The 72089-nt window shown below is 35.7% G+C and overlaps 1 long non-coding RNA gene across 2 annotated transcripts; it reads right to left on the bottom strand.

Annotated features, from left to right (window-relative positions):
• Positions 1-15749: 15749 nt before the first annotated feature.
• On the bottom strand, positions 15750-54778 carry LOC139082666 (uncharacterized). 2 transcript variants are annotated; one of them, XR_011538876.1, is made up of 4 exons: positions 54640-54774; positions 47386-47549; positions 28659-28846; positions 15750-15844 (listed from the first exon to the last, which is right to left on the bottom strand). It is a non-coding gene; the product is annotated as an uncharacterized lncRNA (long non-coding RNA). The 2 variants fall into 2 exon arrangements; XR_011538875.1 differs by lacking the exons at positions 15750-15844; positions 28659-28846 and adding an exon at positions 44158-44609 and having other exon boundaries at positions 54640-54778.
• Positions 54779-72089: the final 17311 nt, after the last annotated feature.

The following is a 72089-nucleotide window of genomic DNA, read 5'->3' as shown; positions in this document are numbered from 1 at the left end:
ATATGTCTCTGGGGTTTTGCAAAGTTGAGAAGAATGTATAATGAATGGTTGAGCAGTTATATTGGTACCCTAGTAATTAGAGAACGAGTAATTAATGTGCATCTGTGTTAGGCTCCTGGGTACTGTCAATGACCCTGTAGTGTGCAAAAAAGAGAAATTATGAGCTTGGCAAGGAAACACAGCTTTTCTCTTTTTCTTAAATTTTAGATCTACATCTGTGTTTAATTAGAAGAAGAAATGAATTCCCATTAACACTATTAGGCAACACGCTATGATTGGTTAAAGCCTACATGGACTGTGAAACTGATCTAGAAAGCTCAGGAGATTACAGTGGAATTTTTTAACCTCAGGAATTTTTTTTTTTAATAAAATAAAGATGTTGAACAGTCCCCACCTGTCTGTCTATAGAATACCTTCTGCTTTTTACTTTTGGCCACTTTCTAAAACTATGAGTGATCTAAACAAAAATCTACTCAGCAAAAATGACTTACCACACCCACAACGGGATTTTTTTCCAGACATAAGAGACCAGATGCAATAACACCACCTTGTAATAGTCTCAGCATACAAAAATTTCACATTTATTAATGGCAGTATAAAATCGTTTGCTAAAAGATAATTGTCACGGATGTTCCAGATGACTAGCTGCGCTCATGCTTTAGTTTCCAGAGAGACTCAAATTAAATTGCTCTTATCTCCTGAAGCGGAATAACATTTAATATTCCATATGATAATAAAATGTATTCTTAGGGCAAGTAGTATGTCTGTACTTTTCAAATGAAACAGGCCATGATTTAATTAGTATGCAAGAACATTGGCCCAGATTTTAAGAGAAAGAAGACTGCCCCTAGTGTTCTTGTTCACTGGTCCTCTAAAATTCTGCTTTTTGAGACAGCTACTGAATGGCTATATTTGTAATTTGTAATTAAACATTGCCTTTACTTAAAGTTTTGGTAATATTCTGCCAAATATTCCATTGAGATAGTAACTTGAAATGACGATATTCACTCTTTCATTTATAATTATGCTAGAAACTTGCTATGCACTATTGGCTATAAAGTTCAAGTTTTGGGAAAAAAAAGTTCAGTATTGCACATCAACAAACAAAGTATATAAGTGGGTTAATGGTAGATAATTTCACCGACAGGAAAATTCATTATTTGCATGTAGATGTTAGCTTTAAAGCAAGACTCAAAATTGTTTGTTACATCCTTTTCAAAGATATAATGTTTAATGAAGATGTATCACAAATTTGAATCATTTCTCCAAAAGTATTTTGAAAACAAAACAATAGATAATCAAATACATAGTACAAAGCATTAAGATAATTTGAAATTATGATCTCTATTTTCTTCTTCCCTTAATATTTGATTATTCACTTAAGATTTGAAAATAATTTCTTTAAAAAAATTAAATATTGAAATGACAGTTCCATTTTAGTTTTCTAACATATTGTACTTTGGCAACTCTGGAGTCAATAGGTCCAAGATAAAATTTTGCCTCTCTGCTTACTAGGTAAAATGATCTTGATTAAGCCAATTAGCTTCTATCATTCTCCTTCCTTACCTTGAAAAAATGAAAATAATAATGTCTATATCACAAGGGTTATTAGAATGCAAAATGAGAATAAATATGCATGGTGATGATGATGATGAAGAAGAAAATGATGATGACTGGTGTTGGTAAAGATTGTTACATGGCAAGTTCATTACTGAGATGCTCTCTACCACCATAGTATCGTCACTCAAACAGTTGATCTTGGATTTGAACCCATGTATACTTGATTTTAAACCCCAACAAATGCTTTGTTTATGTATCGGTTTCCCTATCTCTCATACACCTCCTACGACTGTAGTCCCAGTCAGCTAATCTGGCTGAACCCTGGATAGGTCTGACACTACAGCCTGAACCACTGTCTGGGTTGTATTTGCTTCCTCCATTAAGCTATCATATCCATAATCACAAAAACTATCTTCATTTGCTCACCTTTGAATCTCCAATGTATAACAAATTGCCTGACACAGAAGAGATGTTCAATAAGGATTTGTGGAATGAGTGACCACAGGGAGATCTTGGCTACCTTAAGAGATGTCCAACATACGAATATTGAGTTATCCTGGAAGGGTCAACTCTGCAGCCAGATCAGCTTTTACATTCCCTACCCTGGCTTCCTTGTATCCCTCCTTCTCTACTCCCTCCAGCAGCCCTAAGCAAGAAAACCCCAGAGAAAGTATTACTGCATTATTATCATCCTACTAAAACAATCAATCCTCATAATAGTAGTACAGTAAACATTTTTACTTGAAAATGATAATAATGATCCATGGCTATCAGAGGCAGTTTGAATTATTTTTTGTGAACTGATAAAATAAATAACAAATCTCATTTGCCACACAGATGGCTTGGTGAGACAAGGCTTTATCAATTCAGTTATGAGCACTGTTGACACTGAGTGTTTCTAAAATGAAATTTGGGATATATGCATTGTGTGTTGAAAACAGGAAGAGGGATTGCTGTACCGTCAAATAGCAACCATCCTTTAACTTTCCTTATTTCTTTCCATCTAAGATATTTAAAGTGAAATAAATTGAAAGTGGTTAAATTATTCAACTACCCCCTCCAAACAAAACACAGGTAAAGGTTCTAAGCAAAGGTGGAGTTGGCTGGTTTTGATTTGTTGAAGTCAAAGCCCCAGCAGCCAAGAACAGTCAATTCATTGTTTTTCTCTCTTGCACCCATGGAAACCACAGTTTCCCCTTGCTTTGTTTTGTTTCATTTTAAAATTATTACATTAAATTGAAAAAGGCCCAGAAAAATTGTAATCAAATAATTCTGTATATTTGCTTTGTATCATGGGACATATAGGTTAAAAACAAAATTTCTATTCCACTTGGCATCATAATATCCACATGATTCTGAAATTTGGTGTAATGAAGGCCAGCACTATTATGAAATTGCAAATTTTCATTTTTTTCAACAGTACTTTTTGGATTAGAAAAATCATCACAAGTTCTGAATCTGCTTTTCTATTACTAGAACTACATTTGTGAGTTCTACATTTAGAAATCAAATTTTGCCTGTTTGTGATAAAGCAAGAAGATGAAATACAGTGAACATTTCTAAAAGAACGTAGTTGTGCCGAAAGATCCTTATTACGTTCTGTTTTCAATGAGTTTTAAAATACATTGCTTAGAATGATATGGAAGCAAAAGTAATTCATGAGGTATACCTTTGCAGAAAATTCCATAATAGTTGAAAGGAAGTGTTTTTGTTAATATACTATTGTATTTCCACTTCAGAATAACTTAGCTACCATATTAACATGTCTTTTTGAAAATAGTTGCTTCTCTGAGGAATATGTTTGAATTTATCTTTAGTCACAAGAGGCTTTTTTTAATTTCATATAATGTTAAAGGCCACAATTCGATTTTATATTCATTAAGAGAGCACAGGTCTTAAAAGATTTAGATAGACCAGTTTAGAAAAATTAACAACAAGAGAAATTTTATGTCAGCTATCACTTTTTAACTTAGTTCCTGGCTATATGGCCAGAAATAATGTAGTCAAAGAGAAAAGTCTGATGAAGACAATAGGAAGTCAAAAAGGGCTATCCATTGAATTAGTCCAGACTTTGTAAGCAGTGTCTGCCACTGACTTAGCAAAGACAAAAAAATTCCAAATATATCAAGAGGGTTGAGACCTTGTTTTTCACATATCTAACTTTAACTCCTGGTGTCTAAAATTCTTTGTCATATATTCTGCTTCTAACAATTTAGGATCTATTCCTTCTCTTCTAGCACATTCTACTCCATTTACCCTCAAGTTAGAGTTCCCTGTAACACCATTATTCTCAAAATAGAAAAGGGAGTTTTTCAGTTATTTCTTGCATGATTTACATATCTTCATATTGCCCTGTCGAAGCTTTGAGCTATTTAGTCAATCTCAGATCATTATATACCCAGTTCAAAGAAGTATTGTTCAGCCGCTAAAGAAAAATTCTCAAAATAATGTAAGTTCATTTACATTGTGAATGCAAAAAATAGTCCCTAACAACAATCTTAAAATCCTTTTTCCTCTCTCACTTAATTCTCCTGACCCCACAGATATTCTACAAGACTTTCTTCCCAAATTCCCAACTCCCAAAGTCCTACACCATCTGTAGCACTTGTTTATTTATCTCTCACTCTTTCTTCTTGACTGTCTACTTCTACATCTTTCTCTGCCTCTTATAGATTCACCAGGGTACAAAGAAGAAATCTGACAGTGTGTATGAAGGAGATTAGGAAACTGAACAAGCAGATCTAGAGTTCTATTTACTAGAAAGGAGAAGAGACAAGGATGCATGCCCTCCCAAAATGTAATAGTGCTTTTGTTTATCTCCTGGACTCAAGAGCAATGAGTCTTCAAATTATCATGGAGGTATATTTATGTAGGTAAGAAAATCTGAGACATGTCATAAGACTCTAAGAATGTGAATTGTAATATAGTCAATTATCACTAAGAGAAAAAGCACATCTAAAGCATTGTGAGGTTACTGATGCTGTCTTCCCAAAATCATCTTCTACTTATTAAAAATGGACAATAGGGGCCAGCCTGGTGGCACAGAGTTTAAGTTCGCACATTCTGCTTCAGCGGCCCAGGGTTCACTGGTTCGGATCCCAGGTATGAACATGGCACCGCTTGGCAAGCCATGATGGGGCAGGCATCCCACATATAAAGTAAAGGAAGATGGGCCCGGATGTTAGCTCAGGGCCAGTCTTCCTCAGCAAAAAGAGGAGGATTGGCAGCAGTTAGCTCAGGGCTAATCTTCCTCAAAAAAAAAAAAAAAAAGAAAAAAGAAAACAATCATCAGTGTATTTCAATTTCTTAATGTAACCTGATTAACAACTATCTATTAATCTATTACATGTATGTCTTTGTATCTGTTTTGTGGGGGTTTTTAAAAGCAGAATATTACAAAAAGAGATTTTTAGAGCTATGAGTAAAAACAATCAACATTTCATAACAACATATTTTTTGGCAACTTTGGTTCCGGTGTTGATATTTTCTCCATGAATTTAGTCAGATGTGAGATCTTTGCAAATGTTTCATTAACTTGTTAGTCATTAAATGTCTCCCCCCCAAGGAAATGAACAGGTTTATCATTTTTGTAATAATTTTTGAACAGGTTTTATCATATTAGTAACTAACGACAAAAGTCACTGAATCAGGGCATTCACATTATTCTTGTTCAAATGGTAAAAACCTTTTGTTGTTAGTGCTTTCAAATGGATTCTGACTCCTAGCAACCCTGTGTACTGCAGAGTGGAACCCTGCCCGGTCTTTTTGAGCCATCCTCTCACCTGCCAGCGTTATATCGGATAATGCTCTGCTGCTATTCACAGGATTTTCATGGACAGTTTTTCAGAAGTGACTGTCCAGGTCTTTCTTCTTAGTTTGTCTTGGTCTGGAAGCTCTGCTGAAACCTGTCCACTACAGATGACTCTTGCTGGTATTTGAAATACTGGTGTCATAACTTTCACAGCAACGTGCAGCCACCACAGCATGACAACCAACAGGTGGGTGCTGTGGTTCCCTGACCAGGAAACTAACCTGTGCTTCGGTGGTGAAAATGCCAAATCTTAACCACTAGACCACAAGGTAAAAAGCCACCTGGGTAGAATTCTAGCTACCAATTATTAACAAACAAAGAACTAAACATCTCTCTCTTTCTTATGATTTCCAGAATACGAGAAAGTAAAAATAAAATCTCACTTCTCAGTATGTTAAAATTCATAAATTTGTTAAGAAAACTATGTTGGATGTTAAATAACAAGAAATGTTATTTATGTAGCACCTACTATATTTTCAACATTGTGCTAGGTATTTTTTGATCATTCACACTTAGAGTTTGGAACTGCATCTTTTTTAGAGAGAAAATTAGTGAAATTCAGAAAGGTTAAATAAAGTTTCCATAATCACCCAACTCATAAGGGTAGAAGATGAAATAAACATTTAAATTTCTACTTTTCTTTAAATCACACATTCTACAGTGATTTGATACACATGTTGCAAAATGATTGCCACAATAAGGTTAATTAACACATCTATCAACTCCATTTGTTTTTTGTAGTAAGAACATTTAAGATCTACTCTCTTAGGAAACTTTCAAATATGTAATAGAATATTGTTAACTATAGACACCATGCTGTACATTAGACCCCTAGAACTTATTCATCTTATAACTGGAAGTTTACATCCTTTGACTAACTTCTCCCAATTTCCCCCATCCCCCAGCCCCTGACAACCATCCTTCTACTCTCTGTTTCTATGAGTTTGGCTTTTTTAGATTCCACATATAAGCGAGAACATATAGTATTTTTCTTTCTCTGTTTGACTTATTTCACTTAGCATAATTCTTTCAAGGTCCATCCACGTTATAGCAAATGACAGTATTTCTTCTTTCTCATGGCTGAATAATATACTATTGTGTATATATATACACCACAACTTCCTTATCCATTTATCCATTGATGGACACTTAGGTTGTTTCTATGTTTTAGTTATTGTGAATATTGTTTCAATGAACATGAGAGTACAGATATCTCTTCAAGGCAATGATTTCACTTCTTTTGCATATATACCCAGATGAGGGATTGCTGGATCATACGGTAGACCTATTTTTACTTTCTGAAGGAACTTCCATACTATTTTCCCTAGTGGCTGCAATAATTTTCATTTCCATCAACAATGCACAAGTTGGTATGGATAATATCCATACCCTCACCAACACTTGTTATCTCTTGTATTATTCAAAATAGCCATTCTAACAGGTGTGAGGTGATATCTTATGGTGGTTTTGATTTGCATTTCCCTGATGATGAGGGCTGTCATGCATCTTGTCTTGTGCCTGTTGGCCATCTGTATGTATTTCTTGAAAAAATTTCTATTCAAAGAGGTTGAATACGTGATCAAAAACCTCCCAGTGAAGAAAATACCAGGACCAGGTGGTTTCACTGGTGAATTCTACAAAACTTTTAAAGAGTAATTAATGCCAATCCTTTCCAAATTCTTCCAAGAAATTGAAGAGGCGAGAACACTCCCAAACTCATTTTATGAGGTCACCATTAACCTGATATCAAAGCCAAATAAGGACACTATAAGAAAAGAGAACTATAGGCCAATATCCCTGATAAATATAGATGCAAAAATTCTCATAAAAATACTAGCAAACAAAATTCAACAGCATATTAAAAGGATTATTCAACATGATCAAATAGGATGTGTCACTGGTGTGCCAGGATAGTTCAACATCAGCAAATCAATAAAAGTGATACACTACATTAACAAAATGAAGGATAAAAATCATATGATCATCTCAATAGTTACAGAAAAAGCATTTGATGAAATTCAACATCCTTTCATAATAAAAACTCTCGACAAGGTGGGTATAGAAGGAACATACCTCTACATAATAAAGGCCATATATGACAAACCCACAGCTAAGATCATATCCAATGGTGAAAAGCTAAAAGATTTTGCTCTAAGATCAGGATGAAGACAAGGGTGCCCATTCTCTCCACTCCTATTTTATATCATACTAGAAGTCCTTGCCAGAGCAATCAGGGAAGAAAAAGAAACAAAAGACATCCAAATTGGAAAGAAAGAAGAAAAATTGTTTCTATTTGCAGATGATATGGTCTTATATGCAGGAAATAAAGACGCCACTAAAAAATTGTTAGAGGTAGTAAATGAATTCAGTAAAGTTGCAAGATACAAATTAAGTATACAAAAATTGGTTGTGTTTCTATAAACTAACAACAAACTGTCTGAAAAAGAAAACAATCCCATTAAATAGCTTCAAAAAGAATAAAATAGGAATAAATTCAACAATGGAGGTGAAAGATCTGTATACTGAAAACTCTAAGACATTGATGAAAGAAATTGAAGAAGACACGAGTAAATAGAAAATTATCCCTGTTCATGGCTTGGAAGAATTAATACTGTTAAAATGTCCATGGTACCTAAAGCCATCTATAGATTCAATGCAAACCCTATCAAAATGCCAATGGCGTTTTTCACAGAGATAGAAGAAATAATTCTAAAATTCATATGAAACCACAAAAGACCCCCAGAAGGCCAAAGCAATCTTGAAAAGAAGAAAGCGGTAAGCCTCACAATTCCTGATTTCAGACTATATTATAAAACTATAATAATCAAAACAGTATGGCACTGGCATAAAAACAGACACATAGACCAATGGAACAGGACGAGAGGCCAGAAATAAACTTCTGCAAATACAGCCAATTAATATTTGACAAGGCAGTCATGAATACTCAATGGATATAGTTTCTTCAATAAATGGTGTTAGGAAAACTGGATATTCACATGCAAAAGAGTGAAATTGGACTATCTAACACCATTCATAAAAATTAGCTTGAAATGGATTAAAGACTTAAATGTAAGACCTGAAACCATGAAACTCAGAAAATATGGGGAAAAAGCTCCTTGCCATTGATCTTGGCAATGATTTTCTGGATATGACACCAAAAACACAGGCAACAAAAACAAAAATAAGCAAGTGGGACTACATCAAACTAAATAGCTTCTGCACAGCAAAAGAAACAATCAACAAAATGAAAAGTTAACCTACTGAGTAGAGAAAATACTGCAAACCATATATCTGATAAGGACTTAATATCCAAAATATGTAAGGAGCCCATACATCTTGATATCAAAAAAGCAAATAATCCCATTTAAAAATGTGTGAGGGATCTGAAGAAAGTCCTTTCTGATAAGACAACATTTGAGCAGGGACTTCAAGAAAGGTAATTAATCAGCCAAGCAGATATCTAGAGGAAGAATGGACCAGGCAGATGAAACAGCAAATGCCAAGGCCCCAAGGAAACAGCATGTCTTATGTTTTTGAGATCATAAAGCATGCCATTTTGGTTTAAGAGCAGTGAACAAGGGCAAGGTATAGCAGTTTGAACTTAGAGTGATAGCTTAGAGTAGGGTAGGGCCTAGGTCAACTATGGTAAGAAATTTGTATTTTATTCTCAGTGAGAGTTACTAGTGGAATTTAATGATGCTAACATGATCAGACCTACATTTTAATGGAATCAATCAGTCTGCTCTGTTAGAAAATGGCCGGGGACTGTAAAGAGAAAAGAAAGTAGAACAGGCAGAAGCCTACCACCACAATTCATGCATGAAATGATGGGAGCTTGGATGAGAAGGTTATAGTTTGGATTCCAAAAGTAGAGCTGAAAGGATTTCTTGACTGATTAGATACACAGTAAGTGAGAAACTGAGGTCAGAGATGACTCCAAGTCTTGTGATCTGAGTAAGAGAATGTAATCGCCATTTACTGAGATGAGGTAACGTAAAAGCAACTTCAGAATTTACTTTTAGATATGTCGAGTTTGAGAAGTTTGGTAGATATACAAGTGAAGGTAGTGAATATTCTGTTTGAAATCACTCTGGAGTTCACAGAAGCTGTTGAAACAGAAGATAAAGATGTTGGAGTCATCAGGGCAAAAACAATATTGAAAGCCATAGGAATGGATGAAATCATCTATAGAGAGTGAATAAGAGAAGATGCAGATCCTGAGCCCGGGCCTGTCTATTATTTTAATGGAGCAGATGATGAAGACTGCACAAACTAGAGGGAGAGGGAGAGGCGGTGAGGAAAGAGAAGCACTAAATTAGAGAGAAATCTAGTGTCTCTGATTAGAGAATGGGGGGAAAAGAGGGAGGAAGAAGAAGGGAGAGAGAAGTAAGAGAGCAAAGAGGAAACCTGTCATGGAAGAGAAATCAAATGTTTCCGGTAGGTTAAATAAGGTAGGAATTGCTAAATGAACGTTGAATCATAAAGTGCAAAGTGGAAGCTTCATAGCTACATAGTTGTGGCACAGTCTAGTGGTCCTCTGCCGCACCTGACCCTTTTCCTTCATGGCACTTATGGAAACAACTGGTCATACCGTGGAATGTGCTTCCTGGCCCTGTGGTCTCTGAAGCTGGAGACCGTGAAGTGTTCACTCACTCTATGTTTCAGCAAAGTCATCCCACACCTACCCCTCAACTGAGCCTGCAAGACTGAAAGACAAAGGAAGGAGTAGGAGTGTTGCTGGCACAAGCCTCAGAGACTGCCACTGCCATCTTGAAGTCTGGTTTCCCTGGCAACTACCCCAAAAAGCTGAATTCTTGGAAGTGCCTGGATTGACACTCTGTGAGGTAAACGTTGACCAATGGGAGATGAAAGCAAAGAGATAATTATGCTTTCTTTCTACTCTAAACACACTATTCCATGAAACAGCAGGTTAGACTAAAAGACATCTTACAAAACAGAATAACCAGCTGCATGTTATAATCTCAGATTGATGACAAACCCTAATCTTTGCTTCTCTCCTTTCCTTGTCTCACCAAGATCTCACTCCACAATGAACTGTCCATTCATAAATTCCACTTAGACTCTATTTTCCCAGGAACCTAGTCTAAGATGAGATTTCTTTATGCATTCATTCAAATAATTCTTAAGATAAAATCTATTTGTTAAAGTCTATACTGGCTATATGAGGAATAAAAGCACATCTTGTTGCAATTTTTTTTATTTGGTCAAAATAAATCTCTTTTAGGGGCCAGCTCCCTAGCCGAGTGGTTAAGTTCACCCGCTCCACTCCGGCAGCCCGGGGTTCGGATCCTGGGCGCGGACATAGCACCAATCGTCAGGACACGTTGAGGCGGCATCCCACATCCCACAAGTAGAAGGACGTGCAACTAATGATATACACCTGTGTACAGGGGGGATTTGGGGAGATGAAGCAGAAAAAACAAAAAAAAGATTGGCAACAGTTGTTAGCCCAGGTGCCAATCTTTAAAAATAAATAAAATAAAATAAATAAATAAATAAATAAATCTCTTTTAATAGGGAGAACCTTTCCTAAAAGTAAAGTGTAAGAAGTATGTTATAGGATAACAGATTGACCTAAAATAGTAGCGTTATTCTAAGGAGAAACTTAATTCCCAGAGGAATAAGAAAAAAAACTTGGTCTCCTGATAATTCCTTGGCTATTTCCATAAAATCAGAGCACAAGAGTAAATATTTCAATTTCATTCAAAGAATCTAATCTTATCACCCCAAAATGATTCACACTTTCATTTATTTATTCACCCAATCAACATATATTTTTTGAATGACTACTGTGATCCAGGTATCATACCAGGTGCTTGCAGAACATTAGTGACCAAAAAAGAAAGGTGCCTGCTCTATTGGAGCCAATATTCTCTTGGGTGGAGTTATGCAATAGACATAATTAATAAGAAAGTTGATAGTATGTTACAAGGTTATAAATTCTACTCAGGGAAAGGTAAAGGAGAAGAAGGTGGCTCATGAGTGCAAGCAGAAGTTGGAAGCAGTTGCACTATTAAATAGAGTGACCATAGTAGGCCTTGCTAAGAAATTGAGATTTGAAAAGAGTATTGAAGGAGGTGAACCAAGAAGATACTGAAAGAGAAATATTCCAAATGGAGTGCCATGCAAAGGCACTGAGGTTTTATCTGGGAATAACCAGGAGACTCAGTGTGACCAGAGCTTATAGAGTAAGAAGAGAGTAGTATATTTAAAGGAGGCAAGAGGCAAGTCGTGAAATCTTTGGGGCACTATAAGGACATTTACTTTTACTCTGACTGGAACAGGCACCCAGTGTGGTGTTTTGAGGCAAGAGGCAATATGATCTGCCTATATTTTAAAGGTTTGTTTTGTTGGCTGTGTTAATAAGGACTGTGAATATGAGACTAGAAGCAGTTAAGAAGTTATTGCATTAATCCAGGTCAAAGATGATGGTGGCATGAATTAGAGAGATTGCAGTAGAGATGCTGAAAGTCTTCAAATTCTGAAAGTAGAGCCAATAGAATTTTCTCAATGGTTGGATATGGGGTGTGAGAGAAAGAGGAAAGTCATAATCCTCCAAGAACAATGGCAAAAATGTACTTTCTTTTCACTCAGATGGGGAAACTGACTGACTTTTTGCTGGAGAGGGGTGAAGAGATCAGGAGAGCAGTTTCAGACATGGTGAGTTTAACATCTCCATCAGATATGCAAATAAAGGTGCTAAGGAAGCTGTGGAATATACAAGTCTGCTTTTCAGAAGAGCAATTTGGACTGGAAAGATTATTTGGGAGATTTGAGTATACACTTTGTATTTAATATTATAATACCAAATGACAAGAGGAGGAGACGAGGTGTAGATAACAAGGTAAAGATTTTGCTAAAGAAATAAGATTGGCAGAGGGAAAATATCAGGGGAGTCTGTGAAGGAGTGTTCAGTGAATGAGATGAAAAACCAAGAGTCTGTGGAATCCCAGGCCAATTCAAAAAAATGTTTCAAGGAATTTAATAATCTGCCATGTCAAATACTGCTGCTAAGTCAATAAAATGAGGAATTAAAATTTATCATTGGATTTAGCAACGTGCAGGTAACAGGTCACCTTGACAGGGGCAATTCCATTTAAGTATTGGGTGTAATTATGATTAGAATTGGTTTAAAAGAGAATGAGAGAGAGAAATCAGACACAGTGAGCAAACATAAAAATTTCAAAACATTTTGTTGTGAAAATGAAACAAACGGATTGTTAGCTGGTAAGGGAAATAGATCAAGAAACTTTTCGAAAGATGAGTCTAGGTGCTGGTCGGTAGGTAGATGTGATGTTTGTGATCTGTGGTAAACAAACTTTGATAGCCCACAAATACACCTGGTGTCTGGTATCAATGCCCCTGTGTAACACTCTTCCTATAAGTATGGACACAACTCATGGGTTGATTTTGGTCAACAGAATACAGCAAAGGTGATGAGATATCACTTTTGTGATTACATTACATTAGATTGTAACTTCTGTCTTGCTAATAAACTCTATTGATTCCCTCCACTGCTGGCTTTGATGACATAAGCCATCATATAGTGGGGTTCAGATGGAAAAACTGAAGGTGGCCCTAGAATGACAGCCAGCAAAGAGCTGAGGCCCTCAGTCCAAGAACTCTCAAGATACTGAATCCTGCCAACAATCATGTGAGCTTGGAAGTGGCTCTCTCCCCACTAAAGCCTTGAATGACATCCCATTTCTGGCCTGACACTGTGAGTGTGGCCTTGTGACAGACCCTGAAGCAGATTATCTAGCTAAGCCATGCTCAAATTCCTGACCCACAGGAGCTATGAGATAATTGATGTTTGTTGCTTTAAGGCACTAAGTTTGTGATAATTTGTTATATAACAATAAAAAACTAATACTTGGTCTTTGAAGATTCTCCTCTGATTTCCTCATCTGTTTTAGCAACTTGAAGGTCATCAGCTGGAAGTGAGTATGAGAAGGAGGTGTTCGCTGTTTGAGGAGAAGAGGTTGTGCAAAATAGTCATCAAGGGAGTTGGAGAGAGAATAGATTAAATTATATGCTATGACTGCCTAGCAACATGGAGAGTCCACTTGAAGTTCTTGGTCATTGCATTTAATCTGAGAACATTCAGTTTGGTTATCTATTTTTCTCCAGCCAAACTCCAGCTTAGGTTTAGAACAATACTAAAGACAGTGAGCTATAAAGAAGAGGAAGTAGTCTGAGAGTGGAATGCATGAAATTGAGATCATGGTAATAACTAACAGCAAAGTCTAGGTCATGATCATGGCAGTGAGTAGCTGAGATACAAGGAAGATAAAATCAGTGGGAAAGAGTCATTCAAGGGACTGAATACCAGGGTTTTGAGGAAAATCATATATATGAATATGGAAGTAGAGAAAAATAAAGACAAAAAATAGTATTGAAAATTGTGACTGTGACTCAGGACATATAAACATTGTAAGGAGGGTAGGAATGATTGAAGGATTAGAAGTAACAATGAGATATGGTGGATGAGATGATCACAGGGCACATGATTCAAAGCTGGAAGATTAACACAAGTGGGAGGAAGAATTGTCTGAGAGGGACAATATGGAGCAATGAGGACATCTTCCCAACTTAGGCTCAATGATATGAAGAGTAAGGAAGAAAAACCAGCCAATATTTGAGGGAGCTGCAAAAGAAGCAGTGCACTCAGGGAAGATTATGATTTTCAATTCAGTTAAAATATGAAGGGAGGGTTTAGACATGATGTTGAGGATATAGCAGATGTTGCTTCTGATGGACACTGAAGCTCAGAGGGCTCTGTCAATGCCCTTCAGCCAAAGACCACAAGGAAAACATACGTAGCTCAACAAAATTGGGTTTATTGGCTTATTGCAACTTGTTACACAAAAATGCAACATTGGGTGTTTCAGTGAGAGGATGTTAGAAAATATTTATTATGGGATTTGGGCTTTCATTGGATTATTTAGTGGAGAGTTCGAAAAAGGGGGACTTTGCTTTGTACCGATGCTGTGAAGAAGTAGGGTAACCCTTTAGGGATTTTACTAATTTTTGTCCTGAAGATCAGAACAGAACAAGGCTAAATCTGATCAGTAAAGAAGCACTAGTCACTCCCATTAGACAATATAAAAGAATATTTAGACATTTTGGTTCTTTGGGCAATGTTCTTGCTTTTAACTGTGTTCAGACTTAATTATGAAGTTGCTGGGTTTTGTTTTTATCCATCCATGAACAGAATGTTTTTGTCTGATGTTGGTGTTCTGTGAAAATTTTCATGTGCAATGGGAGAACACTATGACTGGTTGTGAATTCTAGGCTATCTCCTGCATGTCAGGGGATGTATTTCTCTTCCCCAGCTAGAGAAATGGCCTTGGACGTTGGGAAGTAATGTGATGGGGACAGATTAACACATGTGTGTAGGCTTACAGGAATTAGAGGGTGAGAGATGAGAGTTAGTTTAAGAGTCTGAGCCTTCTTGTGATGACTGATATGAATACGGATGACTAAGGGGAATGATTAAGCATGGCATATTAATTCGTTCAAGGGAATATTTTGTAACTGTTGGTTATCATAATAATAAACATAATAATCATGGTTTTAGTAGCTGTAATTTATTTAGTGCTTATTTTCATCAGATATTTTACCAGGTATATTATATATTATGTACACTTTAACAGTTTATTGAAATATCACAAGGTAAATATTTTTACTTTTATTTTTTTAATAAGAGAGTCAAGATCCAGAAGTTTTAAGCCTCAAGGTCACATTCTTAATCTTGAATCCAAAGCTCTTAATCACTGTTATACTGTCAACTCTACTAAACACACATTGCTTAATAAAAACGCAGACTAGAGAACTGCAGTTACGCTGAGTTTGCAGAAATATACAATTAGTATATGCATATATGAACAAACTGAAAGAAAACTTGGAAAAAAATTAACAAAAATGTTTGATTGAATAGTGGAACTAGGGGTGATTTATTTTAAACTTTCCTTTAATGTTGCTTTAAGGTTTTTTGTGTAATTAATAATAACCTGTTTACCTGTCATTATTTGCCAGAATAAAGGTCATTTTAAATAAAAATGTTCAACTGAGTTTCCTAAGATTCTGATCAGTGATAATCCCTTGAGTTAATAGTATTTTCATAATATGGATGTAATTACATTAGAAGCTAGAAAAGTTTTCTCCAAATTTTATTGTCTACTGCGAATCATTTCAGGTTAAATCAGGGAGATTACTTTGCAAAAGATCTATTTAAATTCCCAAGTATTTATAATTAAACAGAAAAGAGTGCAATGTATTTCTTTGCTTATCAGAAAACTTAATTAGAAGATGAGTAAATGTACATATATGTAAATTATTGCAACATATTACTCACTAGGGAATTGAAATGCAGTTGCCGTGTTTTCAGTCATCCTTTTTCTTCAAGTGTGTGCTCTTTTTTATGTTTTTAAATAATTGAGAACCACAGAGCTATGGAAAAAAATTCAATGATGGACAAAAGGTAATTATTTCAATTAGAGAATCAACTTGGGACATTATACCCCAATTTAAATATATTTTAAATAGAGTGCATATATCATATATACATTTAAGTTTATTTATAGATGTCATAATAACTATATGCCTTGAAATATCAGAATCAAATATTAAGCAACTATAATTTATAGGAAACAAAAGAACAAGAGTTTGTGGTAACACCATATGAGAAGTAACAGGGTTTCTTCATCAAATAAATTATAAGAAAAAAGAAAAACATGAGAAATAGAGGAGGAAGTCATGCGTTAAATGAGCCTAAAGAGATTTATGAACCAAGAGCAAGTTGTAGACTTTATTTTTACCGATTAAACAAAAAAATCGTAACCAAGAAAACATTTGACATTTATAACACAAATGCATATTTGAGCAAAAGATTTTATGATATTAAGGTATCATTACTTTTAAATTATGACAATGTTATTGTTGTTTCTTTTTTAAAGTTATTGACTTTTAGAGGTACCTACTGAAAAATTTATGAACGAAATGATACGATATGAGAGGGTGTAGAGGGCAAGATATAGATGAAATTGTGTTAGTCGTGAGTTGACAATTATTAAAGCTAAATAATAGATACATGGGAATTTGTTATACTATTTCATTTTTATATTTGCTTGAAATTTTCCATCGTCAAAATGAAGAAAAGTAAAACTAAGTCATCACATGTAAGCAAACAATAGCAGAAACATAGACTATGCAGAAATCAGAAAACGATTTTTTTAAGATGGTTAAGTTCATAGATATTTATGCTTTTTTATTCCAACTGTATGACTTATAATGGTTTGATGAATTTTATTAATTCATTATATTTGTCTATATTCAGCCTAAAATTTCTCCCTAATTAATTCATAAATGCGTATTAACTCTAATCACATAATTACTCAGCAGTAGAAGCTGACAAACATTTGAATGTCAATATGAAAATATTCTAAGGAAAGCAATCTGAGACCAGAAATCACTCATTAAGCAGCTGCTTTACTTGAAGGAAAATGTTGTGGATTATGCATCTTATGCTCCCTTTAATTAGCATGTCTGTTCACTTAACCTGGATTTTTATAGAAGCTAAGTCAATGCATATAGGATGGCTGGCCATCAGGATGAATGTATAGTGGAATAGATGAATAGATTACCTAATAAATGAGAAAATGAATTAATAAACAAGTGAATATAGTCAAAGGAACTCTAACATTCAGACATATAAAAATCAATTTACGTGAAAAATATTTTTAAATGATGTGTTTACTCCAGAAAACCAAAAACTAAGGAAAGGCATTTTTTATTTGCCTGCAAATATTTGAGGCTTTCTATTTTAGAACTGAGAGTAGACACGTGCTTTTTGCTTTAGACGGCAGATAGAAGCGGCTTGTATGAACAGTACAGGAGCACAGTGGCTTCAGTATAAGGAGAAATTAAATATGTAGAGATTTCTAGCAATGGATATGCTGCTTCTTAAATTAGTGTATTACATCAAATTATTGAAAAAAATTACTGCTGTCAAAGGTGCTATACAGATGATTTATCTACCTCCATTATGAAGCCTGATAAAAATGATCTAGTTTCAGTTCAACTCTGTGAACCTATATTTCAAAGTACTACAAAGGAAATCATGAAGCATAAATATGTATTTATTCATTCAAGAAATGACTTAATATTGCTAAATCTTGGATTTGAGTGCTGTCTATTATATAGGTTGCCCTGGAAGATCAGTGACAAAAATCATAGTATGAATGGTAGTACATTGAAAAATCAATTGTCTTCCAAATGCCAATAAGGAATATTAATGTTTGGAACTTGAAGCGTGTTTCCATTGAAGTATAACTAGAAAGCCCTTGATTCCAAGCCATGAAAAACTGAAACTCACAGACCTCTTAAGTTATGGCATGGAGTCCACGTTGTCATATTCGTACCAGACTGAATTCATTAGACTGAATAATTTGCATCACACCCACACACTTCTGCTTTTTTTTGTTTGCTTTTGGGCTTTTTTTCTGGTGTGTGTGTGAGGAAGACTGGCCCTGAGCTAACATCTGTGCCAATCTTCCTCGATTTTGATGAGCAGTGTGTAGGTCCACACCTGGGATCTGAACCTGCGAACCCTGGTCCAACAAAGAGATGCACACGACCTTAACCACTACACCACTAGGCTGGCTCCCTCGTTGTATTTATTATTAAACAAATATTAATATATAATTCATATACCATACAATTCATCTATTTAAAGAGTATAATTCGATGGTTTCTCATATGTTCATAGAGTTGTGTCTCATTGCTACAATCAATATTAGAACATTTCATCATGCCAAAAAGAAACTCTGTGCCCAGCAGTGGTCACTCCACCAATTTCCCCCAACCCTAAGCCCTAGGCAACCACTAATATGTTTTCTGTCTCTACAGATTTACTTATATTGAGCATTTCAGGTAAATGGAATCATAAAATGTGATCTTTTGTGATTAGATTATTTCACTTAGAAAAAAGTTTTCAAGGTTCATCCATGTTGTCGTGAGCATTGTATTAATATGCCATATTGCATTTATCCATTCATCAGTTGATGGACATTTTGGCTGTTTCGATTTCCGGCTATTATAAAGAAAGATGCTATGAACATTAATGTACAAGTTTTCGTGTGGACATACTTTCATTTCTCATAGATATTGACCTGGGAGTGCAATTGCTGAGTCCCATGTTAATTCTATGTTTAATGTTTTGAGGAACTCCCAAACTGTTTTCCAAAGTAACTGCGCTATTTTACATTCCCACCAGAAAGTATGAGAGTTTCAATTTCTCCGCATTCTTATGAACACTTGTTACTGTCTTTTTTGTTATACACAGATTAGTGGCTATGAAATGCTATCACATTGTGACTCTGATTTGCGTTTTTCTAAAGATGTTAATCATCTTTTCATTTGTTTAATGTCCATTTGTCTAATTCCTTTAGAGAAATGGCAATTCAGATTGTTTCCTTTTTTAAAATTCTATTTATCTTTTTATTATTAAGTTGTAAAATTTCTTTAAACATACTGGATATAAGTCCCTTATCAAATGTATGATTAGCAAATGTATTCTCCCATTCTGGTGGTTGTCTTTCACTTTCATAATATCGTTCACTGTCATTCTCTTTCATTAAGGTATACTTTGTAGTACAAAGTTTATCATTTTGATGAAGTCCAATTTATCTACTTTTTTTTGTCACTGTGATTTTTGTTTCATATTTAAGAAATCTTTGTCTAATCCAAGGTCATGAAGATTTACTCCTATGTTTCTTCTAAGTATTTTATAGTTTTAGCTGTTATATTTAGATGTATGATCCATTTTGAAGGGTTTTTTGTTTGTTTATTTGTTTGTTTTTGCTGAGGAAGAGTCTCCCTGAGCTAACATCTGCGCCAGTCTTCCTCTATTTGGTGTATGACTTGCTGCCACAGCGTGGCTGCCGAGAGTGGTGTAAGTCCACACCTGGGAACCGAACCCGGGCTGCCGAAGTGGAACGCACTGAACTTAACCATTAAGCCAGGGGCCTGCCCCCATTTTGAGTTGTTTTTAATGTAAGTGTGAGGAAACAGTCCAACTTCATTGTAGATATCCAGTAGTTCAAGCACCACTTGTTGAAAAGACTATTCCATTTCACTCATTGAATTGTCTTGGTCTCCTTGTCAGAAATCAATTTACCATTCTGTGAGATTTTATTTCTGGACTCTCAATTTTGATCTGTTCATCTATATGTCTATCCTTCTGCCTATACTTCCAAATTTAAAACATAAAATGCAATAATTTTTCTTCTATTTTCAGAATATAATTTTCCAAACACTTTTCCCTTTCCTACTACACCTCGGCTACTCACTCCCATAGTCATATTCTAGATATTGCTCGTTCACGTTAGTATTAACTTCATCACGTCTAAAAATCTTATTTTCAAACATCACACTCCAGTCATTGTTTCCTAACTCACTTGCTCTATTCTACCTTCCCATGTCAAAATTCTTCAACACATCAAGAAATTTAGTTCATTGTCTCTTCTCTTATTCCCTATTACTCCCCTGATATCTTACCTCCTAATCTAGAGGAGATTTCATTGTTCATTATTATAACACTCTCACATACTATGCAACCCATCAACCACTATCTCTGCCCTACCTCCATACTGCCCACTTCTTAAAATCCTAACCTTGATTACAACTCCCTGTGTATCATTTAAGATGATTGGAGAAAAGATTATGACTTGTTTACTGGGCACTTAGCAATGGTCAGGAGTCCCACTATATTTTCCAGTTAAATTTGCTAAATCCCATTCTCTGAGGTGAGAATTTCACCTAAAAACTCTCCTTTCTTTTCTCCTTTGCTAAGTCTTGTTTGTCGTTTCATTCAGAAAGTAGAAACAATAGGATAAGAACTACACCATATATCCATTATGCAACCTATCATCGCTCCTTCACATGTACCCATGTACTCTGACATTCTTTCTTTACCAAGAGAAGAGCTCTCCTCTTCCCAAGGCCATCCGCTACACTTCTGTAATGTATCCTGGGAGTTCTCCAAGATGCAAACAACATTCCTGCTATTAGCTGCATTTTCACCAGAAAATAAACATGTTAAAACATCTACCATGAAAAAAAATAAAATATCACTGCAATAGCTCCACTTCCCAGGGGCTACCGCCTTGTTTCTTTGTTCTTCTTCATGGAAAAGACATGAAGCCAAATGCATTCTTCATTATTTGCTTTCTCAACTTTTTTCTCCTCTTCTCTACAACCCACTCCAATCAGACATATATTCCCCTCCACTCCAATCAAAAACCCCTTAGCAAGCACTTCTGTTGGAGTAACCAAGGATTTTCACTTCATTCAATCATGGTAAAATGTCTTAGTCCATTTCACTCAGTCTTTCAGAAATATTTTCAGCATTCTTTCTTCCGTTGGCTTCTGGATTATCACATTTTCCTGATTTTCTTCCCACCTTTGCTAACTCCTCCTGGCACTGCTCTTTATTGGTTTCTCTCCCCCTGCTAAACTTGTAATTACTGGTGCACCTTAGGACACAGACTTCAGATATTTTCTCTTATTTTACCCTCTATCTAGGTCAGTAGTTTTCCAACCAGGACTACATAAGCACACCACCCAAAGAGCTTTATAGCTAATAATGTTGCATCATATACTTGAATGTTGCTGAGAGAGTAAATCTTAAACTTTCTTACCACAAAAAAGAAACAGTAACTGTGAGAAGGGACAGAGGTGGTAGCTAATACTGTGGTGGCAATCATTTTTCAGTACATAAATGTATCAAATCAACATTTACATATTCAACTTATATAATGTCATATGAGAATTATATCTTGATAAAGCTGGAAAAAAAATTAAAATGCCTGGTCCCTATCCCCATAGATTCTAATTTAATTGGTTTGGTGTAGAGTTTGAATATAAATATACTTTAAAATTACTTAAGTGTGGGCTGGCCTAGTGGCCTAGCAGTTATGATTGCACACCCTGCTTCAGTGGCCCGGGGTTTGTCAGTTGGGATCCCGACCCAGGGACCTATGCACTGCTCATCAAGCCATGCTGTGGCAGGCGTCCCACATATAAAGTAGAGGAAGAGGGGCTGGCCCCGTGGCCAAGTGGTTAAGTTCGCGCGCTCCGCTGCAGGTGGCCCAGTGTTTCGTTAGTTCGAATCCTGGGCGCGGACATGGCACTGCTCATCAGACCACGCTGAGGCGGCGTCCCACATGCCACAACTAGAAGAACCCACAACGAAGAATACACAACTATGTACCGGGGGGCTTTGGGGAGAAAAAGGAAAAAAATAAAATCTTTAGAGTAGAGGGAGAAGGGCATGGATGTTAGCTCAGGGCCAGTCTTCCTCAGCAAAAAGAAGAGGATTGGTGGCAAATATTAGCTCAGCGCTAACCTTCCTCCAAAAAAAAATAAAATAAAATTACTTAAGTGAATCTAAGAACAGTCAGCGTTAATAACAGTTAACTTTGTATCAGCTAGTCCCAGAGTTCTAACATAGTTTGATGATTCAAACTAATCTTTGATTCAACCCATCTATCTATTGCGATCTTCAGATTCATATACATAATTCCCTATGAGTCTTCTCTGCAAGAGTTTCCAATATTCAGGTCAAAGTTTTCAATATTCCTTCTCTGAATTGACACCTTGTTCGCCCCATAGTTTTGACGCATCTTTGATGCCTCTAGCCTCTCTCGCTCATCTATGTTCAGTCATTTAACAAGCACAGAGTCTGTACTTTTAAAATATACCCTCAAGCCAAGTCATTCTCATTCCCTATACTTCTGTTCACCTGCCATTTCTTCTCTCACTTGAATGATTGCAGAAGCTTCTTAACTGTCTCCATACTGCCACTCTTGCTCCTTATAATCTAGTTTTTTTAAAGATTTGTTAATTTCAAAATCTTTCAGCATATATCTTGTATATTCTTTTTATAAATTAATATAAAGTTTCATGTAAAGCAAATTTTACTCAACATTTTATTTACAAAATTTCAAACCTACAAAAAAGTTGAAAGAATAAAACAATAAATACCATATGCCCTTTAACTAGAATTACTAATTTTTAATATTTTACCACCTTCATTTCCACCATCTCTCCCTCTTTTTGCATATGTATGTGTATGAATTTTTTTAAAATACATTTACAAAATGTTGCGGGCATCAAGATATTTCACCCTTAAATATTTCAGTGTGTTTCCTAAGGACATGTTCCTACTGCTCCACAAATATCATATCCAATAATATTTTATTGATAAAATAATATGTAGTGTAATATCAATTGCTCGCTCAAATTCGTATACATATACAATTCATATATATACATATCCCATATATAAACAAGAACAATGAATTGACATATATCTTTAGTCTCTTTTAATTTAGGACATTCTTCCTGCCTTTTATTGTTTTTTATGACGCTAGCATTTTGAGGAGTTCCAGACACTACTGATAGTGCCGAAAGCCTTCACTTCACTTCTCAAAATATACAATGCTGGACTCCTTAATAAGGCATTCAATCCAACTTTCACCTTTTTTTTTTTCGAGGAAGATTAGCCCTGAGCTAACATCTGCCAATCCTCCTCTTTTTTGCTGAGGAAGACTCGCTCTGAGCTAACATCCATGCCCATCTTTCTCTGCTTTATACGTGGGATGCCTACCACAGCGTGGCTTTGCCAAGCGGTGCCACGTCCACACCCGGGATCTGAACCGGCAAACCCCAGGCCGCCAAAGCGGAATATGTGCGCTGAACTGCTGTGCCACCGGGCCAGCCCCAACTTTTGCCTTCTTTACCATCTTCAGGCTGCAGGACTCATAGAGCACCATAATGGCTATTTGATCAAGTTCAAGCTTCATTACATGAAAAATGTCACATTGTAGTCATCAAGGTGAACTGTAATCAAGAGTCTAACTCCATGTTTTGATGTTTGACTGCTGACAACTTTTGAGCTTTTAAGGGGTGATGTCTCCTCTCTAACATTTGGGTGAGCTGATCAGGAAGCCTGGTCTCTCCTTCCTTCGGTCTTGGTGGGACATTTAAACCACACAAGCCCCTTCCCACACTCAGGAATGCTCATCCTAGCCTTTCCCTTCTCACCACATTAAAAGCTTCAAACCAGTCCCTTTCCTTGCTCCCTCACTCCAGGTTTGGACTGCCTTGGTGATCCTGCCCTGATATTCCAGACAGCCTCAATCTGACTAATAAACCTTTTCCTACTCTCTTGTTTGTATGATATTGGTCTCAACACCCAAACCAAATTTTGGATGGGTGTTCCTGCTGCTTTGGCAGGGTGGCTACATCACCCCGGAAATGGAATCTTGATTCTTTTATGTTAGCAATGTTATTTATAAATCAAGATGTGGGTCCTCAAACTATCTTGTGAGTCTCTGGTAGGTAGTAACATTGAATCATGTTTTGTATCCACTCTGTCAATTTCTGCTTTTATTTGTGATGTCTAGAACAGTAATATTTCACTACACACCTGTTAGAATGACAAAGATTCAGAAGACTCATAACATCAAATGCTGACAAGGATCTGCAGCAACACAGCAACTCTCGTTCATTGCTGGTGGGAAGGTAAAGTGAAAAAGCCACTTTGGAAGGCAGTGTGGCAGATTCTTCCAAACTACACATACTTTTACCATGTGATCCAGCAATTGCACTCCTTGGTATTTACCGGAAGAAATTGAAAATTTACGTCCGCACGAAAACCTGAACACAGATGTTTATGGCACCTTTTTTTCATAATGGCCAGAACTTGGAAGCAATCAAGATGTTCTTCATTGGGTGAATAGATAAACGGTGGTACACTCAGACACTGCAATATTATTCAGTGCTAAAAAGAAATGAGTTAACAAGCCGTGAAAAGACATGGAAAAGCCGTAAAGGCATATCACTAAGTGAAAGAAGTCAATCTGAAAAGACTAGACACTGTATGATTCCAAATCTATGACAGTCTGGAAAAGACAAAACTGTGAAGGTAATAAAAAGATCAGTGGTTGCCAGGGGTTCAGGGGAGGAGAGATGAATAGGCACAGCACAAAGGATTTTTAGGGCAGTGAAAGTACTCTGTGTGATACTGTAATGATGGATATGTGTCATTATACATTTGCTCAAACCTGCAGAATGTACAACACTGAGAGTGAATCCTAATGTAAACTATAGACTTTGAGTGATTGTGATGTGGGTTCATCAGTTGCAAACAATGTTCCACTCTGACAGAGGATGTTAATAATAGGGAAAGCTATGTGTGTGTGGGGACAGGGGGTACATCTGAAGTCTCTGTACCTTCTTCTCAATTTTGCTATGACACTAAAACTGCTCTAGAAAAATAAAATCTTAAAAAATTAATATTCAATCTAATTATCAATATAACTGGATTTGTCTACCATTTTACTACTTTTTTTGCCTCCTCTGTTTTCACTTCTTTGATTCTCATTTCCTGTTTTTTTTATTATTTGAGTATTGTTAGTATTTTATTTTATCTATTGATTTTTTCTATTATTTCTTTGTATTTCTTTTAGTAATTCCTTGAGCAGTCCTTCAAGCTGTTGTTCAACTGTATGTATTTGGTTTATTTTTTTCTGGCCACTTTCAAGACTACCCTCTTTCTTTTGGTTTGATAGCAGTCAGGGTGAGGTGGCTATGCATGGTTTCCTTTGAGTTTTCCCTGTTTGGAGTGTGCTGAACTTCTTGAATCTGTAAACTTATGTCTAACATTAATTTTAGAATGTTTTCAGCCATTATTTAATCAAATATTTTTCTCTTTTTTCTTCTCTTTTTCCAAGACTCTAATTTTACACATGTTATATGTTTTGGTATTGTTCAATAGCCCCTGAGACTTTACTATTTTTTCCTTTGTCTCTTTTTATCTTCAACTTCATTGAGTCTTTTATCCGTCATCTCCACTCAGTTATTTGGCCTATCAAGTGAGTTTTCATGTTTTAATTTTATTTTTCAAATTTAAGATACTGCACTTAGTTCTAAAAGTTTCATTTGGATTTTTAAAATAATTTTGGTCTCTCTCCTGAAAATTTCTATTTTTTCATTTATTTCAAGTGTGTTTTTTATTACCTCATTGAACACAGTTACAGCAATAGTTATAGCAAAATTCTTTGCTAGTAATTTCAACATTTAGGTCCTCTTGAGTTTGACTTTTGCTAATTTTTTTTCTTGAAGATGAGTTGCATTTTCCTGGGTCATTGTTATATCATATAATTTAAGATAATATCCTGAACATTTTCATTGTTATATTGTGTAAGCTGCGGCTATCATTATAATGTTCTGGAGAATTATGTTGTTTTGATATTGGCTGGCAGTATACTTAGTGAGCTTCTGACCATAAGCTTTGTCTCTCTGTCTGCGGGCTATGTTTCAAAGCTCAGTTCAATCAGGTAAGCTTTTGCTATGCTGCTGTGGGTCAGTCTGATGTATGAATCTGAGACTTGTGCAGGTGGTTGAAATGTCACTTTAGTTCTCAAATCCTTTGCCATGTTGCTTTGGGTTTGTTCTGTGCACATGTACTTCAGGAGTGATGCTCAGATTTGTATGGTTTCATACGCAAAATTGGGAAATTTTCTCAAGTACTCTTCCTTCTGTGATTCTCCCAGGGCTCTTCAGCACGGAAGGCCTTCTATTCCTCACTCAGATAGATGGATTTATGTTTGAATTTTATGTCTTTTCTCCCACCTCCACCATGCTCCCACAGTTGAAGGCTATCATACCAGAAAAACAAGAAGATTTTTCAAAAATGGAAATGGCTAGGTCCTTTGTCCGCTTTTTCATTATGTATTTTTTGGTTTTTGTTTTGTGTTATTGATTGTAGGAGTTCCTTATATATTTGGGAAATTAATGCTTTATCAGGTATATGGTTTGCAAATATTTTCTCTGATTCCATAAGTTGCCTTTACATTGTAACTTTTTTCCTTTTCTGTGCAGAAGATTCTTAGTTTGGTGTAGTGCCCCTTTCCTATTTTTACTTTTTTTGCTTTTACTTTGGGTGTTATAGCCATGAGATCATTGCCAAGACTAATGTCAAGAAGACTCCCCATTGTGTTTTCTTCCAGAAGTTTTACAGATTCAAGTCTTACGTTTAAGTCTTTCATCTATTTTGAGTTGGTTTTTATCTATGGTATAAGGTTGGGGTCCAATTCCATTTTTTTGCAAGTGGACATCCAGTTTTCCCAACATCTTTCATTGAAGAGAGTATCCTTTCCCCATCGTGTCTTCTTGGTTCCCTTGTTAAAGATTAGTTGATCGTGTATGTGTGGGTTTATTTCTGAGATCTCAATTCTGTTCTCCTGGTCTATATGTCTGTCTTTAGGCCAGAATCACACTGTTTTAATTTCTGTAGCTGTGTAATACATTTTGAAATCCCAAAGTGTGATGCCTCCAGCTTTGTTCTTCTTGCTTAAGATCATTTTGGCTATTCTACGATTTTCATGGTTCCATATGAATTTTACTATTGTATTTTCTATTTATATAAAAAATAGTTTTCAAATTTTGATAGAGATATCTTTGAATCTATAGATTGCTTTGGGTAGTATGAACATTTTAACAATACTAATTCTTCCAATGCCTGATCACAGGACATCTTTCCATTTATTTGTGTCTCCTTTAGTTTCTTTCATCAAAGTTTTGTAGTCTTCAGTGTACATCAGACATTTCTTCAAAGAAGACATACAAATAGTCAAAAGACGTGCAACATCATTAAGTATCAGGGAAATGAAAATTAAAGCTATATTATCTCACTTCATACCTGCTTGGATAGCTATTATTAGAAAAACAAAAGATAAGAAGTGTTGACAAGATTGTGGAGAAATTGGAACCGTTGTACATTGTTGTTGGGAACATAAAATGGTACAGCAGCTATGAAAAACTATATGGATATTCCTCAAAAAATTAAAAATAGAACTACCATATGGTCCAGTAATCCCACTCCTGGGCACAAATCCCAAGGATTGAAATCAGGTTCTTGAAGAAATATCTGCACACCGATGTTCATTGCAGCACTAGTCACAGTAGCCAAGATATGAAAACAACTCATCAACAGACAAATGGATAAAGATAAGCTGGTATATGTGTACAATGGAATATTAATCAGCCTTACAAAAAAAACAAGGAAATCATGTCCTTCCCAACAATATGGACAACCCTGGAGGACATTATGTCAAGTGAAACAAGTAATATACAGAAACATAAATACTCCATAATTCCATTTATTCGAGGTACCTAAAATAGTCAAACTGTTAGAAACAGAGGATGCAATTCTGGTTGCCACATCCTAGGGAATGGTGGAAATGACGAATTGTTCCTATGGGTATAAAGTTTCAGCTTTGCAAGATGAATAAGTTCTGGAGAGGTGCTGTACAACATTGTGCCTGTAGTATATGGTATTGTGCACTTCAAAATCTGTTAAGATTGTAGATCTCAGGTTAAGTGGTCACACCCAAACACAAACAAAAAGCAAAGGACACAGGAAACTCTAGGAGATGTTGGATGTGTCTATTACCTTGATTGTGGTGATGGTATCACGGGTGTTTGCATATGTTCAAACTCAACAAATCATACACATTAAATATGTGCACTTCTTTTATATCAATGATACCTCAATTAATCTGTTTCTTTTTTTAAGGAAATAGCCATTAAAGAGCTGAGCCCAGGATTTAAAAACAAAAATGAAAAAAAAGGAAAACTTTTCCTCTTGAGAGTTGACTTTCCTACAAAATCTGCCAGATTTTGCTTACATTTAACAGCCTGTTATAGTTTGTCCTAAGTTTTAAGTTGTCATTAGTTGGAATGATATGTTCCTTTTAGACTTATATTACCATACTAAAACCAGAATGAAGTCTGTTTCTTTGCCTATGAGCTCAATTTTTATGAAGATATGAGGTTTTTTGTTTGTTTTTGTTAATAGAGCGTACTTGGGGAAGCATCAGAAGGTTGACCTTCGAGTTACTTCTTTCTGCTTTTCCTCTTACTCTGCTCCCCTCTGAAAACTCTCCTTCTATGTTGTAGCCATACAGCGCTGGGAAGTTGAGGACAGGCGAAGGACAGGGATACTCTCAGACCCGCCTTTCCCTGTAATTGTTGACTCCACGTCCCAGGTGACTGGGAATTAGGGTCATTCACATGTAACCTGCAATGTGGCTCTGGTAGTATTAATTTTCTGGCCTGCTGTGGCTAGTGGACAACCATTTGCTCAGGAAAATGTGTCAATGAGCAAACAAACAATTCTCAAGTTTTCACCTATTACCTTATTTGCCCCTCAAATCTGAAGACTGATCCTCCTCGACTTTGGCATTTCCTTTCCTCATCAGGTCAAAGAGCTTCTCTTTCCTTAGGTGTTTCCATCTGGTTTTACTGTAACCCTTCATAGTCTTTTTCCTCCGACCTCTGGAACATCACCATGATTGGAATAGGAGCTCGTGCTGGTTTCTCAACCTGTCAGTGATAAGCACCTAAATACTTACTTTTTATTATGTGATAAAGATATTGCAATAAATGTGGTAAAGTTATAGCTGTAAAGGAAAATTAGTCTGTTGGAAAAATACTCAGGTGATCATTATATTTTAGCTTTAATGAGGCACTTTATTCTTTGAGACCTGATTGTTGTTACAGTTAGAAAACCCTACAGAACATTACTTTCTGTTAATCACAAAGAATTTAATTTTAGAGATGAATATACAAAAAGCAGATTTTATAATTATCATAATAAAATCTCCAGAGAATTTAAATAGGATATATTTTCTAGATAAACTATTTATCTTTAAATTAAACTTTAAAAATCAATCTTTGATTCTGTGAGAAATGTCTGACTAGGCTTTTATGCAAACACTTTAAAAATATTTTTGATAGAACAAAGTTAACTATGGGTTGTTAGATCTATGAACCATTAGCAACAAAATGGGTAGTTAAATTCTGGAAACTCCTGAAATAACTAGTCATAATTACAAAGGCTAAAAAAGTCAGAAAAAAGCAACAAAAAGGAAATAATATCATATTTCTTTGAGAGTATAACACATTTTGAGATAAGCACTTTTATTTTTTTGGTGAGGAAGGTTGGCCCTGAACTAACATCTGTTGCCAATCTTCCTCTTTTTCCTTGAGGAAGATTGTCCCTGAGCTAATATCTGTGGCAATCTTCTTCTATTTTGTATGTGGGACACCGCCACATTGTGGTTTGAAGAGCCATGTGGACATCCATGCCCAGGATCTAAACATACGAACCCTGGGCCACTGAGGCAGAGCACACAAACTTAACTACTATACCATCAGGCTGGCTCTGATAAGCACTTTTTATAAGCATAATTATATAAAGGAAAAACTTGAAATTACTTTCAAACTATATCTTGTGAAATAAAATATAACCTTCAAAATCCCCTATGTCAAAGTTCATATTTTGCATTTTTATTCAAAGGATGGCAGCATATATTAAAATTATTTAAAATACAATTCCCTGAGGATCAGAGTAAAACATTACAGCATATACATGTATATAGGATTTTGTGTGATTAGATCACATTTCCCTCTAGGAACTAACTGAATTGTTGAAGAACGCTTCTCATCAATGCTATGTATAAATTAACTTTAAAAGTTCTTTTAAAATAGTATATTTCAAGGCCAGCCCCCATGGCCTAGTGGTAAAGTTCAGAGTGTTCCACTTTGGTGGCCCATGTTTGGTGCCTGGGCACAGACCTACACCACTCTGTTAGCAGCCATCTGTGCTGGCAGCCTACATACTAAAAAAATAGAGGAAGATTGGCATGCAGGTTAGCTCAGGGTTTATCTTCCTTGGCAAAAAAAAAAGAAAAGCATATTTCAAAAAGATATCTCACATTGGGAGTATCATTTTCTTTATGATCTAAGCTTTCCTTTGCTTTGTAAATTATATTCTTAGCTTGTGTTATTTCAGTGTTCAATTTACATTATTGGAAGTTATGTGGAGATATATTAGACATATCTTACATCTTAAATGTTACATTTTATTAAGCAATAAACAAACATAAAACTTCCACATGTATTGTGTATGTACATGTGTGTGTGAGTGTACTATATATATAATATGCAAGCAAACTATGAAAAAAAATTTTAACTCCACGTTAAGCTTCCACATTATTCCTTTTCTTCCTTTCCTCTCTAGCTGTAGAGTAGGCTAGCAGAAGGCCCAGTTTGCTCACTGTATTATTTCCAATGTCTAAAAAATATCAGGACACCTTATTTCAGAAACTTCTTGTTTATACTATGGCAGCGATCTGAACAGTTCAAATACAATAAATGTACTTGTGCTAAAAGATATTCGGATTATCACAGCGCAATGTGTAATTTCTATATAGGATCTCAACCCATATCAGAGATATCATTAATCATAGCAGATTAGGTAAATTGCCCAGAGTCTTATTAACTATGTCCTTTAAGTATCACTTTCCAGGAAGTGAATAAGGAAACATCATCACTACATCATAAAACTAGCAAATAGTATAACTACGGGATCATATACACTTTACTTACTTTTATTATTGTTAAGAAAAGTCAATGAAAATATCACACAAGGAAAAGGTTAAAAGCATGTGCTTTAATGTCATATTGAGAGACTGTTTAACAAGCCCAAGGATTATTAAATTCTGTGCAAGAATATTTTTATTTAATTTCTATTTATTATTTACTATTTCTATTACTATTTTTATTTGCTATTTATTCAATTGGAGCTAAGATACCACAAATGTTAGGTTGAACATCTTATCTAGTAGAGTTGCAAGAGTTCCTCTCCCATAGAAAAGATAACATCAGGGATGTATTTTTTTGGTGATGTTGTTTTGTTGTGTTTTCAATTTGTTTATAGTTGTCCTGTAAAATTGCAAATAATACAAAGATTTCGATAATCAAGGGCTCATGAGACACTACAGAGTATTTTCAAGGCTTGTAATAAAGGCAAAGAATACAGGACAGCAAGAGATAAGGAGTTCAGGCAGCCTTTGGAAGAGGTCCAAGAGACATTAAGGCGCATGCTCCCCAAGGTCTTTCTTATTTGCACAAAGATGTACCTCATCTTCAGATGGAATGTTCAAGACTTTTGCAATGAATCTTGGTTTCAGGGAGCTCTAGACAGTTGTTCCCAGCAGGGTATTTTATGTTCCTCTGGTCATTTTACAAATCAAGTTGTCTAACTTGTTACTCCAGGTAAAAGTCATTCGTAAACAAACCCTCCTTGCTGCCAGGAGAGTTCCAGATTTTAAACTGTACATCACAAATTATTAGTTACTAACATAGGCCTTATTTTGGCCAAGAATAAAACTAGACATTCCATCATCTCCAGAGATTAACATAGAACTGCCTCCATCAAACTGTAAAATAACTTTATCCTGAATAAGAACATCAAACAGTTTAGATCCAACCCGGCAATCTTATTTTAACAGTTTTCTGATGCCTGTAAATACCAAGAAACTCAAAATACTCTTTGCAATAGCTTTTTTAATTGCATAGTTTCCTCATTAATATGTTGATAATTTCTGACATGCATTTACTTAATATTTGTATATCATACATTTAAATTTTTTAAAATTATGATGAAATTCTATTTTACTTCATTCCAAAATATTCTTCCTTTGCTTGTCCCTGTTTTCCTTCTATGACTGTTTTTGAAGTTTGCTTTTTCATAGTTGCTTTGTGTCCTTTGATGAAGAGAATGAGGTTCCCAGACCATGTGATTTGATCCAGGTTCTCAGATCCTCTATGAATGGACTTCCAAATTATTGTTTTACCTAATATAATTGCAAGAGAGAACTCAGGTTATTACAGCTATTTTCTAGTCTTTATGTAATTCTGTTTCCATGAGATTGAGAATATTTTTCTTTACCCTCTGTCTAGAAGCAAAATTTTATAGGGATTACGTAAAGCATAGTGACAAATTCTCTTGTGCTGCTTCTATTTACAGTTGTTGAATTCATTTTCCCTCATCTACTGTTAATACATATGCTATCCCAAATGAATGACTTAAGAGCTGAAGCAATAGAATCCTTCCTTTCCTTGTTAGCTCACTGGCACACACTGAGATGCTTGCAATGAGAAACTCTTTTCTTTTTTAATCAAAACTCTCAAGGAAACCGAGCTTTTTATTTATTTATTTATTTATTTATTTATTTATTTATTTATTTATTGTTATTTTGCTACTATTAAGTAGATGGAATATGGAGGTTAGGCCCAATGCTTCAAAATGGTATGAAATATAGTATATTTATTTGTTACATAAAACAGATTTGGTATTAGGCAATTAAAAACATAATCTAATTTTGGAGCCAGCCCTGTGGCATAGCAATTAAGTTTGGCCTGCTCCCCCTCTGCAGCCTGGGTGCATGGGTTTGGATCCTGGGCATGGACCTACACCACTGATCAGCCATGCTGTAGCAGCGACCCACGTACAAAATAGAGGAAGACCGGCACAGATGTTACCTTAGGGCGAAACTTCCTCAGCAAAAACAATATACGTACATTTCATCAAACTTTGATTATGTTGAAAAACACAAAGTACATAAATAGACCATGACCTAGAAATAATAAATTTAAAAATTAAACAATTTTTGAAGTGGCTTCTACCTACAAACCAGAGGCCCTGAATATAGTATTGAACAAAATACATAAAACTTTTGCTCATAAAGTTACAGTTACATGATAGGTAACAAAAAAAATACATGGAAAAATAAATATTTATTCTTTCAAATAAGATTTATGAGAAAAAATATTCCATGTGAGGAGGATAAAATGTGTGGGTAGGGAAGAAGGTGCTGTTTTTTTATGTGCTAGTAAATGAAGATCTCACTCAACAACGTGACATTTGCACAGAGATCTGAAGGAGGGGGTGGTAGTTTCCATAGGGTTACCCCAAAGAAGACCACTTCAAGCAGAGGGAAGAGCAAATTCCCTGATGCGAGAGCATGGTTTTGAGCATGGAGCAGCAAGGTGGCAAGCATGGCTATGGGAGAGCAAGTAAGCAGAAAACCGGTGGGGGATTGGATCAGAAGGACAGCAGGAGCCAAACATGTAGCTCCTCATAGGCCAATCCGAGAGATGGAAAACCGCTGGAGAGTATGGAATAGGGGTAACCTGATCTGATTTTAATTTTAAAGTAATTACTTTGGCGAACATATGGAGAATGAACTGAAGAGGGTGAGGACAAAAGAAAGGAAACTAGTTTGGCTGTTACTACAGGTGGAGACAAATGGTAGCTTGAGCAAGAATGGTGTTGCTGTATTTTGTAAGAAGTGGTTAGAATCAGAATACACTTGAAGATAGAGCCCAGAAGATTTGCTGATAATTTGAGTGTAGGATATGAGACAAAGAGAAGTCTAGCAAGATGATGTTAGAATTTTGATTTTGAGTAATCTGAAGAATTAAGCTGCCATTTACTGAGATTGATGGAGAAAATTTGGGCCAGGGGGATCAGAAGTATGGTTTTGGACAAATATTAATCAGATTAATATCTCAGCTGTATATATTTAATTTTTATTTTAATTCACTTTTCTTCTAGAGAGAGTGAGAGAAAAGGGGAGAGAAAGGGAGGGAAGCGGGGATAGGAAGAAGTGTGTGAGAGAGAGAGTTATTGCTGATAATAGGGATGCATGAAATAAATAGCTAAGATTAGAAGGATGATTCAGGTCAACCAAAGTGGTTTTCCCAAGTCAATATTTTTGGATAATCACGGGAAATTGATTGATTTATTTGATTCATAAAGAGTCTTTTTTGGTAGGAATTTACATTTTGACAAGGTTTGGAGAAGAGGCAATATCTTTAGGATCCATTGACTGCTCTAATTTAATAACACATTGCATGGATAAAAAGAAATTTGAAAAAGTCCATTTGATAGTTACAATGGTAGCCTGGCTTTATCTCAGATTTCATTTGTAAGCTCATCTTTGTGTTGGGTAAAACTCATTTTCAGGAGAGAAGTGGAGGTATGGAGAAAATAATACATAAATATTTCCCATAACTTCTGTGGATGCCTTCCTTCTTATTGATGAAAGCAGAGTTCTGATATTTGAGGTTATGAGTTTCTGAATTTATATCCTAGGAAACCAATCTCCAATAAACTACATTTTTGCTAGCATCCTTGCCAAAAAACTCACACACATCCACATAAAGGATTCCAGCTGCTTTGCAGAATTTTCACACATCAGCTAAGTCAAGCACCCTACTAGTCACAGGTGACAAATAATGCTTGAACATCTGCTTGCTAACAATATAATCTGGCTCATTTACTATCACCAGTTTCCTGGTATTGTGCCCACAGGAGATATTCAATAAATACTGAATGAAATGTTTCTACCTGTTGAGAAGAATAAATAAACCTGTGAGGCAGGGGAGTAATGATGTCTTGGCCTTTTTTTTTCTTTTAGAAAAAACAGTTGCAGGCTGTGTGAAATTTGTGAAGTACCCTGCACATCGCTGTGTTTTGATAGCAGGGTCTGAGTTTAGGATGAAGTCTAGTGCAGTTTATTCCAGAAATCTAAAATAGGTCAATGCTCCTGAGAATGTTTCTTAGGTTTGGGAGGATGATAATTTCAATTTCTGCTCAGTTTGTTTCCAGAGCAAGCAGTGATCCAAATGATTAAACTTCTACCACTGGGGGTAGTTAGAATTCAGAGTTTCAGCTAGCTATGAATGAGTCAACAAATTGCAAGCTGTTTGGCGTATTGCCCATAAGAACAGTTAGTTTTAAATGTTCTTAGATAAGGCACTGAAAATTCGATAAAATCAGGCATATTATTTTTCAAAGGTATAACAAAGTAGATTTTATATTGAAATGTATAATCTTAAAATGTTATCAGTTATATTATATTTCAAAACCTTATTTTCCATTATCTAATATAAATCTTTATTTTAAAATCCACCAAAATAAAATATTTTAATCATTTATAGTTTAAAAGTATCGATTTCTATGATGGTAACATAGTATGCACTTTCTTTTCCAACATTTTTCCAGTGTCCCCTTTATGTATATTAACTTCTCTCAGGCAATTATTTCATAATTTTCCTTTCTCTAACATGCCATGCACATACATATTCTCTCTCTTTTCCTCTCTCTCTGATGATTATCTTGCTTCTTATTTCACTGAGAAAATAAAAGTCAACAGAAGTGAACTTTCATGTTCTTACATTACATTGCCTAATAACCTACACACATCTGTACCCATAATCTTTGCATTCACTCCTCTCAAAGTCTTACTGCTCCTTAGTGCAATGGCCAACATCCACCTCATCAATGACTTTGATTCAGCAACAATCCACTCTTTCGTGCATCATCAATAGTTCTCAAAAAGAATAAGAAGAGGTTGCAATACTTTCCGTCTTAAAAAATCCTTCCTAGATCCTTCCCACCAAACACTCCAACTCAGACTCCATCGTCGTTCTTTAGAGTAAAACTTCAATGAGTGCCTGCCTATATGGGCTCCTTGAGCACATTCCTATCAGATTTTGCATTCACTATTCCTTTGAAGTTTTTCTTATTGGGACCACCAATGACCTATACTAGGATATCCAAGTATCAGTTCTCAGTCCTGATTTTACTAATTTTTTCAGCAGAATTTGATATAATTGACTTTTCCTTTCGTCTTTAAGGGTATTAAAGGGACTGGCCTGGCGGCACAGTGGTTGAGTTTGCGCACTCTGCTTTGGTGGCCTGGGGTTCCTGGGTTCAGATTCCAGGTGTGGACCTACACACTGCTCCTCAAGCCACGCTGTGGCAGCATCCCACACACAAAGTAGTGGAACGTTGGCACAGGTGTTAGTTCAGGGAGACTCTTCCTTAAGCAAAAAGAGGAAGATTGGCAACAGATGTTAGCTCAGGGCCAATCTTTCCCACCACCAACAAAAAAAGATATTATATACTCTGATTCTGGGACACAGCAATTTCTTGGTTTTCCTTTTTTCTCACTTTTCTGTTTTGATTTGCTTCTAGATATTGGAAAAGATTTTGGAGAAATCCCCTTATACATGTGATAACTCAAGCTTTAGAAAAGATGAGATTGTTTAGTGATTCTGAGTACGTGAAAGAGGGCTCAGGAAACAAATTTGTCAATAAAGTATAATTTAAGCAATTTAAGATATGGACTGAAAATTTCCATTGGATTTTAAAATTGGAAGCTTGATTGAGAATTTGGGGAACCTTGATACAGAAGATTGGTGGTTACAGAATTTAGGGTGCTGAGGAAGAGAGTTCAGTCAGTTGTCTATTTAGTAGTTCCAAACTTTGATGAGCATATGAATTATCACAGGACATAGTTAAAATAAATTTTGATTCCATAGGTCTGGGTGGGCCTTGAGAATGTACATTTCCAAGAAGCTGCCAGGTGATGATGATACTGTCTGTGGACCACACTATGAATAGCAAGAGTCTAGACTTCTTTTAGGAAGTTTTACCATTAAAATCAAACAGATAGAAGCCAGAAGTGTCTTAGAGACATACAGTCATGTATAATTATTTTTAAAGAGAACTGAGTGGAATTTCTAAGCAATTTAGGATGAGATTTTTTTGAAAATGGGAAAGGTAAGGATACAGGATAGAATAAGAAGGGGTATATCATTCAGGGCTTGATGAGAGAACAGTTGGAGATTTTAAATATAGAGAGAGAGAGTAGAAGATATATACTTACATGTAATGATAACGTTAAATAATTTATAATATGTTGTATAATATATAATAAAATATAAATATGTATATTAAATATATACGTACTTATGTCAAAGAGTGTACTGCCTACATTTTCTTCTAGAAGCCTTATGGTTTCAGGTCTTACCTTTAGGTCTTTGATCCATTTAGAGTTTATTTTTGTGAATCATGAAAAAGAATGGTCAATTTTCATTCTTTTACATGTGACTTTCCAGTTTTCCCAGCAGTATTTGTTGAAAAGACTTTCTTTTCTCCATTGAATGCCACTCTTTGACATCAGTATTAAAAGGATCTTTTTGGACACCATGTCTTCTCAGACGGGGGAAACAACAGAAAGAATAAACAAATGGAACTTCCTCAGACTAAAGAGCTTCTTCAAGGCGAGGGAAAACAGGATTGGAACAAAAAAACACCCACTAATTGGGAAAAAATATTTGCAAGTCATATATCTGACAAAGGGTTAATCTCTATAATATATAAAGAACTCACACAACTCAACAACAAAAAATCAAATAACCCAATCAAAAATGGGCAGGAGACATGAACAGACATTTCTCCAAAGAAGACATATGGATGGCCAATAGGTGCATGAAAATATGTTCATCATCACTGATCATCAGGGAAATGCAAATCAAAACTACACTAAGATATCACCTCACACCCATTAGAATGGCAAAAATAACCAAAACAAAAATTAACAACTGTTGGGGCGGTTGTGGAGAAAAAGGAACCCTCATACACTGCTGGTGGGAATGCAAACTGGTGCAGCCACTATAGAAAAAAGTATAGAGATTTCTCAAAAAGTTAAAAATAGAAATACCATATGGCCCAGCCATCCCACTACTGGGTATCTATCCAAAGAGCTTGAAGTCAGCAATTCCCAAAGTCCCATGCACCCCTATGTTTACTGCAGCATTATTTACATAGCCAAGATGTGGAAGCAACCTAAGTGCCAGCAACTGATGATTGGATAAAGAAGATATGGTATATATACACAATGGAATACTACTCAGCCATAAAAAAGAATAAAATCTTCCCATTCACAACAACATGGGTGGACCTTGAGGGAATTATGTTAAGTGAAATAAACAAGATAGAGAAGGACAATCTCTGTATGATTCCACTCATATGAGGAATTTAAAAATGTGGACAAAGAAAACAGATTAGTGGCTACCAGGGGAAAGGGGGTGTGGGGGGGAGCACAAAGGGTGAAGGGGTGCACCCACAACACTATTGACAAACAATAATGTACAACTAAAATCTCACAAGATTGTAAAATATCATAGACTCAATAAAAATTAACTTTAGAAAAAAACATATATGTACTTAAAGACATTTATTATCACAAATTGGCTTACATGATTTTGGGGACTGGCTAGGTAAGTTTGAAATACATACAGCAAGCAACAAGGAAAGGTCAGCTGGACACTCTCAGGCAAGACTCATGCTGTAGCCCATAGGTGGAATTTCTTCTTCAGGAAAACCTTAGTCCTGCTGTTACCTCATTTCAAATGATGGGATTAGTCCCACTCAGGTTATCCAAGATAATCTCCTTTACATAAAGTCAATTGATTGTAGGTGCTAAACACATAAATAAAATACTTTCACAGCAATGCCTAGATTAGTGTTTGGTTAATAACTGAATGCTATATCCTAGTCAATTACAGGGGATAAATTCTGGGAGGAATTCCTTAGAGAAATAGCTAAAATATGCAGTGAAGTGTAGACAGAAAAGTAGCTTATTTTCTGGAATGGAAAACCAAGAGAAAAAGAGAAGAATTAGTTTTTAGAAAGTAGGTCAATTTTAAGTGGATTTGGAAATCCAAAAAGTACACGCCTATTGGTTCTTATGTTCCTTACGACACAAAAGAATATTATCTTATGAGCATAAAAATGTGAAAATGGAGAAAGAAACTTAAAGAGAAAGATGTGTGTTTTACCTGTGGAATCTAACTTTTGATATTAAAATAATTAGTTGGTAAACTTTTCCCCAGTGCCACAGAAAAACAGCATGCACTGATTACAGAATGTTGCTGGTCAAATATCCTCCTCTTTTTAAATTTCCCGATCTTCACTTAATCATGCTGTTCAAAAAATATGCCTTGGTAGTAGTATTATCTATAGTTTGCTTGATCTCCTGTAATGATGGTTTAGTTTTTAAAGCAGTTTGAGCAAAATAAAATTCAGGTGGCTGGAAGAGATAATTGCATAATAAGCATTTTTCTAGGCCCTTCTTTCTTTTTTCCTTTACAGAGATTCTCAAACATCAGGAGCCTACAATTTCAGATTTACGATGTTATTGCGTTCCTAGAGGAAAAGTTTCTATTCTGAGCTGAAATTTTTCAAATCGGTAAAGATTGACTTATAATTCCTGTATGTGGTAATATTTGTAATTTTTTGAATGCATTTTTGATGACCTAATCTGCAAAACAAAACTTTCACTGGAAAACATTTACTTTTTATGTTCTTTGTTCTTGCTAATAGATGGGAATTCTCTGATAGTACCTAGTAAAACGTCAGTAATGTATTTTAAAAGACGAGCTTGATCTATGCTGAATGTTCAAATTTTTGACTTCATTAAAATGTTAATTTAATAATGTATTAATTTGTTAACCAGTAGAAACAATATCCATTTAAATTTTCTAGTTCACATTGAAGTTTTTAGTACTCAAATACAAATACAAAATTCTTACTCCAACTAATTGAGCCAGAATTCAGATCCATTTAGTACCCAGCTTGGTAGCAATCAAAATATTTTTCTAGTATTTTCTAATTGTAACACTGTTACTGGATTACCCTAGCTTGACTACATCTGAATAAGAGTCTTCTAATAGATAGCATCAAATTATTAAAGAACTTGGTAAAAAAAAAATCATTCATCAATCATTGTGAAGCATCAATCATTATGAAGAATATAATTCAATATATTTGAAGAAGGGTCTATTAAATTTTAGAATAGAAAAATCTTTTATATTAAATTATTTAAGATAGAAACAAAATACAAAATGTATTTTCTCATAATCTGATTAAAACAATATGACTATGATTTTTCCTTATTTTTAATAAAACCATCTTTCTTTCTTAGACTTAGAACTTCTCATATTTCAAAGATAATTTCAATGAACAGTTAAAGCTAAATTTCTTGAACGTTTATTTATAAGAAACTAAGGATTCAATAAAGGTAAGCTAGTAGAACAGATAAAATAAATGAGTTATTTTGTTTATAAAGAAGGGTTATAATCAATTGTTGAAATATCTTTCTAAAATGTTCTCTCCAATTTCTACTTCCCGTGTCTCTCTCTTGTTAGTTTGCCTCATCTTTACAGTGGATTATATCTTTCTGCATCCTTTCTCACACCTCTGATTCTGTGTTTTTCCCTTCTAGTTAATTCCCCCAAATATTGCCAGCTATATTTCCCAAACTTAGATATGCTAATATCCTCTAACAATAAGTAGTCAATAGTAGAATATTTGAAAAGATAATGCTTTAATCAGCAGGGTCAAGAACAAGATAGCAAAATATAAACCATCAAAATATTTTTAAAGCTATATAATCATCTTAGATTTATTTAATTAATTACTATACAAAATATGAAAAATATAACTATTTTACTCTAAAAGATAATTAGAGTCAAATGGAGAATGAGTATGACAAATGTAACTAAATAATAATTATTGTAACTTATATTTAATTATATTTAAATTTACTATAACAAAGAATATTCATATTTACTACACTCTAAGAACAATTCTAGGTTCTTTTAAAGACATGCACTCATTTCATCTTTGCACCAATCTGTTCGGTAAGCACTACATTTATCCTAACTAGATAGATGAGGACACAGAGACACAGGAGGTTAAAAAAGTCACCAAATTTCATCCAAACATAAGTGATCTGGACAGTTTGAATCTAGAATACTGTTCTATTGGAATACACATAAGTGTATCAGTTCAATCAAGCCATTGTATCCTATTCTTACTACTAAAATAGATAGGACTAATTATGCTGAAAACTCAATAATGAAAACAAAATAATGAAAATAAAAGAAACACACATGCAACACATAGATGAAAATACGTGTAAAGACAAGAACATTTGATAGACCTGGATATTAGAGCATTGTGAACTCAAAACTAAATAAGGGAAAGTGATATCCAAATAAAGGAAGACCAAATTCAATGAAGTGCTATCTTACAAAACAAAAAACACAAAACGTGGGCGCAACTTTCAGAAGTGATTAAAGAATGAGAGAGAGTGTTCATAGAAGTTCAATTAAAACTACTAAGTATAGGGGCTGGCCCCGTGGCCGAGTGGTTAAGTTGGAGTGCTCCGCTGCAGGCGGCCCAGTGTTTCGTTGGTTCAAATCCTGGGCGTGGACATGGCACTGCTCATCAAACCACACTGAGGCAGCCTCTCACATGCCACAACTAGAAGGACCCACAATGAAGAATATGCAACTATGTGCTGGGGGGCTTTGGGGAGGAAAAGAAAAAGAATAAAATCTTTTAGAAAAAACTACTAAAAGTATATATGAACATCATTATATAATTTTTAAAATCTAACAACAAAAAAAAATAAATATGGAGGCTTCCAGTACAAGAGGAAAGAATGTGACATAACCCAATTTCCATTAAAACATATGATCTGCGTTGTAGGAAGAAAGCTGTACAGAAGTCATGAAAGTTGTACATGCAGTTGTACAAAGGTTTTGAGTTACGGAGAGTTAGGGAGTCATGGAGAACGGTTAGGAGGTCCTTTAGAAGGAGGAAGTAATGAAGTCCTAAAACAGGGAAGAGAAATAAATTATATTTTTAAGATAAGTATGTAATCCAGAAAATCTTTTTGTATCAAGCTGCTATTCCTATATAAATCTGCCGACTTGTCAGAGGCTTAGGAAAGTTACTCACTAGAGAGGACCTCTGAAGACAAGGGATGGTCAGACAGGTTTAAAAGGAGCAAAGATCACTCATCTTAAGCACATTGAAAAGCTACACAAAAGTGGGAAGAATGTGGCTCCTAAGTCTGAGTCAGCCTTTTACAATGTTTATCCCAATGGACCTTATATCCAGACTGTCAATTGTGTTACATGAAAAACAAAAATCTTATTGCCTCAATATTTTGGGAAATGCTAGGACCCTTCCTGAAAAAAATAATAAATAAATCCATGACTATTCATAGGCTTGGAACGTCCAAGTAGAAAAGCAGAGTATAAATATTTCTCATAACCACCTGCCATCTTAATTTTTGCTAAGTTATCCAGGGCCTAGTTCTTCTGTGCTGCAAGGAAAAATCAGTGTAGTTGTTAGAAACAAACTATAAATGAAATGAACAAAGTTGAGCACAAAAAAAAGTGCTTTAGAGTTTCATAATGATTTGAAAAATAAAGAATATGGGAGAAAGTAGAAGGCCAAAATTACAGAGCTTGGTGTCTCCCTTAAGAAAATACAAAGCCACTAAACTTGGTTAGAAATATCTGTAAGGATGAAAGATTAAGTATAAGGGTGGACTGATTAAAGCACAATACATGATCTTCCAAATCTATATAGTATATGAAAAAAGGGGAGCAATATTTGCTGAGTTACTACTGTCTGTCAAAACTATGCAGTTACTAAGTGTTCTCTCTCAAATTAGAGACAGACAGATAATACTAAATAATATATATATTAATAAACAATATTTATATTTAAATCTATGACTGTATGACTATCTATAAAGAAACAAATAATTGGGGGAAATTCTTCTCATACCAGACAAATTGTCTATCCACATGTCTCACACTTTACAGATGTCCTCATTTATAATTTATCCTAAATCAGAGGATCATTCTCAAATATATTACTATAACTCTAGTAACAATTTTAATGAGTGTTTTCAAATAATTCCCATTTTTGTAGTTATTTTTATTTATTTGAAGTTGTATTGATACCTCACAGTAATTACACATTAATTCCTATAAATCCAATAACGTCTAACACACAGATGAACAATCAATGGATAAATTTCAAATATTTTTGAACAATTCTTGAAGAATTTTCATAGCTTCTGTGTTAAAATAATTAATAATAGAGGATTAAAATGAAGAACATTTCAATGAGCTGTATGTTGGGTGTGCTTACCTCCTGAAACCAATTTCTGAAATGGGTTAGGGATTTTAACGACAATGAGCCTCCTTACCTCTCCTCTCATCAAACCCTCATCCCTAGCCCCCATGTACTATTAATTTTCTATTGCTGCATGACAACTTACCACCAATTTAGCAGCTTGAAGCAACACCTATTTCTTATCTCATGGTTTCTGTAGGGAAGAAGCCCAGGCGCAGCTGAACTGAGTTCTTTGCATCAGGACTTACAAACTTGAAATCAAGGTAGCAGCTGCCTTGCCCATTTTCAAGCCCAGGGCAAGCTCATGTAGTTGTTGGCAGAATTCAGCTACTTGCTGCAGTAGAAATGAGGCCCTGTTCTTTTTTTGACTATCATCCAGAGACTGCTCTTAACCCATACGATGCTCCCCACGACTCCTTGTCATGCGGCCCCCTCCACAGGCCGCCTCACACTTCCACCCTCTGACATCTCCAGACCTTCTTTTAAAAAGGTACACCTGATTAGATCAGGAACCCTCAGATGATCTTTTTGATTAATTCAAAGGTGACTGATTAGAATCTAATCAAATGAGTGATAGCCCATCTTATTCATTTACACCAGGGGGCAGAAATCTTGGGAGCCATCCTAGACTTTGCTTACCACAGTGGAAGCACTTTTGCTATTTTTTGTTTTTACCTCCATCAATGGCATATTTATGCCATTACATACTATAGGTTTGAGATAATATTAACTTCAACAATTGAGGATGGTGTAAAGAATAAAATAATTATGTTTTGATCAAATTAAATCGTTAGTTTCTTTTGAAGTGTTGATTTGTATAACGTCTTTCAAAAAACATCATAAGATGAATGTGTTTAAAGTAGAGCAGCTACGTCTGTTTCCTTGAACTGTCTGGTCTTAGTTTTTCTCACAAGTGATTACTTTAAAAATCACCATTTAAATTATATATGATTATAATAAGAATCAAATTAATAACAAAGAATGTTCTTACCTTTACAACACTAGATGTTGATGTTTTAGTTTACAATATGTTTATATTTCTTAAAGGAATATTAAATTAAGCTGATTATTTTTTTGTAAGTTCATAATGTCAAAAGACATTGTCTCTTTATAAGAATCTTCAATTTCTTTTTAAAGCCAGATGAACAAAAATATCTTAAAAGTTTATGACAGATAAGAGTTAGATTCCCTCATTACATCGTTCTTCGGGTTCCTAGAGAATTTTCTATGTCGGAACAGATGGCATTGGGCAAGCAAGTGCCTGAAATGTAGATGTGTTCACCAGAGGTTCTCTTGGAAATATTTCTGTGAGTGCAGAGGGAAAGTCACCTGTTCGCAACAGCTTTTCCACTTAAGATCACGTTAGTCAGCAAATTGTACATGAAAGGGTACTAATGAGGTTAAGAAGAAGAATGTCCGTGAGCTCCCCACTGAGGAATATGTCTAGAAGAATAAGAATAAAAAAGGTACAGTGTAATTGGACTTTCCAAAGACTGAAAAGGGAGTTAGTTACTATGTTTTGAATTGTGAGCAATAACTTTAAAGTAATCCCGTTTGTTTCTACTCCTGCTTTTCCTCTAAAACCAGATACCTCTTGCTTTTACCCTCTAGAATTGCTATTCACTCTCTAGAATTTTGTGAAAGCTGCATTGGCCCAAAATGACGTTAATGAAAATACAAATACTCCTAAGAATTTTCTTTTGGCCTTGGGTCAATCAATAAATTTCTCTTCTCAAAAGACAAAATATGTTTATGAGAAAAGCAGTTCCATGTGCAATCCTCTTTGAAGAGTATACTTATTCTGACATATGGTACTAGCACAAAAATGTTATAAGACAAACCAGAGAGTAATGATAATTTAATATGTTTACAGTACTTAATTTACATAGACTACTCCCAAGAGTAATTTAAACAATGTCATATAATCCTCTAGGTCCCTTCCAAATTCAGAGATACAAACAATGGATATTAAAATACAACTTAATATTTGAATAATCTATGATGTTTAGACTTTTTGTGTGTGAGGAAGATTGTCCCTAAGCTAACATCTGTTGCCAATCTTCCTCTTTTTTGAAGAAGAAGAAGACTAGCCCTGAGCTAGCACCTGCCAATTCTCCTCCTTTTGCTGAGGAAGACTGGTCCTGAGCTAACATCCGTGTCCATCTTCCTCTATTTTATATGTGGGATGCCTACCACAGCATGTCTTGTCAAGCAGTGGTGCGTCCGTACCTGGGATTTGAACCCGTGAACCCTGGGCTGCCAAAGCGGAACATGTGCACTTAACTGCTGCACCACCAGGCAGACCCCCCAATCTTCCTCTTTTTGCTTGAGTAAGAATGTTGCTGAGCTAACATCTGTGCCAACCTTCCTCTATTTTACGTGGGATTCTGCCACAGCGTGGCTTGACAAGTAGTGCTAGGTCTGCGCCCAGGATCTGAACCCATGAACCTAGGGCTGCCAAAGCAGAGCAGGTGAATTTAACCACTAGAGCACCATGCTAGCTCCCCAGATATGTCTTTTGAACTCCAAACAAAGCTGCATCTGAATAAAAAAACACAATTCTTAGACCAAAAGGATACTCATTAACACTGGTGATGTTGAAAAATAGAGGTTAAATAGAAAAATGATTTATGTTATTACTTTAATTTTAATCAATTAATAAACTGATTTCAATCAATGAGTTTTAGCCATAAGGATATATGTTCCTTTTCTTTGAGAAAGATTCTAGAAGTAACATAAGAAAGGTAAAAGACTAATGTTTCATAAATGGCTATATAAATCTGTATCTATATCTTTGTCTATGTCTATATCTATATATCTATATATATAATTAATCATGTCCATTTTATATATATAAGATACTTTTATGCTGAGTAAGATGGCAACAAAGGAAAAAATATTTAAGAATCACATCACTCTTTTACAAAAATTATCCAAAATGTCATTTGACATAAATACTCTTTTTAAACTTTCTAGCACCAGGCACAAGATATCTATAAGTGAAGCTGAAAAAATTTACTATTATTTTTTGAAAGAATGCTTGTATTCCAATTCTCGGCTAAAGGTATGCATCTGATATCGTGAGGTTTCTACATGGCAGGCCAAGAGAGATTGTAAAACAAATCCAGTCCTTATCATGCTCTGAACACATAACATCTGACTCAGATCGCTGCAGACTGAAAATTTCCTAAATGTAAACCGTTTCTAAGTGTAGGAAAGTATTATTTTTTCTGGGCGAACAACTTTCCCTTTTCCAGACTTGGACTAACTGGGCTCCTATCATCAAATATCAAATAAAAATATCAAATAAAAATACTGCTGATAGAGTACAAAACTGTGATTTAAATCTGTAACAAAATCTGGAGATTGTTAGATCCTAAATTAAGGACATAAATATTAACATATACAAAGTCCATTTTACTGGAAATGTAAGTAAATATTAGAAAAATAAGTTTGATACAAGTAGTGAGTCCTTAGAAAATGCCACTGCCACTAATAATAGACCCCGTTTAGGTAACGTTTCTTCTTTGCTGGTCTCCAGTCCAAGCAGTTAACACAGATTAACTCACGTATTCTTCACAAGTCTATGAGATAACTGCTATGACAAGCCCATTTTACAGATGAAGGGATTGATACAAAGAGGTAAAGTAATTCAGAAAATTAAAGGCAGAGCTAGGTTTGCGCTCAAACTGCCGGGGCCCTCTGCTTAGATTAGTTTGTCTAGCCAGTTCTTAGATATTACCATAAGAATTATTGTTATTGTTGTTATTATTATTTTGCTTAAGAGAGCAAAAGAATGACCTAAAGCCTCTAACAGGAAGGGAGTTTTTTCAAACCCAGGTTGCTTCCAGGCAAACAGATCAAAGATCAAGGAAAGGTTTGCAGATCCCTGGCTTTACATGGAGCTGTCAGTCAGAGCAGGACCCAGCTTAGGCAATATAATTTATTGTTACATAGTTTTAAAAGCCCACCAGGGCAATAAAAATAAATACTTTTTTCCCTTGTGAGAATTGCATAGCTGTGTGTATAACACTTGCTTGAGGAACACTTACGTCTTCAAATCTTTTAGAACGGTTACCATACATTTCATAAATGGCTTTAGCCATACCTCACAGCACACCCTCATACAGGCACTCATCTCTGGTCTATTAACTATTTGATGTCTTCTAACTGTGCAAACATACTCTTTTGGTCCTCATTCATTTACATACGATAGTACCTGTTCTTGAGGAGGCTCTTTCACCATTTCTGTTTCTTAGACCGTTCCAAAGCATATGAGACCATAGATGTGTCCTTCTTTCTGTAACTCAGTAGCAGCATTTATCATATTGCATTGCAATTAATTCAACTGATATTTATTGTGTCCATAATCTGGTCTGGGTGCTGGAAGTAGAGATAAAAGAAATAATTTCATTCCTTAAAGGAGCGAATAGGAAGTAAGCAGACCATTTCAGGTTAACCAAGTACTCTAGTTAACTTGACGTTTATAGGATTCATGTGGAAAAGGATCCATCAAGCTGTCAAAGATTACTAATTTGATTGGTAATGCAGTACGATCACCCAACCAACTCCTTTTCTTGGACTGCTACTCTGGTGTCCCAATACGATTTTCTCTCATGTGCATCAGTCAATCCCCCAATTAAAACTGACTTTTTATTTGGTCTTTAACATAAGAAGCTAACGTACAGACTTAATAACTGTAGGGTTAGGCCAACTTACCAAGCAGGCATGGCCAGGACAGAGGTAAAGTCAAGTCCTTATTTTATTTTATTTTATTTTTTTTTTAGGAAGATTAGCCCTGAGCTAATCTACTCCCAATCCTCCTCTTTTGGCTGAGGGAGACTGGCCCTGAGCTAGCATCCCAAACCACTTACGTCAGAATTGTTGAGGATGGGATACAGGCGTCAACAGTGTCCTAAAGCTTACCTGGTGATTCCAATGTGCAAGCAAGGTTGGGAGCCAATGCTCTAGCGGTAGACATTGGGCTTTAAGCAAAGATGAGGACCTCAGGCAACTTGCAGGTGTTGGCAGCCTTAGCAAAGGTAAAGATGCCTCTGTGTGCTGAGCAAGGGTAAGAAGCATAAATGAAGGCCAGAAGAGAGTGTCAGTGACAAGTTCTGGGGGTCTAAGTGCGATGGACTGAATGTTTGTGTCCTCCTCAAATTCAGAGCTTGAAATCCTAACTCCTAATGTGATGGTATTTGGATATAGGGCCTTTGAGATATAATTAGGTCAGGAGGATGGAGCCCTCATGAATAGGATTAGTGCCCTTATAAAAAGGGCCCCAGTGCGCTCTTTTGTTCTCTTTCCACCCTGTGAGGATACATCAAGAACTCAGCTGCCTGCCACCTGGAAGAGGGCTCTCACCAGAACCCAACCATGCTGACACTCTCATCTTGGACCTCCAGCCTCCAGAACTGGAAGAAACACATTTCTGTTGGTTATAAGCCACCCAGTCTATAGTATTTTGTTGTACTAGCCTGAATAGACTAAGATACTTAGTGAACAGGGACTGCTGGAACATATATTCAATACAGGCAGCATGGCCAGGGGTACTTTAGCCATCTCAGTCTTCAAAATGCACAGTACCATAGTTCAATACTCAGCTAAAGGCCTCTGTCATTTTATTGTGCCTCCCTTTATTGCACTTCACAGATACTGCAGTTTTTACAAATTGAAGATTTGTGATAACCCTGCGTCCAGGGATCTATCAGCACCATTTTTTCAATAGCATTTGCTCGCTATGTGTCCCTGTGTCATATTTTGGTAATTCTCACGATATCTCAAACTTTTTCATTATTGTATTTGTTACAGTGATCTATGATCAGTGATATTTGATGATACTATTGTAATTCTTTTAGGGGGTCACAAACCATGCCCACATAGGATGGTGAACTTTGTTGATAAACATGTGTGTTCTGACTGTTTCACGGGACTAACCACTTCCCCACCTCTCTTCCTTTCCTTGGACCTCTCTATGCCCTGAAACGCAATGAAACCAGCAAACAGTTAGCCATTGATGATTAAGTAGCTAGGAACTAAATTTTTTTTTTCCTTTTTGCAATTATTCATTATAGCTTTTAGCTGTCTACCCACCCATTGTTAACTGTGCTCTTAGGCAATATGCCATCTGATTCCCACTAAGTTCCTATAGATAATACTTCCCTGGAGCCTAGATCACCATGGTAATGGGTGTGTGAGCTGTTTTTTAGGAATTAGAACCTGTTGTCCACTTCAGGCCTGTTGAGACCACCAACCCATCAACTGGGCCAGCGCAGATGTCTGATAAGTGACCTTTTGACATCCAGAGGCTAGAACTCCACACTCAGATCATGCTAATGCCACCATTTTGTGAACATGCATCCTATGAAGAACCATGAAGTCTGAGGGCACCTTTGCAGATTATCACTTACCTCACCTCTCTTCACCTCCAATCATCTATCTCCACATTTCAGACCACCTTTGCCCCCTATCCCATAAATATCCCTGCGGCCCTATTTTCGGGGAAGCAGATTTAAGCCTCATTCTCCCATTTCCTCACTTGGTTGCCTTATGATTAAACCCTCTCTCTGCTGCAATCTTTTTTAAAAGTTTTTTAATTGCAGTAACATTGGATTATAACAATATAAAGCTTTCAGATGTACATCGTAATATATTTCAGATTCTGCATAGATTACATCATGTTCACCACCCAAAAACTAATTATAGTCCATCCCCTCACATGTGAGCCTAATCTCCCCTTTTGCCCTCCCCCCATTCCCCTATGGTAACCACCAATCCAATCTCTGTTGCTATGAGTTTGTCGTTGTTTTTATCTTCTACCTATGAGTGAGATCATTTGGTATTTGACTTTCTCCCTCTGACATTTCACTCAGCATAATGCCCTCAAGGACAATCCATGTTGTCACAAATGGCCAGATTTCATCATTTCTTATGGCTGAGTAGTGTTCCATTGTGTATATATACCACATCTTCTTTATCCATTCATCCCTTGATGGGCACATGGGTTGCTTCCAAGTCTTGGCTATTGTGCACAATACTGCAATGAACATAGGGGTGCAAGTATCTTTATGCCTTTGTGTTTTCAAGTTCTTTGGATAAATACCCAGCAGTGGGATAGCTGGATCATATGGCAGATCTATTCTTAATTTTCTGAGGATACTCCATACTGCTTTCCATAGTGACTGCACCAGTTTGCACTGCCACCAGCAGTGTACAAGCGTTCCCTGCTCTCCACATCCTCTCCAACACTTGTTGTCTCCTGTCTTGTTAATTATAGCCATTCTGACCGGAGTGGGGTGCTACCTCTTTGACATCAGTCTTAGAAGCATATTTTCAAGTCCCATGTCTCACCGGGCAAGGGAAACAAAAGAAAAAACGAACACATGGGACTACATCAAGCTAAAAAGCTTCTGCACAGCAAAGGAAACCATCAACAAAACAAAAAGACAACCTAACAATTACGAGAAGATATTTGCAAACCATTTATCAGATAAGGGGTTAATATCCAAAATATACAAAGAACTCATACAGCTCAACAGCAAAAAAATCAACAACCCAATTAAAAAATGGGCAAACGATCTGAACAGAGATTTCTCCAAAGAAGATATACGGATGGCCAACAGGCATATGAAAAGATGCTCAACACAGTCTGCTGCAATCTTGTCGTCTCGGTGTTTGGCTTTCCAGGTGATGGAAGAAAACAAACCTGGTTAGGTAACAGCAACAATAGTGAAATTAGGCCAGTTAATAACGCTAAAATGGCCTCTAGGTGTTCAAGTGACAGGAAGAGTTGCACATTTCTCACTTTGAATCAAAATTAGAAATGCTTAAGCTTAGTGAGGAAGGCATGTTGAAAGCCGAGATAGGCCAAAAGCTAGGCCTCTTGCACCAAACAGTTAGCCAAGCTGTGAATGCAAAGGAAAAGTTCTTGAAGGAAACTCAAAGTGCTACTCCAGTGAAGACATGAATGATAAAGTGAAATAGCCTTATTGCTCATATGGAGAAAGTTTTAGTGGTCTGGATAGAAGATCAAATCAGCCACAATATTCCTTAAAATAGTCCTCAAACAGTCAATGATTTATTTACTGATGGTGTCCCTTTCTCAAAGTGTCAAGCCCTCTCCATGTTAGTCTGATCTTAGTATCATATTTATGCCAGATTTAGCTGCAGGAGTAAGGCTTGGTGCTCCTGCCCCCTTTTGGGTGTTCTAAGGAAGTCTCTGAGGCTGCCTCTAGCCCACCAACCTAGGCATATCAAGTATCAAAGTCTATTCTCCTTTGCCACGGAAATAAAATTTTTAGGAGCTTGTGCCTCCCATGAAGGGAAAGGAAGGGAAGGGAAGAGAAGGAAGTAGTGCATAGCTTCTTTCTGTTCTAGAACCCCAACCCATCAGAAGGCTCTGTCTCCATCCCTGTGCCACTGCATAGTGCTCAGCTAGAGTGACAGAAGTGGAATACATATCCGCAGCAGCCCTCAGCCTTTGAGCTATGGATTTCCCTTTAAACCTTTCTTCTTATCCTAAACCAATGGTATTGTCCTCAGGTCTGGGCAAGTGGCAAAAGCTGTCTTTTCTTTAAGACACTAATTAGAGACTTTCAGGGGCTTTCTTCTGCAAAAAAAAAAAAAAAAAAAATTCTGGATCTTGGAAAGCCAAACACATTTGTTTCTCAGGACTATTTTCCCCAAAGTCAATTTGAAAATTCAAAGCTGAAAATTATTCCTCCCCGCCATGTCTCTGTAATAACCAGTCTACTCCATTCCAGGTAGTAAGCTTGAGTTTCCTAGTTATTGCTCCTAGGGAGAAACACAAAGATAAGAAAGAGTCTAACTCTGTGCAAATATGCATGTGGGGATGTGGAGTAGGGGGGTAGCACGTTCTGTTTTCTGAGCACATCTTCAAGAAAGTCTAATAAATCTTGCAGTGAATGCTGTGATGCACCCTCAAGATTCCAACTTCAGGAAAAAGACATTCTTTCCCCCAGCTGCCTGGAGTATTGCGGGCCAAAGGCTTTCTCTCAGCTTAAAGAGCTGCCTCACCCAAGCTTAGACCACCTGCCCAGGAGCGGCCTGCATCCAAGGACAAGGAGAGATGGAACAAAAGCCCAGCCCTTTGCCTCAATAAGACACTTCGGAAGCACAATTCCAGCTCCAGAGCTTCCTCAGGCACCTGCTGTGGCCTTTGTTGCGAGTGTATGGCCCTTCAACATTTCCCTCTGCCCAATTCTGCTTCTCTCACTTCTTTAAAGTGTTATTCCGAAGAGCACTTCCCAGGAAAACTTCTGCAGGCAAATCTCTATTTCAGGGAAACTGACTTACAAAAAACTCCCTAGATAAAATATATATATACCTGGCTGACCAATAGTTAACTATTTGTCATAAAAGGGTGGATCAAGAGCCAAAAGTCCTTGTTCTTAAAAAAAGGAAAAAAATTTCCTCCTCCTCTTCCTTCCTTCCACCCAACCTTCCTCCTTTCTTCATTCTTTCTGCCTTAACTCTTACCCAGTATTCTGATTTGCCTCAGTGAAACGGAGTTGGAGGGACTCTTAGAGCCCCACTTTATTGATTCCCTAATTTTACCCCCCAAGGACAGTTTTAGAGAACTCGAAGGAATCCCAAGGATTTGGGAAACACTTTACAACATCCCCTGACTCAGCTACCTTAGAAAGCAGAGATCTTACCATCCCATTGATAACTCCCAGCACAATGGTTCGGACATGAAACTGTTATAGCCACATATGCACAGTTTTAAGCACATGTTTTTATTTTAATGTTTATCATCTTAGTGAATTTATAATCTAATGTTTTCCAATCACTTTAAGCAGCCCTCTAATCCTACTAATAGTCATAAGATTAAAATAATTAAAGAAATTACTGTTAGAGCTAAGACGTAATCTTCTACATTGGGTAAAATAATCTCTTAATATTTTAATCATAGGCCTTTGAGAAAATGAAAAATGGGTTGATATTGGAATGAATACCTATTATTTGTTGGCCATCTTTCTGGAATGAAATTTAAAAAAAACCAAAAATCCCGCATTACCCAGCAAACTTACTTAAGTAACGACGAGTATGTTATGCCTATGTTTTTCACTTTTCACTACCGTACAAAGGATTTTGAAGAGAGAGTCTCTGTATTTCAGAAGTCAGAAATATTAATTACCTCTCTAGGAGGAGTTTTATCACTATAATAAGAATTATGAAGACATTGAGAAAGATGTTCATAATCACATTATCAAGATACTCATCTTGGGGCTGGCCCTGTGGCCGAGTGGTTAAGTTCGCGCGCTCCGCTGCAGGCGGCCCAGTGTTTCGTTGGTTCGAATCCTGGGCACGGACACGGCACTGCTCATTAAACCATGCTGAGGCAGCGTCCCACATGCCACAACTATAAGGACACACAACAAAGAATATACAACTATGTACTGGGGGGCTTATGGGGAGAAAAAGGAAAAAATAAAATCTTTAAAAAAAAAACAAAAGATACTCATCTTGCCACAGTCTTTGTGCCTTCCACGTTTAAACTCTCTGATAGACACAATTGTTTGCTACTTAACAGCCACACCCCGAATCTTTCTTGTAAGAAACAGAACCCAATCTGTTTACCGTCACTCTGGTGAAACTGTCCTTCAGAAGAGGCTGAGCTCCTGCCTAGCCCCATACAGTGAATCTTGATGGGTAGAAGCCAAACCTGGTAATCTCATTCTCATTGCCAATAATTGGTAAGGCATAGATGTGACAAAATGCTGCCCAAAGAGATCTGAGTGAGAAATTATTTTGGACGGATTATAGGATGTTTCTCCTCAACTTAAAAGACACACACACACAAGCCTAGAATCCACTTTCTACACGTCTAGAGGGAAGACGTGATATATACAACTACCATGTCCATCTTGCAACCATCAGGATAAGAGCCAATGAAATCTTACAGAATTTGAGGAGGTCTCTGATACCACTGAGCCACTAAAACAACTAACCCTGGAAATACTCTACCATGGGAAACATTTTTATAGAAATAAATATGGCTTTCATTATTTAAGCCCAGCTTAGTCTGGTATTCTGTAACCAAAACCAAAAGCCTCCTAACTGATAGACCTCACAAACACAGACAGTGAGGGCAATTTGAATCTTCTCTTCCCAAGACCCCAGGATCTCTCCTTTTGACTTGAGACATATCTCAATATATCCAGCCAAGTCCTTTACTTTTATTGAGATTGAGATTATTTCACTTTCAGCGGACATTTCATGAGGACGTGTGATCTGTTACACTATTAGTACTGTTGCTAATATAATTGTATGCTTCTGAAACATTTTAAACAAGGGAATATATTAGCTTCCTAAGCTGCTATAACAAATTGCCATGAATTAGGTGCCGTAAAACAAGAGTAACATACTCTCACAGTTCTGGAGATTAGAAATCTGAAATCAAGTTATCATCAGGACCATACTCCCTCTGGAGACTCTAGGAAAATACCTTTCCTTACATCCTCCTAACGTCTGGTGGCTGCTTGCAATCCTTGGCATTCCTTGGCTTGTAGCTCAATTTTTCCCTCAGCCTTCACATGATTATCTTTCCTCTGTATGTCTGTGTCTCTAAAACTCCCCCTCCTTCTAGGGATAACAGTCATTGGATTTATGGCCCACCCTAGTACATTATGACCTTGTCTTAACTTTATGATGTCTGCAAACACCCTAATTCCAAATAAGGTCACATTCATAGATTCTGGGTGGACGTGAAGTTTGAAGAGACACTATTGAACCCAGTACAGGGAGTAATAATTTGGTAATATTTGAGTTTCAAAAAGATTGCTCTGGCTGCAAATTGGACCACCTTTCTGTTTCTGAAATATTCTGCTTCTCCAACTTGATGTGGGCCTACAAATTAGATCACTAAATAAATTAGATTACCATGTAGTTAATAAGTCCCATGAAAAAGGCAAACGTCTTTATCAGCACCCATACAGTGTTTATATTAGAGAATATATCTACGCCATTTGTATCTTAGGCTACTTTATAACTATTCATCTTTTCAGGTTTTACCGACTTTCTGGTTAGGTGAAGCTGTCCGTGTGTTTTCATGTGTTCATTACACTAGTTTTCATTCATTCAAAAATGCTGATTTTCCAGGCACTATTGTAGGCCATGGAGATGTAGCAGTAAATAAGAAAAACAACAAAAATAAGAAAATAAGGTTTTTGCTCATATGGAGCTTAAATTCTAATGAGAAAGTGAGAAAGTTAGACATTAGCAAATAGAGATAAAATATAGATAAATAAAATAATGATGGGCAATGCCAGTGCTACAAAGGATAATAAAGGAGGACAAGAAGGTGGAGAATTTCAGAATCTTTCAGTTTAGATCAGGTGGTCAGGAAAGATTTCTCTGAGGAAGTGACATTTGGCAGAGATGTGAGTGATTTGAGAGTTAAAAACCACTAATGACCCCACAATTTCCTCAGGATAAAATCAAGATGTCATTTGTTGGACAGGCCCTCTGAGATCTGCTCATTGATTAATTCCCCAGCTTCATCTCTCTCACTGGTTAACATAGTTAAGAGATTTTTAAAAAGCATTTTTACTAGGATTAACAAATTTTCCATCAGTAAATCTCAGAATATGACTTACGTTTATAGAGTTAAAGCAGTTTAACTTTAAAGTTTAAAGCATAGACATGTACACATATTTTATTTAATGTTTTCATATTGTTAAAACTTCTCACAAATTTCAAATAGTCTATAAGCACCAGCAACTTCTAGGCCTGATATTTAAACCCTACTTTTTGTGCAAAAATAATTATTTTGTCTTTTTACACATTTAATTTATGAATCTATGTATTTAGTTATTCTCAATCAAATTTATTTAACCTATTAGATTAAATTAGAATTAATATTTTGAAATTCTATACCTTTTTGTTTTTTTCTCATGTCTCATAACACAATTATAAGCCATGATTAGTATTTTAACTTTTACAAATCCCAAAACAGAGTTGCAATCCTTCTGCATTTGATGGTGCAAATGATATACAGATAACAATGGAGGAACAATGAAAATCCATCTATATATTCCAAAAGGAAACTGAATCTCCATAATAGCAATTAGGAAAAAGAACGTAATGTGTCCTCTTAAACAGGGGTCTTAAAATCAATTAAATTAAAATGTTTCTGGAGAATTAAGTCAATTCTAATCACCTCTTAGACACACATGTTCTCAATTATTTGAGAAAAAACTCAACAAGGGCAGAACTGTACTTAATCCGATCAAGTACTCTGCTGACAAAGCAAATGCAAGGCAGGAAATATCAAACGTCTTTGGTAGCACGGTCTTAAATTACAGAAGTATGTGACAGTAATGGGGCAAACTACTAGCAGGGTGATGGCTTTTAACAACCACTTTAGCATTAATCCAAGACTGAAACAAATACGGAGCCATGAGCACAGGCCAAACAAAATGTAATTAATACGAGGCCTCTTTAAGAGTCAGTTTGGAAAGTTACAGGTGCAATGAGTATTAAAAGATTGAACTATAATATGTGTTCCATGGTTGGTAAATAGTATATAATAGTAACTGTAATAACTGTTAAAATTATTTAATAATATTCGTTCTAGTATGTATGACCTATCTAACACACAGAACCTGTTCTACAAGTCTAGTTTGGAAATTGGAGCATAGATTTTGGAGTGTATGTGTGTTGGGGGGGGAGTGCTGCAGATATTTTAATTATTTCAGATGTACAGAGTTGCTTCTCAGTTGAAAAGTTCTTGAATGAGGTGACAACTGGCTCAGTATATGCCCACATGCCTCCCTCTAGTTCTCTCCTGACTTCCTCACCTGGTCTATGTGCTGTTCACCCTCACTACAGGCATACAACCAGTACCCAGATTAGAAGATCCCGACTGTTGGTGGAGGAAAAAGGATATGAAGAGAGGAGTGAAAGCATGGAGGGCAGTGACTTCAATGTCCATAGACTGCCAGCAAAAACTCAGTCACTAATGGTTGTCACGTAATGAAGTCTTTGAAGGGATCAATCATTATCCTACTATGGTACAGTGATAGCTGGATCACACCAAAGGGTCACACCACAACTTCTATGTCTCAATAGATGATTGGAAATTATTATAATAAATTGATTTGTGTCAACTTATGTCACATGTTAAACACTTTTTAAATATATGGTTTAAATGATTTCAATAACAAAAGATGTTATTTATACATTGATTCACATTTATATTACAGTACTGATTATTAAATATTCTGAATATTGTCCATGTACCTAAATTTGAGTGTTTACAAAAGGCATTTCTGACTTACATCTAGGTCTGTTAACAATTTCTAAAAGCATAGAGAAAAGTAAAATGGCTTGAAATATGTCCCAATTACTCTGTGTAAATTTGACAATTCTTATAATAATCTGGAAATAGCCAGGTTATGAGTAAATTGGTATTCTTTGACTATATAATGAGTTTCTACATAACTAGTTTCTAGTTTACTCCATAACAGATTATAATAATTTATTAATAACATTTTTCTTTATGAAATAAGTATGAGCATCAGTATGTTTACTGATGTCAATTGAACTCATAAGGATACTGTTCTCAGGACAGAGCACATAATCAACAGATCTTAATTTCTTTAAATGCAAGCAAAGAATGAAAGTGATTTGTCACTAGCTTTGGCTTTGTTTGCTCTTTTGTTTTTATACTGTATCTTTTTGTTCTCTCATTTCTGGTATAAATAATAGATTTCAAAACTGAAAGAGACAGGAAAATAAATTGGTAGAGCTATAAGCAAGTATGGATGGTCTATTATCTAGAGAGTTTTAGAATGGGATGTTACTTGCATTTATCTCTCCATTTTTGTCTTGACCTCAAAGTTTCATATTGGTGTGGGCTCAAGGGAGAGGTCAAATCTTGATTGAATACCTTCTGAAATAGGTTGGTCTAGGATAATCCATTGTTCAAGGATTCCTAGAAAACTTACTCTTGTCTGATACAAAGTCTTGTTCTCTTTTTTATAGTCATAGTCAGGGTACCACATTTTATCTCCCAGCAGGTGTAGGTTGACTTTTCTGAACTGATTCTTCACTCCATAAGTGTTGTGTCTTGCCACATTTATCCCAAGCCCAGGATAGGTTATTTGGCCCATGCTCACATAAGACTTTACTCCTTTTTTCTGGAGTGCTTATATTGTTTAGCACAATTATTTGTTGCAAGTCTGACCCTCCCAACCAAGTCAGTGTTTGCTATGTGAAATTCTCTGTACTAAGCATTTTATATGTATGACTTCATTTAATCTCATGTAATTTTAACAGATGAGGAAACAGGAGAAGAGAAGTTAAGCTACTAGCCCAAGGTCACAGAACTAAGCGGTGGGCTCGAGCTGGCTTTTCTAGAGCCCACAATGTTAGTCTCCATGCTACACCGGCTCTGGTCCTGAACAGTCAGTTTCAAGAGGCAGGGCCCATCTGTTCTTGCTTGTACTATATCCCAGTGTAGCACAGCATGTACTTTTAACACGCGGTCAGTAAACAGTTGTTGGAATGAGTTAATGGATGGTTTTTTCACTCTTTTCTGGGATAAAGACAACTGTTCATTAAACATTTTGAGCTCCTAGGGAAAATCATGTTGGGCAGCCTAGGAAAGCAATTAAGAGTACAAGATTCACAGGTACGATATCAGGGATTGTATCTCCCTCCTACCAGCCACTAGTCATGCGATCTTGTGCAGTTTGCCTATCTCTGTCTGAATGTCTCATATGTAACCTGGATATGATGACTTAAGTAGAACTTGCGACCTGGGGTTGTAGAGGGAATAAGAATGCATAATGTCTCATGCAGAGTTTGTTCCTAATTGATAAATATTATTGCTAATATTGGTAACATTATTCATGATTTGTTGCAGTAAGATGCTTCAATAAAATATTTCCTTAGATAATGCTTAGAACTATCTTAAGTTTTAGAAACAGACAGAACTGTCTTTGGTACCATAGTAAAGTAGAATTTTCTACAAAAAGACACACAATTTGTTTGTGGGTATTTAATGCAATCCTTTATCTATTTAATCCACACATATTTATTAAGCAGTAATTATAATTATTGGCATTTTGATTGTTACTGAGATACCAGAGAGAGAAAAATATTCCTCCTTGATCATATAGTCTAACAAGAAGAATTGCAAACATTCATTATAAAATCAGAAACATAGGACATAGGAAGTATAGGACATTGTGGTAAATGATTTTTTAGATGAATAAAAGTATATGTGAAAAGTTACTGAAATAATAGTGTATCTGTATTCATTTCCAGAATCTAGCATAGAAAAAAGAGGAATAACAATTCAAAATAAAGGTCTAGAAGAAGGCAGTGCCTGATCATTCAGATTTGTAACTCATGTAAGCATTCTCGACATTTGTTTCAAGTGGTCTGCGACACCATGAAAGGATGCCAAGTCAGGGAGGAAACTGACACACTCACAACTTCACACTTGCCCTGGATTCAATCTTTAGTTAGGTTAATCCCATTAACAGCAGGAAACAAATAAGCCTGAGCTCAATAAATTGAAAATGAAGTACAGTCATGTTTCTCTGACTTGTCCATTGTCATTTTCTTCAAAGGTGTACTTTGAATAAAATACACACTTTCAAACACTCTATGAATATGACTGCATGCCTGTTGTTTTCTACACATTCCAAATCTCTTGTGATATTTCGTGCACCAATAAGTGGACCTCAGCCACTTCCTATGTCCCAAGTGCTCCACATTTCGGTCCCCAATTCCTCAGGTGAGCTCACCATCCCAAATTCTTATGGCTGCCTTATGGATCAAGTTTTCCTTTGTTTTCTGACCCCTACTCAATTCAGTGTGCAGTGCTTCAGTGGCTATAAACTTCCTTTTGAAATCTCCCACTACAAATGCAGTTGTTTCCTGGATTTGTTACTCAGAGCAATTCTGCCCTGCTCCAAAATCTCCTTTAAAAACTTGCATATTCACAGCCATCATTGCACTTAGCAAAGAAAGAGCCCTTTTGTTCCCGGTACTGACTCCTTAGAAACTAACTAAAGTCGTAAATTTATGACACACAACACAGATCTGATTTTAACATTCGTTCAGCCAAAATGGCTGTGTTGTATGTATTGTAAATTAAAAGTTTATCTATTGCCTTATTAGTAGAGGGCCCTTATTTTGTCATACTAATTGGAGTATTATATTTATATTAGCTTTATATTTTAGTTTGAAAATAGTCAAAGGGAATTTTTTTCCCTTTTGTAAACTCTTGGAACACCTTGCCATACATAAATATTTTGTGAGAAGGAGTATATTTAAGCTACTGTATTAGAAGTGCTCAAAAGTAGCTGCAGAAATTGAGCACAACAGCTAGACAGCCCCTGCCCGGGAACAGCCCTTGGCTACAATGGACTAATTAGTCTGACTGATGACATGCTTCTAAATGGTTTGTTTTGGATCTATCTTATGGATTACAGATTCTTGTTAAAACATTTCGAATAAAACTTGTTTTCCTTAAGTTTCAAGAGGTGTTTCATTGCATTAATAATAACCTTAGAGTATAAAGAAGTGCAAGTTTTATCTAGGGAGTCATGAAAAGGAATACATAGAATTAACTATAAAGCAGATGCCCCATTAATCCAAAAAACTATCATTCCGGATACCCAGAGACATGGAGACAATTATCTTACAAACATCAAATTTCTACATCTCCTCAGTCTACAGTAATGGCAGAAATGAGACATGATTTCCCAGAGGAAGCCCAGAGCTCAGGTAAAGTATAATCATGAACATTTTTATTTTTATCATTAACTGTAATATAGAGAGGATCCAAAACAGTGGTAAATGATTCTGAGAGATCTTTCCTTTTGGAAAACAAACATGCTTATTTTACTTTCACCATTAAACAAACAAACAAAAACTAAAACTTTTTAAAAGCCATTTGCCCTTAGCTAACATTGAATTCTGTTTCATTGACCTCCAATCTTTGAAATGGTATACCATATTCAAATTCTGATTTTTCCTTTCTCCATCTTCCCACTCACCCCTCAACTCATTACTACTGAAATTCAAATTACTACTGAAATTGCAAAATTCAATAATTCGTTTTTTTATGTTATTGATCTCTCTGGGAATTTTAGTATTGATTCACTTCTCTCCTTGAAATTCTCTATTCCCCTGTGATGAAACTTTCTTCTGATCATTCTCTTCTGTCTCTAGCTTCTCTTTCTCATTATTCTTTGAATTTTTTTTTGCATGACATTTAAATGATTCTATGAAAATCAGTCCTTGGCCAATTGTTTTCAGCCTACAGTCTCCCAAAGTAAATGTCTCAACTGTGACGTGTGTTTATCCATAGATCCTCTTTCTTTGCCTAAATATAGAACTTGACACCCAGTTCTATATGTAACAGCATCCATACCCTTTAGGGAACTTCAGCCTATTCCCAAAGTAAATTACCCCCATTGTATTCACTCCAGTCCATTTTCCATCAAGCCATAAGAATTATTTTGTAAGATGCAAATCACTTGTTCAAAATTCTTTAGAATTTCATACTTCTTAGGAAAGATTTCGAACTCACGACCTTTGCATATACAAAATCCAGACTCCTTTTACTAGTTCGGCATAATTTTCTTTATACATAATAAACTGTTTAATTAGATCATATGAAATGTTTTCCTAATTATGTAATACTGCTATTCAATATTGAATTGAGCACCAACTGTTTGCCAAACACCTTCTCTGGGCACTGGGTCCACAAAGAGAGCAAGATATATGTTCTTCCTTTTGGGGACTCTTAATCTACTGGAATGAAGATACCAAATAAAAATAATTATAGTAAAGAGTGATAGCATTATATTCATAGAGAGATGTGCATATAATTAAGAGGATAACTTAATTCAGACTCGCCTGTGTCATAGGAGGCTCCCAAGAAGAGAAAATGCATATCTTGAGTCTTAAAGAATTCAAAATTTTTAGGTGAAAAATAAAGTAAAAATGAGATCCTTAAAGACAAGGATCATTTTTAAAATATTTTCTACCTACCTACCTACCTACCTATCTAGCTGTATATGTTGCTCTCAAACTTTTATCTCCAGCCTAAAGCTTTCCCTGAGCTATGATTTTTGTTTTGGCCACTTTCTCTGTCCAATATCCATCTAATATTCACCTTAATGTCTGGTATTTGGCATTAATCTCTAAAACCAATGGTCTCTAGTTGTTCCTATGTCCTCCTTACACCATTCTTCCTGTTGCTTGGGCCAAAAACCTTGAAATCATATTTATTCCTCTTTTTCTCTTATACCTACATCTAATCTACTTGCTCTTTCCTCCATTTGGAAAGTATTTCCCCTATTTTGTAGCTCACTGCCTCATCTTTTTCAGATTTTTTGCTCAAATGTCTTTTTTTTTCTAATTTGAAGCTTACCCTAATTATTCTATTTCAAGCTGCCAACATTCTCCCAGGCATCTTTATTCCCCTTCTTGCCTTATTTACCTTTGCAGTACTGATCAGCATCTGACATATGATAGATAATAAACATACAATTAGGTGTATATATATATATATCTTCTCCCGCTAAAATGTCCACTCTGAGAATAAAAGTTTTTGTCTGTTTGGTTCAGTGCAATTATAAGTAGTACTTAGGAAGTTCCTGGCCCATATTAGGTGTTTAATAAATCTTTGGTAATTCAGACAATAAATAATTTCATTATCAGATCATTTATGACTTTTAAAAGGCAGTACTATTGAAAATTTGAAAAGTTAAATGAACTGTACAAAAATATTTTGCTACAATTCTAAAATAAGTAACTAAACCTAAAACAGTCCATGCATTGGTAGGAGTCTTTTGGATCTTGCACTTCTTTCACTGGAATAAATGATAAATGGCCTTTATCACCATGTATCAATGCTCTTTATGATTTTTTAAACAGGCACTATGCTAAACGTTTTATATATATCATCACATTTAGTTCTTGCAACCAAAGTGTGAAATAAGATGAATCATTTGACTCAATTAAGGATTAGAGAGCTAAAAAATGTGGCTCAACTGGCAGACAGTGAAGACGTGATTTCAGGCAACCTAACCCCAGAGTACATGTTTAAGCTACTCTCCCTTACATAGTCTGGATGGAAAAGGATAGTTGTAATAAATAGAAATTTATTTTCCCCCTAAAATTAAATATTTTTGTATTTTTGTATTAATATTTTTTATTAAATATTTGTATTCTTCAAAGTCCCAATTCTGTAGAAAATATCTGGATAACTAGATTTTTTTTAACATAAGTAGATTTATTCTGGTATCAGGGAAAATGAATATGAGTCTAATATAATAAAATTCTGTATATTTTATATATGTATTCGTGTATATTCAATAAAAATGTATAGTCACATTCTCTTTGTTTTATTTGATTGTATTGAATAGAGATTTGCTGTTTAACTGCTAAAAGATACATGATTTATTTTCTAGTCCAAGTAAACTAGTTGCCTCCATTCAGTTTGCCTCAGTAATTTGTACCAGTTCTTTGCTACCACATCTCTTATGAATTAAAGATGCCGCTAGTCATGTTCGACCTCTAGTTGTAAGTTAAAGAAAGAGGTTTTATTGGATTGAATTTAAAAATTACTCTATAAAAATATTCAACATCTCTTTTTCCCTTTGTCTTTGTAATTCACCTTCGGAAAACACTTTGATAATTCTGATAGTAAAGGTCTATTTATTTCTAACTTTGTTTCAAAGACCTGAACTGATCCTCTCCTCTGGCCCAGATTTAATTAAATACAGGTATAATTTCTAATTTTCCATCAAACTGGTTTAGCAATGTGTATATTCCTCTGGGGTAGTTCACCTTCTTTCTCTGCTTTTTTTTTTGTTGTTCTGTTTGACAACTTGTGTCAAAAATTGAGTCTGATTCCAAACAGATGGAATTTTCTCCTTTATACAGTGTCCTTAACTACCATAGACCTACCATAGACAAGACACAGTTAACTCTCCCTTCTGGTGATTCTTATCTTAGACATTTCATACAGCAAAGTTCCCTTCTGAGAAAATTATGTTCAGTCACTCTAACCTGTAAGTGAAAGGATTTGGCTTCAAATGTGCTGGGATATTTTTCCTTTTTGTGAACAGCAGATTATTCTCCTTTGTACTAAATTAATATCTGAGGGAAATGAGTGTCAGAAATTTGGCCCACACGATATTCCATTTCCTTGTCAGTGTCTACCAGGTCTTTTTGGCAGAAACAAAAAGGAATAGCAAGCCACTTTGAATCAAATGTGCTATATTAACCAAAGGGAAACACCAACACATTAATTTTGCTCCTAAACTGTTAAATTATAGCCATGACAAATATAAATTTAAAACACTGCTTTATAACAGTGTCTTCATAGGGCCAGTGCTTTACCAAAATGTTACACAGCTCATGTTTGTAATTAAGCTGCCATACTTGCATTGAGTTACTCCAAATTATTTTCCATTTATAAGCAATACAAACTTTTGAGTTACTTCTATTGAGTTTTCCCATAGAAGAAACTACAATATGTTCAGGCAGATGGTCAAGCATATTTCTGAAGGCAGACTAAGACAGAGTTTTGAATCTCTCAAATTTTCTAATGTTTTCTTTCAGCAATGTGTATTTGCATCCAACACGTACTGTGGTGGGAGGGTAGGTTCATCATCTCCTTGTGGCCCAACTCCATTTTTCTGAGTGAAGGACAAATATTGGGAGAAAGGGGAATTTTCTTTCACTTCACCAGATCTTACTGTTAGTTCAGTGTAAAATATCTTCTGAGATTTCTAATCCATTGAAAAAGCAGTTGTCTTTTCAAGGTAATTCAGAAGGATTCAGCAAACCTTGAAACATCCAGTGCAGGAAGCTATCAACAGTGTGACGTCAACTCATGGATTTAACATAAATTCTAAACATAATTACTGAATCATAGCTCACTTGAATGGAAAAAGACAGACTTCCTGAACTGGTTCATCTTCTATTAACTCTTTATCAGTTAGCTTTTGAGAATAAAAACACTGCAAAACTTAGTACCTTAAAACAATAAACATTTGTTTAGATCACAATTCCAAGAGTTGGAAATTTGAACTCTGCTCATCTGTTTGGTGCTTCTGGTTTCAGTTCGATTCACTCATTTGTGTGCAGTCAGTTACCAGTTCAGGTCGGGGTGCATTCATCTGGGATGCCTAATCTAGAATGACCTCTCTCCTCCTTCTGGACTCTCATCCAGCTCACTGGGTTGTTTACCTAGCAAATGGATCCTCCAGCATAAAAGAGTAAGCTCCAAGGCGACAAACACTCTTCAGGCTTCAGATTACATCATATTTGCTAATGCCCCATGGGCCAAAGCAAGTTGTATGGCAAAATCATAGGAGAATAGAGCCATGTGAGCATTTTCACAATCTGTCAATGACTCCCTGGCTATGTCCAGGCATTGTAATTGGCTAGGCTGACTGAATTCTAACTTTGCTGTTTTCCATAAGGAAGTTTTATCAGTTCCTTCAAAGATAATCCTATGACTAACAATAGTCCTCCAAATCCTGTAGATATCCTTTTCTAATACCCTTTTTGACATGCCCCTTGGTTATCCTGAGGTGCATTCTCTCTTGATGTAGTAAGCCAATACATTTTATTTTATGACTTATGGTGTGTTCCTGGTGGTCTTGATCAGTGGTCTTTATTAGCATACGGTGAGCCTCCATCAAGTGTTAGACTGTGTGCTAGATGAGAGGATACAAACGTACATAAGGAATGGTCTCTATCCTTCAGAATTTGACAATCTATTTGGCAAGACTGTCCTAATATTTAAATTCTAGATACTACGTCATGGATGAGATGCTTATGTGATATGGAAATATATGTTTTTATAAGAGGTATTATTTAGCCCATAGCAAGAGAAGTTTTAGTAGGAGAGCTGATCCCTTCACATGAAGGAAGAATCCAACAAATGAAATGGGATCAAGGAGCTTTTTACTTTAACAGTGTATGTGTGTGTGTGTGTGTGTGTGTGTGTGTGTGTGTGTGTATAGGTTACCTCTTCCTCCTGTTAGTATAATTTTACCAAAGAATTCACAAAGACTTTTCCAATTTTAGTGGATCCTCTCCCAATATCATTACTAGATCCACACAATGCAGTTTAAAATCTCTCAAAGCAGTAAACAATAAGAAGACAATCACGTATTTCAAGCCTAAGAGTTTCCATCATTTTACATCAAGAAATGGCATCTTAAAACACAGTAGAGAACCTAATATTTTAAATATCATATTTATTTGCAGAATGTCTGTTTTTTTGATATAGTCCCTCTAAACTTAATGCATGGAGATACTCAATAAAGCTAAATGACACCTGACAAGACGCCATGAGAAGATACACACACTAAATTCTATTCTCCATTACTAAATACCTCTTCCTTTAAAAATATCTGAACTTCACTCATTTTTCCATTCCTTTCCAGATCTCAGAAGAAGAGACAATATTCTTTTATTCTAAAATAAAGTTTTCCTTCTCTATTCTCCCCTTCTTCCCTTTGAACTCCCTTGGGTCATGATCCATCAATTAGCCCCTTTTATTTCTTTGTATCTTTAGTCTCACCTTGCCTGTGGGCCCTTTTCTTCTTATAAAAAAATTTCTAGGTGTGGATAGCTTTAAGAACTCTTCCCTTGACCTTGACATCCTTTCAAGCTATCATTCTATATTTCTTCCTCCTGTGTTTAAAAAGTCAGTTCTAGCAAGAGCAAGCTTCACAAAAATCCTTCTTTCTATCACTATCTATGTCTCTAAATCTACTGCTTAAACATTTAATACCCCTATTTCATTAAAAATGGCTCTTTAAGACATAAAGTCTTTGAGAGGCTTGTTCATTTGGCCTCAGTTCTCAGAAATCACATACTATTGTGCATTCTTCATGGTTCTTTTTTCTGAGTATGGAGAAAGTAGGGGTTGTGGGTGATGGTGATATTGATAACTAGTTCATCGCCGTCTCCTGCAGGAGGGGACAGCTTGTGTTATCTTCTCAGGTGATTCTGATAGGACTCTCCTCTATAGACATTTGGTTGATTTTACGGGACATACTAATTTGATTCTTATGACACTTTGAATAGTCATTCAAGTGTGTTTTCCCTAAATTAGTCTTTTATTGAGGAAGTGTTCACACTTAACACGACTTTGTTTTTCCAGTGCCTTCCCCAGGGTCCTAACTTTATAAGGTGGCTTATAATATCAATATCTTTGGTGGCTATTGATGATAATAATAGCCAATAATCTCAACATCTTGGTGTCTGGAAAGTTGTTTATAGCACAGTGTGTGGTGGGGAGATAGGTACAGGGGTGGGAAGATGGAATTTGGTAATAATTTTAATACTTGGTTTAGCATTTCCTTTCCTTGTATCTTTTTAGTTTTGTTCAGGAGGGAGATGAACAGGAAAATGTTATATTTTAGCTCATTCCTTCCATTTCTCCGTTTTCCTCTAAGTAACCGAGTTATTTGTGGACCACCAATGTGATACTTCTACTAAAGTCTTGCAAAATCAAATTAGAGACACAAAGGAAGGCAGCCTGAAGAATCTGGGAAAGTGCTCCTTGCTCTTGAACTTCCCAGTTACTCTGAAGTAGCCAACAAGTGCTTATCCTTCCTATTAATTGTTTTCAGCTCCAGCATAGTCAAAGTTTATATGATTTGAATAGGAATGGTTCTTTTTAATGGAAGAATCACGTTATGAGAAAAAATTAATCAAGATCATATTGTAAAAGCAAGATTTTAGTACCATTGGTTCCATACTTTAGGACATGTTCTTAAGTCCTTGGGAAGATTCAGCTGACAATCTGGTTTCTATTTCAATCGGCCTCAACAAATTCCTAGGGGAAAAATTCCGTGACTTGCTTCGATTTGTTCTTAAAATCAAAATGAGCATGAAAGAAGACGGATCAGTTCCTATAAAGAAGAGTGTAAATTAATGAATAATTGCAATAACATGGTTTAGATTCAATGCGGAGGCAATACCTGATAGTAGTTCTTGATTAAAAAGACTTGTTTCACATTATTAAAACACTTTACATTCAGATACTATTTGAAATTAATGATATTTCCTAATCAGGAAAAAATTGCAAAGTAAATATATATTCATATAAATAAATATTAACATTTGATTTGTCAAACGTTGAAAATAAATGCTGTTGTAAGTGTTAAAGTAATAGGTGTATTAAAAAAAATACAGCCCATTCAGCATAAAGTGTGAAACTATGCATGTGTGGCAGCATAGCTCGTGGGTAAATCTGACCTGTTACTAGAAATAGCTGGTTTGAAAGCTAATACCAGAGCTTGGTAATGCTCTTTCCTCAAAGCATAATGCAGATTTACCATGCTTTTCCTGGGGTAGATGAAATGCTGACATAACAATTCATTGCGAAAATCAGTATGTTCAAATCCAAAAGGACAAACTACTTCAGAAACACTGTCTCTCTTTAAAGGCAATTTTCAGGGCTGTTGTTACTCTGGAACTTCATCCAAGTTATTTCCTCCTTTAAGAAAGCACTATAAATAAATCTATCCTGTGACCTTCATTTTCATCCCCTCCAACACGTATAGCTTGTAATTAAGAGAAAAATATCTCCTTTCTTACTTAAAGCTGTATATGTGTATAATCTATCTACCTTATACTTCCTAATCCACTGTCTAAGTTGCTTTGCATATGACCTGTTTTTGGAAAACAGAAAGAAAAAGTCCATTTGTCTCTGTGTCCCTTGGAGAAAGTGAGATTATTTCAAAAGCTCACACACCTGCACGCACACACATGCACATGCAAAGTACTCTAAAATTATTCCCTCTGACATTGTCCCAGGCTAGGCCAGCTTTCCATCTCCCTATACTAAAGCTTCTATTTCTTATCTTGTCTTCACCAGCAGTTTAATTACTATCTTGAACTCTCTAAACCCAGTATTTTATAGTCTTATCAAAATCTTATCCAATAGAGTTATTTTTGTACAAACATGTTGCAAGGTGATGCTCCTGTTTAGAAATATTAACTAATGTAGCTGCAGTTTTTTACTCTTTAACCTACCATCCAAAAGCCTCATTTTTTCCTATGTATCTCCCAGAAGGCAGTATTGCCTGGTTTTGGAGAACTCAAGGTCTGGAGCCTGCCAATTTACACCAAAGCACAACTCTGACACTTACTTCTCTGGGCAAATTATTCTACAGTCTTGAGACTCAATTTCTTCATCTCCAAAATAGGGGTAATAATTGCATTTTCCTTGAAGAATTGTTATAATAATTAAATGAGCTAATTATATACATAGAAAATGTTATTTATGTGTGTAATCCTATTTTTATACACTATATAAATTCAGATCATACTAGACTATTCGCTTTTAATTTTATTTTACAGTCATGTGTCACTTAACTATGGGGATACGTTCCGAGAAATGCACCGTTAGGAGATTTCATTGTTGTGTAAATATCATAGAGTGCACTTATACAAACCGAGATGGTATAGCCTACTACACACCTAGGCTATATTGTTTAGCCAATTCTCCGAGGCTACAAACCTGTACAACATGTTACTATACTGAGTATGGTCGGCAATTGTCACATGATGGTAAGTATTTGTATCTAAACACATCTAAACATATAAAAGGTATTGTAAAACTACAGAGTAAAAGATAGAAAATGGTACACCTGTATAGGGTACTAACCATGAATGGAGTTTGCTGGACTAGAAGCTGCTCTGGCTGGGTCAGTGAGTGAGTGGTGAGAGAGTGTGAAGGGCTAGGACATTACTGTCACTACTCCCTTTCTGAACGCTGTACTCTTAGGCTACACTAAACTTCTAAAAAATATTTTTCTTTCTTCAATAATAAATTAACTTTAGCTAACTGTAACATTTTTACTTTATAAACTTTTTAATTTTTTAAAACTTCTTGACTCTTGTAATAACACAGCCTAAAACACAGACATTGTACAGCTGTATAAAAATATTTTTTCTTTATATCCTCATTTTTGCTTTTTAAACTCTTTTGTTAAAAACTAAGACACAAACACACACTGTCTTCCACTTCCGCATCTTGTCCCACCGCAAGGTCTTAAGGGGCAATAACATGCATTAAGCTGTCATCTCCTGTGATAACAATGCCTTCCAGCAAACGCCTCCTGAAATACCTGCCTAGGGCTCTTCTTGAGGAGATATCACTCTTTTCAAAAATAAGTCCATGCTGGTTTGCTTCTTTTTTCATCATAGTTTTTCTTGTAAGCAGATAATGCACCATGAACATTCCTCTTTATCAACGAAAATCTTTCAGTTTTGAAGCCCGTATTCTCAAACTTTTTAAGGAGCTTGGTAAGGTCTGCAAAAGCTTCTGCTAAACCCTGAGCTGTGAATTTTCTTGGAGGTTCTTTCCCTCTTGTGCAGTTGCCTTTTCTCTTGCCTCTTCTTCAGCTGTGTGGTGCTATGACGGCTATGACGTCACTAGGTGTTAAGAATTTTTCAGCGCCGTTATAATCTTATGGGACCACTGTCGTATATGTAATCTGTTGTTGAGCAAAATGTTGTTAGACAGTGCGTAACTGTATTCTATTTTGTTTCAAATTTCTTTATTCGTATAAACCTGACCTTACAAGCTATAATTCTCTCTTTACATCTATAAAATATTTTACATGTTTCTAAGTACGTTCTGTACCACATAAAGCCAAGAATAGTTTTAATGTAAGTGCTCCAGGCAATGAAAGCCAGATGGGCATGCAGGAAATATTGTGAAAACTACAGCTCTTATCCAATGGGGACAAAGGTAAATGACAAGAGGAGAGTAACTATTTATGATTGCAACTGGAACTTTATTACTTGTTTGAAAAATTCTTTGAAAATTTTATGCATTAATGGAAATAACATGTTAAAGTATTGAGAAATACATAAAGGAGTAAAATTTGTAGAAAAAAAAGGAAAACCTTTAGAGAAAGCACAGAAGAGACATTGAGAAAGAAAAATCAAAGACTATAACACCAAAAAAAAAAAAAACTGCTAAAAAATGATAAAGAACAAAGGAAAGAAATTATGGCAAAGGAGCCCATTTCTAGTCATGCAAAATGTAATGATTAGCAAGATGTAATCTTGGAAAAATGCAACTTCAGAAATATTCATTGGATTTTTTAGTATTGTAAAGCAATGTCATTAAGAGTAAAAGGCAAAGAACACATCCCATTATACTTCATTGGTAAATACTAGTGTATGATATGCTAGGAATTTACCACTGTTTATAGATTTTTTTAGGGGGAATGCATGGTAATGTATATCACTTAGAAATGTGTTTTTCTACTTTCACTAGGCTGTGAGTTCCTTGAATGTTGCATCTAGCAAATTGTGTTAATATGAGCAACTTAATAAAGATTTGTTCAATTGAATTAAATTTTAGCCTTATGATTATAGTGTATAAATTGCCACACAAAGGGCTATACAGTAAAGCCAAAGGAACGTGGTAGCACTGTTCTTAAAGAGATCTCCATTCAAAAAAGATGCCTATGAAATTGACTGAACTGCTACACTGCTCAAAAGCAAAGTGGCAGGGCCAAATCTAACGGATGTAAGGGGATGAATGAATGACTAACATCACCTTTTGCAAGTTATGTTATATATAATTTCTAATATCATTTAAAGAGGGAATCAGCATGTTTTCAAGGTTTCTATTAATTTTAATTACCTTCTGATATTTTAAGAGGAATTTTCTGATTCTTGAATTATTATGCTGAGTTTTTCATTCATCTCTGTAATTTAGTGATATGAAAAATGTTAGAAAATGGATATTTGAAAGAACAGTGAATCTCTTTTCAATAGGGTACTCTTTGTACTCAAAACTAGCACTTGTTTAAAAATTTTTTTGGAGGATTCCATAACAGCTGCTTACACAGCTCCCTATCTATTAAAATATCTGGG

The sequence above is a fragment of the Equus przewalskii genome, chromosome 3 (genome assembly GCF_037783145.1).
Source record: "Equus przewalskii isolate Varuska chromosome 3, EquPr2, whole genome shotgun sequence".
NCBI lineage: Eukaryota > Metazoa > Chordata > Mammalia > Perissodactyla > Equidae > Equus > Equus przewalskii.
The sequence above is the reverse complement of the archived record's forward strand: the minus strand, read 5'-3'. Positions and strand labels throughout refer to the sequence as shown.